Source organism: Spermophilus citellus, assembly GCF_964194105.1.
Source record: "Spermophilus citellus genome assembly, chromosome: 11".
NCBI classification, from domain to species: domain Eukaryota; kingdom Metazoa; phylum Chordata; class Mammalia; order Rodentia; family Sciuridae; genus Spermophilus; species Spermophilus citellus.
In genome coordinates this window covers 45,885,856-45,957,944 of record NC_138192.1, presented here as the reverse complement: position 1 = coordinate 45,957,944, position 72,089 = coordinate 45,885,856, and the positions used below count along the sequence as shown (strand labels likewise).

The following is a 72,089-nucleotide window of genomic DNA, read 5'->3' as shown; positions in this document are numbered from 1 at the left end:
GGTCTGCTATGTAGATCTTCAGAATTCTTGTGCCCTCCTTGACTTTTCTTAATTCTCCTATAGCTTAGAAGACATTGCTTAGATCTGAAATATTTGCTTCCAACTCTCAGACTTTATTTCAGTTCTGGGTGGCTGATGTCTTTTTTTTTTTTTTTTTTTTTTGCTTTTGTACAACAGTTGTCAGTGAGCCCACATGGATATATGTACTAAATATTTACAATTGTTATGTAACAAGTAAAAAAAATCTCAGGTCCTCTATGTCAGTGTAAACCATTGCATTAGGTAGTGTGTATTGCTTTGGCCTTAACACAGCATTAGCCTTTGCTTCAAGGTAAAGTCAAGTTTTGTGAGTACCTGTGGAAAGCAACAAATAGGATGGATATTTGTATTCAATCTTGACATGAAAATATGGTCTTTTAAAATATAAATTCAATGTTTGTGATTAGAAAACTTCTCACATTGGAAGGCAGTGTGCTCTGAATTTTCCCTTTTGTGATGACTCAGCCCCATGTTGGCCATTCTCCTCTTGGGGTGTCTTACTATCACTCAATGATGCTTTAGAATTTAGAAAGTTGAAACTGTTGATTGGTTTTGATGATTTACAGTTAGTTACTAATTGTGTTTTTTAAAATTTTTAAATAGATTTAGTTGCAAAGAGAGTACTAAGTATTTCCTTGTAAACTTCACCAAGACATCCAAAATTTTAACATCTTATGTAATCAGAGTCAATTATTGATACAATAATACTAAGTAAATTTCAGACTTTATTTAAATTCAATCAACTGTCTGGATAATTTCCTTGTTTTCTGGGCCATATTCTTGTCCAAAAACATATAGTTGCTATATCATATTAATTTATCTTAATCTAAAACAATTCCTTCCAATAGAAGAAAGTTACTACTTATGCTTATATTTATCTTTGTTGGGCTTTCTCTTTTCCACATTTATTTCTTTCTTTGTTTGTTTGTTTAGACTGGTGGATGTTTGTCTTATTAGAGGTTTTAATCAATCACCTAATTACAGTATGGGTTAAAACATTCCTATGATCATCTATTTTATTATTTAAGTTGTCTTGGAATTAAGCATAAATAGCCTCCTCAAATAACCTTTATCTCCTTTGACATTGCCATCATTTTTGAGACTTCTTCACTTTCTTAGGCCACAAAGAATTCCATATTACTTTGATTTTTTTTTCACACTGCTCTTAAAACTTTTCTCCAAAGGAAGGACATTATTTCCTTTTTTTGTTTTGTTGTTTATTATTCCTCATTCTTTCAATCTCACTCTCACTATTGCTGATAACTAAACTGATTCCTTCCAGTTTGACTTTCCTATGGTATTGTATTTTTTGAAATTTTATTTTTCACAAAAGAGCAGGTCAACATACATTTTTTGCATCTGTTTGCTCTTACATGACAGAGAATATACTATAAGATTTTTTTGGTACTTTTCATTTTTTTCACTTAATGTTAAACCCTAAAAATTCCTCCAAATCAATTTATATGTCTTTCTTATTCAAATTACAACTGCTTTTACGTTGATTTTATTATTTATTCATCTACTATCCAATGTATGGATATTTAGATATTTTCAAGATTTCAAAATTAGAATTTTCAATAAAAACTTGTTCATATATGCTTTTTTATTGCTAGAGGAATATCTTCAAAATTTTCCATTTTCAGTGTGTAATGTCCCAGCTTCTCCGTATATTCCTAGAATATGTGCTTTCTCTTTGAAAGTTGTGGCATGTTTTCAGACTTGACATCAGTTGATTGTTAGTGGTTTTCAAAAATAACATTCACCTAACATGAGTATTTTTTGTCACTCTCAGAGGCGGCCATAAGACTGTCCCCCTGAACTAAAACATAATCTCAATGTGAAATTCTCAATTGTTTTGGTCAATGAGAGTAAAAATAAAATGTGTGTAGAATTTTTTCCAAGAAGCCTTTTATTTAGCAAGTACTAACTTTCTCATTTATACAGGTTTTAAGTAATTGTAACTGATTTTTTTGTGTGTGATATTTCAGTTGTTTTGGAAATGATTTTATAAATGTGATATCCCCCAACATTCACGAAGTGATGTTGTGTGATTTCATAGTGTAATATGATTCAGAAATGGAGGTAGGGTAAGAGATACACTGCTCATTTTTTTCATCTATCACTTTAGTTCACATACACACAAAAAATGACACAAAAGCATATGGGTCTCCTTTTATAATTCACTGACTAAATTTACAGTCCTGTCCATGTTTTGGCAGAGGGAGCCAGGTTGTCTCAGCTTTATTCTCAATTCATGTTCATTGAACAAAAGCAGAGCTCTACATCAAAATAGACTATAAACATGTTTCTTCAAATGTAAAACAGAAGTAATTATATTCTGCACAGTAAGGAGGAAAAGATTAATGAGCTGGTGCCCATAAAGTACTCATATAAAATGCTCTGGAAAAAAAAATAAAGGAAACTTAAATACACATTTTCATGATCCCCTAAAACAAAATCAGGGAGATTTCCAAGGAGGATTTTTTGTTGTTGTTGTTCTAATCATCTATATATTTGTGTTATGATGTGCTATTATCTTTCCATATTTTGTTTAGTACCTTTCTTCCGACTCTTTTGTGTATCTTGTTTTATTTTATGATCTCTCCATGCTTCAACGAACAAGTCAAAATATTTTTCTATTGCCATTAGTAAACAATTTATTTACCTCTAATTTACATTTGATGTTTTATAGATCAAAAGACCTTGCTTTGTACTTTAAGCTTTGAAATGTTCCATCTCTGATTATAGTGTATAATAAATAGTAATAATTTTCAAGACACATGGACTTTTGACATCCATCTATTTAAAATTAACCAAGCAAATAACAGACTAAAAATATGCACATTTTTTGTAACTATTTCCTATTGGATATATGTAGTATACTTATCTTTCCTTAAAAAAATCTTTGACTGTGTCAGAAAGACAGTATTTTTGATATGATAACAAAAAATCATTCCCATAACATTGTGTCACAAAGCACATTTTTTTTAATTCTGGAAACATCCACTACATTCTGTGAATGATTCTTCAGAATATCTTAAAAACATATTCAAAAATACTTTTGAAAGTATTTTATAAGGAACACAAGTTAGTTGAGTGTCTATATGTGTGTGCTTTCAAATGCTGAACAATGACAATTTGTATGGTACTTTCAAAATCTTCTTTCTCTGCAGGTTATCAGTTCTAAGGAACTGAATTCTATTTTTGTTGCCAATTTATTAAAACAGCTATACCTGTTGCCTAGGGCACCATTATTCCTTCAGACAGCCACAGTAGGGGAAGAAATTTCTTTTCTTTTCTTACCTAATTAAAAGAAAACAAATGAGCTATAATAGAAATCAAAAAGTCACTGTAGGATATTTCCTTGGGCTATCAGCTTTCCCAGATGGTCATTAATACCAAGATTATAGCACATAGCAATTTTCATTACTCCTTGTTATGTACTACATCTTGAAAACACGCTTATTAAATATTTGGAAATGGACTAATATCATTGGAAAAAAGAATCATATTCAGTAATGACTTTTCACTGGTTTAAAGATTGATTAGTTAGAATTGAAGAATACCTGGGACAAAAAGCAAACAAACAAACAAAAAATGCAAGAAAAGAAGGATCATCATATAACAATAGCACAGGCAAAATTTTGAGGGTTTGGAGAGAAATATCAGTATGGTCATTGAGCTGAATATGAACTGATCACATTCAGTGAAACTTCAATTGCTTTGTGGTTTGGGGGATACAAGGGAAGGAGGATCACAGTCCTTGTCCTTAAAATCTGTGGACAGGTGGATAATTTGGACCTGTGTACAATCCAATTAAGTGAGGAGTTTAGGAGACAATTGTGTAGTTAGAGTTGTCTGCAGAAACTTTTATTTAGTCATCTCAATGCCAAATAAGTGAAATGCCAAATAATGTAAACATTTTATTAAAAATGTAATAGTTTTGCAAAATCACTCTCATGGATAGTACTATTGATGATTAAGAAACTGATCATTATAATGTTTTGAAAATACTACTTCCTTTAAAAGTTAATAAAATTGTACATGCAGAGATTGGTAAAATAAAAAAAATAGAGAAGGAAAATATTTTTCAAACCTATGATTATTTATTTTTATTTATGTAGTGGTATATGTGTCTGTCAGAAAAATTTTGTGGCATTCATCAGACCCAAATTGCTCAGCCATTACCTATTAGCACTTGGACACCATTCTCCACTATTGTGATTCTTAAATGCCCTCAATATTTCACAGGCTGAATTCAGAAATGCAATTAGCAAGCTGAATAGCATATCAACATTTGATAATTGCACGTAAAATATACAGCAGATTATGCAGTGCTATTTCTTTATTCACTGCCCCACCCCCCTGAATTTCCATTCTTTTTGGCATGTTTTCTTTTCTTTCTTTATGCAAAAGTGATGGTGCTGAATGCTAATGAAGTGATGCTTGGTCAAATCCCAAGCAGTTATTTTCAAGCAATTAGTTCAGGCTTTTGTGTTTCTGACATTCTGCAAACATTTTGTTTGGATTCCTGATTTATCTTTCCTTAATAAATAAACTACTGACCTTTAATAGGTACTTGTTCTAGGGAATACAGGGAACAGAACAGATTTGTTTTCTCTGAATGGGTGAGTAGCAAGTTCTGGCAGTATTTTAGGCTTGAACATTTGCTGTGGGTAGCCTTGAAAATTAGCCATTTGGCCAGAGAACATGAATGCTGGCTCTGGTAGGCATGATTCACATCTCCCCTTTTACCCAACCAACACTAATATTTCTGGTGGGTACAGTAGATGGGAAATTTACCAGCAATCCAGGTGTCTTGGACCATGGAACTCTTTGTTTCTCTCTTGTATGTTCTAATTGTGGCCCAGAGCTGTGGCTGCTTCACTATTTCAGGTCTCACCAGCTGCTTCTTGTAGAAGTCTTTCCACATCTATTGCTTTAAAAAAGACATATTGGAATCCTTACAGTAAGCTATAGTAGTCTTTCCCCTGTTGGGATTCTAAAGATAAACCCCAAAATTGCACAAATAACCCTGCAAGCAGCAGTTGATGTTCCTTTATTGGTCTTTCAGTGCATTCACCATCCATGAATGACTTGATATCTTTGGGGAAATATACCAAAACATTTTTGATGTTTATTTAAAGCAGAGTGAAGAAGATATATAATATAAGGTTATGAGATTTATTAGCCTTAGGAGAACTGGTCTTTTAACCTAAGTATCTCAGATACTTAAAAAACCTAGATTTTCAGTTATTATTAAAAAGGCACATTATATCCCTGTTATGTTCCTGATTTTTACAGTTTTTATCATTTCTAGATCAGTGTTCTTCAGCCTTCAACCTTTCTATTCATAATAAATTCATTCAATGCATTGTTTCAAACACTTCAAATACTTCTTACATGCCAGGCACTAGACTAGGCTTTGGAATACAGATATGAAGAACACATGGTTCTTGCTTTCAATAAGTTCTGTAAAATGAGAGTCTAGTGTGCTCACGAGTAGTTAAAGCACCTAGAGTGGTACATTCATACTTTAAATATCAGAGGAAATCAGCGGCCTGGGAAGATCAGTTGAAAGGAGCATATACAATCAGACTGGAACGGAGAAGGAGATAGGAGATAAAGAGGAAAACTTCTTTTCAGAGAAGGTAATGTGGTGAGCTGAAATTTTATGGTAAGAAGAAGAAGAAACATAAAGAATATTCCATTTGGAGGTTGGACTTTGTCATCCCAATATGGAGATGATGTAAAACCTGGAGATGATTTGCAACATACCAAAATAAACAACAGCAAGGGTATCATATGAAGAATCTCTCTGGGAAGCAATTTGAAAATGGTTAAAGGAGCTGAGTAGACACTTATTTAAGAAGACATAAAATAGTGAAGACATATATGAAAAACATTGCTAATATTGCTAATCATCAGGGAAATGAAAATTTAAAATCCTGTTCACCTCATAGATGGTGGTAATAGAAAAGATAGGAGATAAATATTGGTAAAAATGTAGAGCAAAAGGAACCCTAGTACACTGTTGATGGAAAAACAGATGAATACAGATAATACAAAAAACAATATAGAGGTTCTGAAGATAGTAAAAATTGAAGTACTATATGATTCAGCAATCCCACTCCTAGAAATATACCTCATGTATTCTGATGTGTGTTCCACCCCATAATGATGTCTCTACCAACATGTTTATTGTAAAACTATTCAAAATCATCAAGATATTGGAAGCAGCCTAAGTGTCCACTTATGAACAAATGGATACTATGTATATGGTGAAATTTTATTAAGCCTTAAGACAGGAGGAGATCTTGTCATTTGCCCCATCAATGATGTATCTGAAGGACATTATGATCAATGATGTAGACAGACACAGAAAGAAAAATACTGAAATAATGAAATACTCACTCATTTGTAGAACCTAAAAAGGAAAAGGAGGGCTGGGGATGTGGCTCAAGTGGTAGCATGCTCGCCTGGCATGCGTGCGGCCCAAGTTCGATCCTCAGCACCACATACAAACAAAGATGTTGTGTCTTCTGAAAAAAAAATTAAAAAATAAAAAATAAATATTAAAATTTTCTCTCTCTCTCTCTCTCTCTCTCTCTATCTATCTCTTTAAAAAATAAAATAAAAAGGAAAAGGAAAAAAGAAAGAGATGAAGGCAGGAAGGGAGGGGAATTAAAATTTAAAGAGATAAGAATAAAACAGTGATTGCCAAGAGCAGGAGTAGGGGAAGTAGAAAATGGAGCGATGTCGATAAAAGGATATGAAATAGCAGATAAGTAGGTGAACAAGAATGTACTTCTATACACAATATAAAGATGGTAATTAATAAATTTCTAATTAGTAAAATTTTATCATGGATTTTTGTTAAACAAGTAGATTCTATCCGCTCTTGTCACAAAAATAAGGTATGTGAGATAATATATGTTTTAATAGGTTGCACTATAGTGACCACTTTTACTACCTATATGTATCCCATGATATCATATTGTAAACTTCAAACATAGTTTACTAAAAAGGAGAAAAGAACACAGAAAAACAACAAAAACAAAAAACCTATCTGAATTAAAAAAAAAAAAAGCAAAAGATGTCCCTCAGTTGCAATTTTTTCCTTATCAAATGCTATCGAACCTTACACAGATTACATCTTTTTCACACTTTTGTTTTCCTCATCAGTAAAATAAAGTAATTTTGCCATCCTCAAATGTTTTTTGAGAGGGCTGGGGATGTGGCTCAAGCAGTAGCATGCTCGCCTGGCATACGTTCGGCCCAGGTTCAATCCTCAGCCCCACATAGAAACAAAGATGTTGTGTCTGCTGAAAACTAAAAAATAAATATTAAAAAAAAATTCTCTCTCTCTCTCTCTCTCTCTCTCTCTAAAAAAAAAGTTTTTTTGAGAATGAAATGAAATGATAAAGTTCTTAGAATAGTGCCTGATAAAATAAATTCTACCACCCATTTTCTTACAAAGGTCTTTGGATTACCATTAATCCCAGAAGGAAGCTTTTAAATTGGAGGAATAAAATAAACAGAGATAAATCTGTGGTTTATAAATCCCCAAGTCACCATCCAAAGTTGGAATGAAGGATATAAGTGAGCACTTCTCAAATTTTCCTTCCACTCAAGACATTAAAATGGCTATAAGCTTTGAAGTTAAATCATAATCTAAAGTGTTTAAACATGTGCAGAGAAATACAGGGAACACTTACAGAATAGTTTCCCTTCTTTGAGGTCTTAAATTTAGGAAGTTTTAAAAGTTAAAGCAGCATGTCATCAAAACTGTGCATGGTTCTGACAGTCAAATGCCCCATGAAAGTTTTAGGAACAGGGTGAGCATTCCTTAGTAAGTCCTGTCTCCTGAAAGTCTGGGCATATAGCCATTCCCAGAAAGAGGCATCACATTTAAGGGAATACATAGAGACAGAGAGTAGAGGGAAGGAATGGGGGAAAGGGAAGGAAGGGGGAGAGGGAAAGAAAGGGAATAGAAGGATGCAGAGTAAAAATACCAGAAGATTGGCTTGTAATATTAGTTGGTGACTCAGGTGTCATTCATCAGAAGGCTATGAAGTAGACAATTGCCTGCAAATAGCCAGAAGAATGTATAACTCCTCTCCATGGACCATCATCAATGAAAAGTTAAAAACATCTATAGACTGTTCAAGTCACCTTTTATGGGTTTGTTTACCTCTAGCTGAGAATCTGAGGTCATATCCATGTGACCAATGTGGATCTAAAGTAGGTGAACAACAAGAAATAGAAGCACCTGCTCCCTTCCCACCAAAGCAAGGTGGTAGAAATTTTGCAAGTCATCCCTCTCATCCTCACATAATCTCACACATATTAGACAAAACTTCTAGAAGAAATATATATATATATATATATATATATATATATATATATGTTTTTTTTATATTTATAACATGAGTTTTGTTTATATATACACACACACACACACACACACACACAATGTAAGGGTTAAAATACTTTTTTGTGACTGGAATGTAAATCTGAATTGACTGAGCCATCAGTGGGTTGGACTGAGTTTATATTATAAAGTGAGCAACTGATTTTGATTCAGAAAAGTGTAGTTAGGAATCCAAAAAATTAAATTGAGTTAAATGAAAATAAAGTTAACATTTGGCATGATGGCATTTATGACTGTGAATGTCTGTACCCCCTATATAATAAGGGGTTTGAACTTCTTCCTGAGGACAATTAGATGTTGTTGAAAGATACTAAGCTGAAAGGTGGCATGATCAGATTTTTATTTTAGTAAAAAAAAAATCACTTAGGGAGAAAACTAATTGGATTGGAGTGGGAGGAAAAGCAGCAGGGCGTAGATAAGGAGACCAGCTAGGAGAATATTGTTGAAATTCAGGCAAGAATTAAGTTCCCTAAATGATGCAGTCAAGTAGGTGAACCTGAGAGGTATTAAGTAGGCAGAATTTATTGAACCTAAAACTAGGTATACATGAGGTGATGCTAGAGAAAATGGAAGAAATTTTTTTCTTTCTTTCTTCCTTTCTTTCTTTATACCCTATCTATTGTGTGTCAGGAAACATGTTAGGTTCAGTGAATACAGAAATGAGCAAACAGGACTGGTCCAGGCTATCAGTGAATGTACAGTCTAAAACGTAAACTACTTGTCTAACAATCACATGAGCATATATGCAATTATAGTTCTCTTAGGTAGACTTTAAGGATTCATTATGTGATAAAAGTTTGAACCCACACGGAAAGTTGAATGAAGGTTGCCTGAAAGAGAGAGACACTGAGCTTAAAGTTGAAGGCGGGAGAAGGTTTAATTTACTTATTCGGAAGGAAACATCTGCCTGACATTTCAAATATTTTTGATCATGTTCATACGAAAGACATTCATTTTACCTAATGAGTTGGTACCCATACCATGTGCATGCAACACAAACACACACACACACACACACACACACACACACAGACTCCCACACTTATATAAGGAAAGAGAGAGAGAAAGAGAGCAAAAGCTTGGAATAACAAATTTACTTACGTGTACCTGTCATGCTACCTTTGTCTATTTTATTATTTTAATGTTGCAGATAGAACATTAAATTGATTTCAGGATCCACTTAGGAATTTTGATCTACAGTTTGCAGAAAATTGGCTTCCTTGCTGACAATATTTGTTAAATGCATAACATACTAACTATAGTATGTTTATAACTGTCACAACCACTCATCAGGCATAAACATTAGTCCCCTTTTCAAAATGAGTCAACTAAGGTCACTGGGCTAATGCTACACAGTAAAGAAATGGCAGGATTTGTTTCATGAATAAACAAGAGCCTACATGTTTAATTGTTTTGCTGCTTTCCTGACTGTCCAGATGTACCAAAATGCATGTTAATAAAGACAATAAACCTGGAAATAAATAGAAAAATGTGGTTCCTTTCATATGTGCATCATCTTTCCATATGTCTATAAGCAGACCACACACAGCATAGCAAATAAGACCAATATGAAATTCCACTGACTATATCAATACTAGGGAAACATTTTCAAATTTAAAAAAAGAAGAAACTAAAGTAATTTGCTTTGCAAAAGTTGCTGTACAAATTCTTAGCTTCTAATATGCTATAATTATATAAAATGGTGAGAAAAATGGCTTCCTGTTCATTGAGAATTGCAACATCATATTTATCACAACTCAATATAAAACACATGCACACACACACACACAAGATCATAAAATGATGTGTATTCTCATTTTTTTGATGAATAAGGATATTTTCCATCATTTTCTAATTTTTCAAAATGCTGGCCAGAACCCATTAAGTTGATACTAACCTGCTTACATTTGTCTTCTAAAGCAAGAATCTGCCACCTTTTCTGTCATGTCCTTGGGACTTGGCTATGTCTTCAGAAATTCTCTATTAAAAATTCAATTATCTTCTGTGAGTAGTGACACTTTAATCCATTATCAGTTTTTGACAACTTAATGGAAACTAGATTATCAGATTCTACTCAATGAAACAAACATTTATTTAAAATCAGTTCTAAGATTCTGTGCAAGTTTCAAATAACTAATTATCTAAGGAAGCTGATTGTAAGAGCAGGGGAGGAATAGTACCCAGCTAGATAACTTGATAGAGAGAAATAAAGAAAGATGGTTCTGCCCAGCTCTCTTAAGACTAGCTGGTGGAGCATCTCACTAGGATGAGATCCTGGGTATTCTGAGGACTGTGGGATCCTAGAGAATTTAAAGGAAGGACAATGGTTAATAAATAGAAAAACTCAGTATCAGAAGCAATAGCACTCCAGAAGCAGTTAGCCCACACAACTGCTGAACTGGTTTCTAAAACCATTTTCTTTTTTTTTTTTATTTTTTTTTATTGATTATTTATCGCATTACATAGTTCATGATATATCATCTTTCATACATTAGACTCAAATTGTGCTTTGAACTCCCATTTTCACCCCAAATACAGATTGCAGAATCACATCTGTTACATATTCACATTTTTACATAATGCCATATTAGTGACTGTTGTATTCTGCTACCTTTCCTATCCCCTACTATCCCCCCTCCCCTCCCCTCCCCTCCCATCTTCCCTCTCTACCTCCCCTGCTGTTGTTCAATTCTCTCCCTTTTTTTTTTCCCTCCCCCTTGCCCCTCATAACCTCTTATAATTTTATGTATCCTTGAAGGTCTCCTACCATTTCCATATGCTTTCCCTTCTCTCTCCGTTTCTCTCCCCCCATTCGTCTTTGTTTACTGTAGTCTTTTCCTCATGCTCTTTCTTCCTGTTCTGTTCTTAGTTGCTCTCTTTATATCAAAGCAGACATTTGGCATTTGTTTTTTAGGGCTTGGCTAGCTTCGCTTAGCATAATCTGCTCTAATGCCATCCATTTCCCTGCAAATTCTATGATTTTGTCATTTCTTAGTGCTGCATAATACTCCATTGTGTATAGATGCCACATTTTTTTATCCATTCATCAATTGAAGGGCATCTAGGTTGGTTCCACAGTCTAGCTATTGTGAATTGTGCCGCTATAATCATTTTAGAGTAAGATACCATCTCACTCTAAAACCATTTTCAATAAAGGAATCAGTTCTTCTTGGGGAAATGAATGGTTCTGCAGCTGAGAAAGATGGATCCAGAATACTTTGTGGTTTTAGACAGTAAAGATGTACCAAAAAAAAAAAAAAAAAAAAAAAGCAACAGCAACAAAAACTAACCAAACAGAAAACTCATACAAAATCATCCACAATGCTAGCAGTATGTAAAAGGCAAACAAGAGTCAAAAATAAATAAATAAATAAAAGTTCCAATGGTCAAACAATTCAAGTAACGAAATAAACAATATACATTAGAGTATAACCCAATGTATAAAATAAATACCACTAAATCTACATGGATGTAAATACTCAAATAAATAAATGTATGGTGGTAAGGAGAGAGTAGACAAAATCTAAGTGGAGAAGAATTCTAAATAATGTACATATATACTATGCGCTGAACGCCATGGAACATATATCCCCACCCTTTAAATAACTTCCTTCCAAGAAGCACGGTTTGGAAAAGGGAGAGAAAAGAGTAACTTTACAATAGAGAAATTTGAAAAACAGCATTTCAGTCAGGGGAAAGTAAGCCTTAATCATGGCATGAGCCCTTGATAGGATGTGATAGTGAGAACAGAGCTTTACATCTATGGTCTTCCTCCCCCAAACCCGTAATCTCAGTCTAATTAAGAGAAAAAATATTTTAAAGATTAATAATATTCTACAAAATATCTAGCCTGTACTCTTATAAACTGCCAAGGTTATTAAAAACAAGACAGAGGAGTTGTCACAACCAAGAGGAAATGAAGGAAACACAATGACTAAATGTAATATATTCCCTAGATGATGGCCTGGAACAGAAAAAGGACATCAGGTAAGAACTAAGGAAATAACAATGAAGACTTCAGTTCACAATAAAACATTAATATCTGTTCATAAGTTGCAGCAAGTAAATGATACATAAGATGTCAAAATCAGAAAAACAGTGTTAGATACAAGGAAACTTTCGGAACTATCTGCACGATTTTTTTCTGTAAATCTAAAACTACCTTAAAATTTAAAAATATACTTTTTAAAAACCTGGTTTCACAAATGGTAAAAATCTGGTATTACAACCTCTAACAAAGCAAGTTCTCTTACCTTATATTTTGGCTTCCAGCTGGCTTGATCTATGTTCAAAAGTAGATTTCCTCCTACTTCTACTTGAGAGCTAAGTTGCCAAATTAATTCAAGTTTAAAGAGCTGGCAGCAAAACCATTAGCAGTGGAGGTGAGTGACTGAAATGGTGCATTTTCAACATCATCAAAGCCCTCTGGCACACAGCTCCTTATATAAAACAAATAAAGTGTTATGAGACAGTAAATTGAATATGATGTAATGCCAAATGATCAATTCAGTGTGCCTTGTCAACAGAAAAATAGCAACTCCCTGCAGAAAATCATCCAAGTAATTGCTATGTAAGACACAGACACTGTTCTCCTCGGAGCAGCTGCTGATAGCTCAGGAGAAGGGGTGAGGGCAGGTGGTGAGAATGTCACTGCCTCTTTTTAACCACTGTTTCTTGCTCCCTGTAGTCCCCCCTGTTTGGTTATTGTCACTAGTTGGTCTCTGTGGAGAATGTTAAACAGATTTGTGAGGCTACTCAGCCCAGCCAAAGTTGAATAACTTCCAGATTGTTAATATTCCACACCAACATTCCTACTGTGATAGATACGCTTCTTTCATTCAGTCCTTCTGCCCAACTTATTTTTACCCCTTTTAAGAAAACACAACAAAACACTAAAAGCTAAGAGTTTTCCATTATGTCCATTAATATGTGAAGGCTTTATGTACATTAATTAAAGCCCTCCAAGTAGATCTATGACTTGGCTACTTGGTTACCAGTAAGAACATTGAGGTTTAGAAAGTCTAAAAAAAAAACTTGCTGAAGATAAGAGATTAGCAAATAGCTGAGCTAAGATTTGAATCCAGGAAATCTGACTATAGAGTTTGTGCATTTTCCAATGTGCCACCTAGCCTGCCCTGTATATCCTGCACATGGAAGATGGTCATTGCTTCCCCCTCTAAACTGAAAGTTGTTTAAGGAAATGCATTACATTGTTTTTGGCTTTGTCTCTTCTACAGTCCCTAGAAACAACAAACACACTTCAGAATTGTTTGTTAAATAAAACACACATACATTGTGTGTGTGTGTGTGTGTGTGTGTGTGTGTGTGAGAGAGAGAGAGAGAGAGAGAGAGAGAGAGAGAGAGAGAGAGACTGATTTTTAAAGATTATACATTTAAAACTTAAAACTGTATGGGCTTTAAAAAGAGAATGGAGTCTCTTTAATGTTTCCATGCCTTTTCCTTGTTCTTTATTTTTCTTGACATAAAAGGACAAAGTTACCAAGACAACTTTGCTACTTGAGTTGTTTATAGAAGGAAATAGTCAAGGACAGGTACTCCTTTTAGTTGCAAAAAAAATCAGGTCTTGAAAAAAACATGTCCTGGAGAAAAGGTTTTCAGGAAGAATGTTCTATACTGTATAATTTGCATAGCCAGCAGGGTAGTGTGATTATCTGGAGTAGAAAATCCTTTCTTAAAGTGGCCCAGTACTTCTATGAGAGGCAAAACTTGATTAGTTGTGACACTGAGCACTGAGGAAAAATGCCCTGTCTACCTGGGACTGGTAAACATCCACATGTTCACATGTTCTCGGACTTGCTAATCGTTTGCAGTGTGCTTTAATAACTCTCTTAAGGAGGGAGATTACATGTCTTCGGAGACGTAAAGATGCCAAAGGACCAATGAAGCAGATGCTTCAGCATCTCCAAATAGGAGCAGAAACCTTGCTCCAAGACATTTCTGTCGGTTGATGCATTTTGTAAGATCATGAACTGAGAGAAGCATTTCTGCAACTTTCAGGTGTTCTTTAGCATTATGAAGAGGGATCTTTATTAAATGACTCAGGCAGTAGTTTCTGTGAGATAATAACTAAGAAGAAGTCAGACCTGGGGAATCAAACAAGTAGGAAAGAGGAAGAAGGAGAGAAGGAGAAAGAAGAAAGAGTATCCGTGAAAAGACACAAAAGAATGTAGTTCTGAGATCTATGTAGCAAGTTACTAAAAACTGGAGGTTTTAAAACAAAATACATGTGTTAGTTCACAATTTTGGAAGCGGAAGTCTGAAGTCAACATACCAGCAGAAGAAGAGTCAACCTCCCTCTGAAATCTTTAAAATAAAATCCCTTCTGCTCATTGGTATAGTGCTTGGTATAGTTTCTGGTGTTTAAAATACTTCGAATTCCTTGAGTTGTATTTCTCCCGTCTCTGCCTCCATTGTCACAGGGTGTCCTCTCTTTCTCCTCAAAAGTATTTCCCTCGGCATGAATTTGGGTCCACATTTTCCTCTTCCAATAAGGACACATATATTGGTACAGTGTCCTATTCTGCTATAGTATAAGCTCATCCAAATGAAGCCAGAATTAGACAGGCAGTCAGTTTAGATAAGTAAATCGAGTCAGGTTGGATCAAAGAGGCCAATTTGATTCCAGGAGTTGGAGACTGCCCCCTGAAGGACTGAAATGCCTTCAGAGTCTTTCCTCCACCCCTTATCAAGTTAACTTGCTCCTGTTTCAGACTGTTGCTAAGGTAACCTGTCCCAGGAATTGTCCCTCCCTACAGGGAGTTATAAAAGTCCTTAATTAATGTGTCCTAGGCTGCTCCATTTGGCTCTTCCCCCATCCATCTGCTTTTCAGATTTTGGCCATCTCCTGGGCCTAGTCAGGAAGGAAAGAGAAGAGGGGGAAGAGAGCAGGGGAACAAAGAAAATCTAGGATGAACAAGATGACCCTGGCTGGTATCCTGGTATCCCTAGAAGTGATACCAAGATACCAACTAGGGTCCCCTTCTCCCTCCCTGGAAAAGTCTATGCTAACCCCTTTTAAATAAATCCTGCTTGCCACAGTGTGCTTCTCTAATATTATACTTCAACATGTGAAGAAACAGGACTCTTCACTGATAAACAGTGGTATCACTAACTACTAACTGCCAGAATATGACAAGAATAATATGCCATATTATTTCCAAATAAGATTACATTTTGAGTCACAGGGGTAAGAATTTCAATACAGCAGTTTGAGAGACATAACTCAACCCATGACAGAAGGTTTGCCAATTAAAATCAATTTTAAATGTGGTCTGGAAAGATAAAATTTCTCATTGAAAACCATAAAATCTTCTGAATTATTTTTTTAGTATATCTGAAACTTTTGGATATAATATGAACCTTCACTGACTTCAAGGAGAAAGCCAATCATCAACCCTGGAAAGTTCTATGGTTGGGGACAGTGTGGGTAACTTGCAGCTGTACGAAGAAAGCTGGTAGGACTTGATATTTAATTTTGTTCATGCAAAATGCTAACCTTGCAATCTGAACTTCATAAATGCAAGATTAGGGTGAAGAAATGAATGGAGATCAGTGATATATGGAAGGTCTATGAGATATAAAGTCTGAGAACTCAGTAGATGCTACATAATGGCAGGGAGTCTTGTCTTTTGTTGTTCAACATTTTACCCCCAGTTCCCAGAAAAGAACCTGGCACAAAGTCACTTCTTAATTTCTGTTCAATGAATGAATGGATGAATTGATAAGAGCCGTGGCTAGGAGTCAAAGTATCAGTGGCTACTAAACTAGAGATGCTGGTTTCAAATTCTGTTTCCACCCCATAAAACTCATGATGTCAGTCATATGTTGTTATTGTGAGACCTTCTGCTCTCATGTATAATAACATAATTAGTAAGATTTTTTATGAATATTTAATATTGTGAGTTCTGAGCAGCTTACAGTCTAGGCACTGTAGGGGAATACACAGGGAAAATGATACAAAATCATGACTTCAAAAATTTTTCATATTTAATAGTCTAGATTACCAAAATAGAGCATCTTAAATGATTAAAATAAAGATTACAACTCATAGCACTGATCATAAAAAATTTTCCCTAGATTTCAAAGAAATACAACATATATAGAAAAACATGGCTGCTCATTTCCCCATCCCAGATACATTCATTTCTTTTATAATATTGTAAACATCAAAATACTCTCCATTTTAATTCCTTGATATAGCTAAAAGTCATTCTTTTAGTATTGTTTTAAACTATTATTCCCAATAATTTCCCCTCCAACACTTGAGCCTTAACTTTTTATTGGCTGCTAGTATCAGTACTATGTGATACCATTTATTGAAGTCTCTTGGTAGCAAAAAGACAAATAATATTCAAGAAACTCCAAATATTGAGATTGGCAAGATATACACATTCAAGGAGCCAGAATATGACAAGAAGCAGCTTCAGAAAGAGCACAAGGCAAGGGGCTGCAGTGGGGCCTGTTTTTCCAAAGAATCAGAATCATCAGAAATCTGTCCCTGAAGAGTCTCCCTGGGAGGATATTCAAAATCAAAGACTGTCAGGGGCCTCAGAAGCAACAGGCCTCTCATCTGTTAGTGTTCTGTTTAATTGACTTTACTGCAAATACATTTACCCAATTTCTTTTCCCTTTGTCTTTTTTGTTTCCTCATGATATTTAACTATCACGGGCCTTGTTTACTCCCTAATCAGTGATCTTTTCTTCTTTTTTGTATATTTTATTCTGAATATTATCATTTCTGCTTACTCTTGACTATAGGCTGTGATAGCTCCTCAGCTTTCTAACAGAACTGATCGCTGTATTTTTTTTATATTTCTAGCCTAAGTTCCTAAGAAGATTTTCCAGAAGAGTCTGAGGCCATCACAAGCAATGTGAGTGGCTTTTCTAGTGAGGCCCAATGACACCTACAGAGGCAACTTTGTGGTCTGCAGCACCACGCTGTGGAACGCACGGGGAGCCTCAGGGAAAGGCCTTTGGAGAGGACAAGAGTCAGATATGAGTGTAATTCAAGATCTTCTGCCACACCTATGATCAAGTCACTGAACTTCCTTAGGCCATTCTTTCCTTCTCTACAAAATGAGGGGAAAACCCACATATAATCCATGAAAAGAGGTAATGTAGGTGAAAATTATTAAAAAGTTTATTAAACTCCTGCATATTTATAAACTAATTCTACTATTATTCTTGCCCTTTTTAGGAGTCAAAATCATTGAAATAAAGTGCTTTTTGAAAAAGTGAAATCAAGGTTTTTTGTTGTAAAAAACTTTTACCTCCTTGGTTAGATTATCACTATATGTATGTATATATATATGTGTGTGTGTGTGTGTGTGTGTGTGTGTGTGTGTGTATGCTATTGTGAGTCAGGTTGTTTTCATGATTTCTTTTTTAGCAGATTCATTACTAGAGTATAGAAAAGCTATTGTTTTCTGTCTATTAATCTTGTATTCTGGTATTTCATTGAATTTGTTTATCAGCTCTAGAAGTCTCTGGTTGAAGATTTTTGGGTCTTCTATGTATAGGATCATGTCATCAACAAATTGACACCTAAAATTCTTTTCCTATTTGTAGGACTTTGATGATTGTTCTGGCTAGAGTTTCAAGTACTATTTTGAATAGAAGTGGTGAGAGTAGACATCCTGTTTTATTCCTGATTGCAGAGGAAATACTTCCAATTTTCCACATTCAGTATGATGTTGGCTTTGGGTTTGTTGTATATAGCTTTTCTGATGTTGAGGTGAGTTTCTTCTTCCCATAGTTTCTTCAATGTGTTTAACATGAGTGGAAGCTAGATTTTGTCAGTCTTTTTCTGCACCTATTGAGATGATGATACTTGACCTTCATTCTATTTTTGTGCATTAATTTGAGTTTGTTGTACCAACCTTGCATCTCTAGGCTGAAACTAACTTGATCATGGTTTATTATCTACTTCATGTGTTTTGAGTGTGGTTTTCCAATACCTTATTAAAGATTTTTGCTTGTATCTGGATATAAAGTGTTCTTTCCTTGGGGCTGGGGATGTGGCTCAAGTGGTAGCGCGCTCGCCTGGCATGCGTGTGGCCCGGGTTCGATCCTCAGCACCACATACCAACAAAGATGTTGTGTCAGCCGAGAACTGAAAAATAAATATTAAAATTCTCTCTCTCTCTCTCTCTCTCTCTCTCTCTCTCTCTCTCTCTCTCTCACTCTCTCTTTAAAAAAAAAAGTGTTCTTTCCTTGATATGTCTTCATCTGGTTTTGCTGTCAGGGTGACATGGGCTTCATGGAATGATTTTTTTGCAGTGTTCCCTAGCTTTCTATTTTATGGAATAATGTGAAGAGGGTTGGAGTTTTAAAGGTTATTCTTTAAAGGACTGGTAGAATTTGAATGAGAATCTCTCTGGCTTGAAATTTTCTTTGTTGGAAGCCGTTTTATTACTGCTTAAATCTGTTTATTATTGATCTGTTTACGTTTTCTATATCTTTGTGGATCAATTTGAGTAGATCATATGTGACTACAAATTTGTTGATATCTTCTATATTTTCTAATTTTAATGGAAAATACTTTTTCAAAATACTTCTTAATGACCCACTGGATTTCAGAAATGGCTGTGGTGCTACCTCATTTTTCATCACTAATTTTGTTGTTTGAGTCATCTCTCTTCCTTTTGGTTAGTTTGACTAGGGGTTTATCAACCTTGTTTATCTTTTTAAGAAACCAACTCTATATTACATTAATTATTTTAATTTTTATTTCTTTTTTAATTTATTTTAAAAATGTTCTATTTTATTAATTTTGGCATTAATCTTAATTATTTCCTGTCTTCCATTGGTTTTGCTGGGATTGTGGCTCAGCGGTAGAGTGCTCGCCTAGCACAGGCGGGACCGCGGTTCGATCCCAGCACCACATAAAAATAAAGGCATTGTGTTAAAAAAATAGATTGTTCCTGCTTTTATATAGCTTTTATATATAACATTAGACTGCTTACTTGGGATATCTATATCTTTTTTTTTTAAAGGTAGGCACTTAATGCTATATGCTCCCCTACCTTCATAGTGTCCCATTAATTTTGTTATGTTATCACTATTTTCATCTGAAATTAGATTTTTGAAATTTCTTCTTCTTTTCTTCTAAGATCCATTTCTTATTAAATAAGAGCAATAGTAGAGGCATTGCACTGATACCTGATCTCAGATGAAACCACAGAGCTATAGTAATGAAAATAACATAGTATTGACATAAACAAAGATATGAAGATTGGTGCAATAGAATAGAAGACAGAGAGACAAATCCACATAGATAACAGGCATCTGATTCTTGACAAAGGTGCCAAACTATATGTTATAGAGAAGATAGACTATTTAATAAATGGCATGGGAAAAACTGGATAATCATTTGTAGAACAATGAAAGTAGATCCCTATCACCCATTCTGCACAAAAATCAACTCAAAATGAATCACATGCCCAGGAATTAGACCAGAAAGACTGCAACTTGTAGAATAAAACATAAGATCAACACTCCAACCTAGCACAAGAAGAAAACATCCTTAATAAGACTCATTGAGCTCAAGAAATAAAACCAGGAATCAATAAGTGGAATGGCATCAAAGAAAAAAAAAAAAAAACTTCTGAACAGCAAAGAAAACAAAAGCATGAAGAAACAGCCTACATAAAGAAGAAAATCTTTGCCAGCTACTCTTCTGATAAGAGATTCATATCCAGGATATATAAAGAATTCACATTGAACCTGGAAGAAGAAAATAATTCAACCAACAAATTGTCAAATGATCTAAATAGATATTTATTTCCTTATTTATTTATTTATTCATTGGTATTGGGGATTGAACTCAGGGGCACTCAACCACTGAGCAACATCTACAGCCCCATTTTGTATTTTATTTAGAGACAGGGTCTCACTGAATTGCTTAGTGCCTCATGTTTTCTGAGGCTGACTTTGAACTCTGGATTTTCCTGCCTCAGCTTCCCGTGATGCTGGTATTACAGGCATGAGCAACCATGCCCAGCTTAGATAGACATTTCTGGAAAGAAGAAATACAAATGGCCAACAAATATATGAAATAATGTTTATCATCCTTAACAATCATGGAAGTGCAAGTCAAAAACTACACTCAAAATTTATCTCACTCACTTCAGTTAGAATGGCAATTGTCAAAAATATTAATTTTAGCAAGGATTTGGAGATAAATGTACACGTATAATAGTTGTTGCACTGAAAATTAGTACAACCACTTTGGGAAGCACTATGGAGATTCCTCAAAGACTAGGAACAGGACCACTATATGATCCAAGTTTTCCAATCTTTGGTATTTGCCCAAAAGAACAAAAATCAACATACTACAGGGAAACATGCATACAAATGTATATAGCAGCACAATTCACAATAACCAGCTTATGGAACAAGCTTAGGTGTCTATCAACAGATGAAGAGAATATGATATGTGCAAATATTGGAGTTTTATTCAGCCACAAACAAGATTTAAATCTGGCCATTTGCTGATAAATGGATGAAGAATATCACGTTAAGTAAAAATAAGCCAGTCTAAAACAGTATCAAATGTTTTTAATCATTTGTGAAAGCTAGAAAGAAAAAAAAAACAATTGAAAATGAAAGTTCTCACAAAAATAGAAAGGAGACCAGTAGAGAGAAGGGGGGAATTTAGGAGGGAAGTGGTAAGGGCATGGGGAAGTATTGGGGAATGATACCTACCAAATTATGTTATGTCTGTATACAAATATACAAATTCTTCCTATATATAAATATAATGCACTAATTAAAATAATAATAATGGAAAGGAGATCAGTAGAGTAGAACAAGAGGATTCAGGAGGAGGTGAGGGAAAGGGAAGATACTGGAGAATTGTATTGATCAAATTATGTTATGAATGTTTGAATTATATTCAAATATAGTATAATGAATCCCACTATTATGTATAATTTTAATGCACAAATAAAAACACCAAATGAGGGACAAAGGGAGAAATTTATGTTTCTTGGAATATCATTCTAAATTTTGTAATATCTATAAAATTTTCTCAGTATACTTCATGCAAAAATTCTGTTGTATGTTAAGTTGAACACAGTGACCTGAAAGTTTAATATTAACGGGTCTGCATTCCAAATGGTGTTGGAGAAACCATAAATCAAGAGTGAAATCAGTATTCCTTGATACTCTCCTGCAATCAGTTGTCACTTTCCTCGGGTAAGTAGGCAAAGGGCCATTTGTAGAACTGCCAAACCCAAGTCCCCCATGCTGCAATTTGAGCCCATTTCCTATTATTTTATCCACTATGGAAAACAACAACAGCTGGACACATCAATTTGCATAATAACCTCTCTTGCTCAGAGATTGTTGGAAGGTCAGGTCTGTATTCTTGCTAACCCATCTCTGCAGAAACTCTCTCAAATTTCTTTTGCTCCTTTCTGAGCAATAAAGCTGTTTTGTTATTGTTGTTGTTGTTTTTTAGAAAGCTGTACTGCCTGTAAAATTTTTGAGTGCTTGACTACATAAGACTCCTTTTCCAAATCTTTCACATTTTCTTAGTTAGAGAAGATGTTTTAAAAAGAAACAAAAACGACAACAAAATACCCTTCTTTTATGAATAAATCATCTGGCTAGTATTCTGGAGTGATTTAGCTTTTTCTTTTTCTTTTCTTTTCTTTCTTTTTTTTTTTTTTCTCATGCACTGCTGAGACTTTTGTAGCATATCAAATTCAACTGCGATTAAATCCTTGGCTGGAAGGTAAATTTGGGGATTAATTTAGTCCTGATTATACTGTAAGAAATTTCATAATATCAGTGACAAATAATGTACATAAACTTTCAGATTTTTACAATGTTTTCTTATATGGATAAGCTTACGGGAACCAGTGAAGGAATTTTATTTTAATGTAATACAAATGAGATTCAACTCAGGGTAGAATCCTTTCTCACTTCTTATGGTTCCTTAAGATTCTCAATTTGAGGATTACGTATAGAGAGCTACACTAGACAAATGCACAGATTTTACTTTCCATAACTTTATTATAGTGATAAACTTAAAATTCATGAAAAAAGCTTATGATTTATTTCAAGTTATAAAAATATATACATTTTTAATTTTGAAATATTTCTATACAAGTATTATTTAAGGAGATGAGACCACATAGAAATAACATTTATTTTTACAGATTTTGAAGATAATCAGATCTGATGAAGGGTGGTGATCCCATAATTTAAAACAAACAAATCCAATGGAAAAGACTTCACTGCTGGTTTTTATGAAGTATTAAAGTAATTGGCCCTGGACTACCCTTCTTTAAAAAAAAAAAGTCTGCTAACATTGGGGAAACATACAAAATAGCAGATTTTATGCAATAGGCAGAGCAAGACTGCGATCAAATTAGAAAAGAGAAATTCATTTTGGGCCTGTCTCTGTGCATGGAGATAATTGGGTCACTATAAGACATAGCTAGAGTAGAAGAGGAGCATGGTGGAGAACCATTAAGCTGATATGTCAGAGTTTAGATTGCAAAGTGGCTGGCATCTAATGAGTAGGGCACACAACAGTAAACTGCATTGGGAAGTGTATGTAGAACTTTAGAAGAAGGACTTCCACGGATCCTTCCTCAAGGCTATATCTACAGATGCAAAGGGTGAGATTAGGTACTGTTTACAAGAAATCAGCTGCTACAGAACCAAAAGCGAAATAGACCAGAATTTGGGCTATGCTGGAAGATCATGGAATTCTGGATTTGTCTGTGTAAAGAGACAGTTCTAACACTCTGGACATGCAACAAAGACAACCACAGCAATAAACCTACCTTAGGGACTAAGATCATGACCTAAAAGGTTTTTTAATACCCACCCTAAGAAAATATAAAACAAGATCTCAACACCTTCACACATAAAACAGAGGTTAGTATTGAAGTCTTCCAAAGTAGACAGCCTTGGGAAATAACTCTAGCTTTTTGTAGATCTTGAAGAAAACCAAGTTGGAAATCATGCATGAGATGGGTGCAGTTATGCCCAGAGAAGCGAGTATCCATATTCAATAATCCTTCAATTCCATTCACCATATTAACAGAAGAAAGGAGAGAAATAATTCTATTGACTCAGTAAAAGCAGGGAAAGATTTAACAAAACTTCAAACTCATCCAAGATAAAAACTCAGCAACCTGATAAAGGACATATATGAAAATCCTCTGCTGACACTGCAGTGCATGGTTCATATTGAATGGTTTTTCTCCAAAATGTACAACTCAAGGGTGTCCACTCTCCATGTCTTCTATTCAAAGTTGTGTTTTTGGTATTAAATAATACAATAAAGTAATAATAGGAAATAAGAGACATAAAAACTAGGGGAGAAGAAATAAATCCATTGTTATTTAATGATGGAATGGTCATTTACATAAGGAAATCTAAGCAATCCATAAAGAAGTTGCAAGAACTATCAGAAATTTAGCAGTTTTCATTTAAAAGAGCATATAAATATTTAGGAATAAAGGTAAATAAAATTCACCATGACCTTCATGTGGAAAACTATACAACACTGCTGGGAAAAATTAAAGTAGGTTATAATAAATGGTGAAATATACCATGTCCTTGACTTGTAATGTTGTTGAGATGTCCTAGGGTTGATCTGTAAATTCAATGCAAAATCCACAAAATTATTTTTTATCAAAATGGGAGTTGCTTTTAAAGTTTATCTGAAAATGCAAACCAAGGGAGAATAGCAAAATTAATTTTGGGGAAACACACACACACAAACTTACACACACACACACACACACACACACACACACACATATAGGATAGGGCTTACATAAATCCTAAAGTTTGATTTCAAGTGTTTTGGGAAGATTCACTGATTAAGACCATACGGTTTTTGTGTAAGGATAAATGCATGGATGGAATACAATACAGTGCACGAAGATCCCCCCCACGCACATGTTCATTGTTTTCTAAATATACAACAAAGTAATCTAATGATTATAGTTATTTATTTCTATTAATGCTGTAGAAACAGAAGGATTTCCAAAAGAAAAAAATAACAAATATGGACCTGTCAATCATACTTTTTAGAAAATAATTCATAAAGAAAAACAAATCTAAGGTAAAAGCAAAATTTATAACTTTTAGGAAAAAAAATAGAACTAAAACTTTATGACCTTGCAATTAAAAACTGCATTCCTCCCTCCCATCTTTTCTTCTTTCTTTCTTTCATATGCTCATCAATGAGAAAATAAGGGTTTATTTTTGTTTTTGTTTGGGTACTGGGAGTTGAAATCAGGGGCATTTGACCACTGATTCACATCCCCAGCCATCTTTTGTATTTTATTTTGAGACAGGATATCACTGAATGGCTTAGTGCCTTGCTTTTTCTAAGGAGGGCTTTGAACTTGTGATCTTCCTGCCTCAGCCTCCTGAGCTTCTAGGATTACAGGCATGTGCCACTGCACCCAGCTAAAACATAAGACTTTAATTCCTGATTGAAAATTGCCTTACCTGTAGCCAGGCAACACAGTCTCAGCCATAACTCAGACAGTATGGTCACTAAAGACTGATTAATAGGGTTGGTTGGATATGCTGAAATAATTTGGTTTGAGCCAAACAAGCCCCAAAAGCCCTACACTGGACAGAAGTCCAGCTAGATAATTTTTCTGGCCTTTTCCAGTTTCTTTGAGTCATTCAATTTCAGTATGCTTATTTAGTTTTCTTGACACAATTGGCTGGTCATGGAAAGGCACTTTGGAAAACAGTTATACAGGCAATTCTTTCCCTCATCAAGTTCATTTATTGATGCTTTAATGCCCTCCATTGATGTATAAGCTCTGTTTATTGTACCACCTCTGACAGAAACTTTCAGGTGGTGTTTTTTTTTTTTTCAGAATTGGCTACATTTTTAAAAATAATTGACATAGCTGAATTTGCACAGGAGATATTTCTTTTTTCCATCTAAAAAGACTTTCCCATCATAAATTATTTGTTGGTCAGGGGTCCATGTTGTATTTGACATCTGCAAACATTCATTAACATAAAATGACAAATACTCAGGTGGCAAAAAATTTATGCAACTTGGAACAGGAAAACAGACTAAGGCAGAGAACAGGGTGAATCATTCATCTTTCTTAAACTTTACTGTAGCTGCTCAAATTTTACTTGCTTCTATCTCTTTAAGTGGATATTGTGAGAAATATTGAGCTATCTGTATAAGTCACTCAACAATGAATTCAGCAAGGAGAAGGGAATCACATTTAAAACATGAACATATAAATTTTAAAAAAAAAACTTTTCAGTTTAAGAAAGTCCCATTTGTTGATTCTTGTTATTAACTCTTGTGCTATGGGTGTCCTGTTAAGGAATTTTGAGCCCGTCCCCACAATCTGTAGATCGGAGCCAACTTTTTCTTCTATCAGACGGAGAGTCTCTGATTTGATATCTAGCTCCTTTATCCACTTTGAGTTGACTTTTGTGCATGGCGAGAGGAGGGGATTCAGTTTCATTTTGTTGCATATGGATTTCCAATTTTCCCAGCACCATTTGTTGAAGATGCTATCCTTTCTCCATTGCATGTTTTTAGCTCCTTTATCAAATATAAGATAGTTGTAGCTTTGTGGATTAGTCTCTGTGTCCTCTATTCTGTACCATTGGTCCACCCGCCTGTTCTGGTACCAGTACCATGCTGTTTTTATTACTATTGCTCTGTAATATAGTTTGAAATCTGGTATCGCTATACCACCTGATTCACACTTCCTGCTTAGAATTGTTTTTGCTATTCTGGGTCTTTTATTTTTCCATATGAATTTCATGATTGCTTTATCTATTTCTACAAGAAATACCATTGGGATTTTGATTGGCATTGCATTGAATCTATAGAGAACTTTTGGTAATATCACCATTTTGATGATGTTAGTGCTGCCTATCCATGAACAAGGTATATTTTTCCATCTTCTAAGATCCTCTTCTATTTCTTTCTTTAGGGGTCTGTAGTTTTCATTGTATAGGTCTTTCACCTCTTTCAAGAATCAACAAATGGGACTTTCTTAAACTGAAAAGTTTTTTCTCAGCAAGAGAAACAATAAGAGAGGTAAATAGGGAGCCCACATCATGGGAACAAATTTTTACTCCTCACACTTCAGATAGAGCCCTAATATCCAGAGTATACAAAGAACTCAAAAAATTAGGCAATAAGAAAACAAACAACCCAATCAACAAATGGGCCAAGGACATGAACAAACACTTCACAGAGGAGGATATACAATCAATCAACAAGTACATGAAAAAATGCTCACCATCTCTAGCAGTCAAGGAAATGCAAATCAAAACCACCCTAAGATACCACCTCACCCCAGTAAGATTGGCAGCCATGACGAAGTCAAACAACAACGAGTGCTGGCGAGGATGTGGGGAAAAGGGTACTCTTGTACACTGCTGGTGGGACTGCAAACGGGTGTGGCCAATTTGGAAAGCAGTATGGAGATTCCTGGGAAAGCTGGGAATGGAACCACCATTTGACCCAGCTATTGCCCTTCTCGGACTATTTCCTGAAAACCTTAAAAGAGCACACTACAGGGATACTGCCACATCGATGTTCATAGCAGCACAATTCACAATTGCTAGACTATGGAATCAACCCAGATGCCCTTCAATAGATGAATGGATAAAAAAATGTGGCATTTATACACCATGGAGTATTACACAGCACTAAAAAATGACAAAATTATGGAATTTGCAGGGAAATAGATGGCACTAGAGCAGATTATGCTTAGTGAAGCTAGCCAATCCCTAAAAAACAAATACCAAATGTCTTCTTTGATATAATGAGAGCAACTAAGAACAGAACAGGGAGGAAGAGCAGGAAGAAAAGATTAACATGAAACAGAGACATGAGGCGGGAGGGAAAGGGAGAAAAAAAGGGAAATCACATGGAAATGGAGGGAGACCCTCATTGTTATACAAAATTATATATAAGAGGTTATGAGGGGAATGGGATAACAAACATGGAGGGAAATGAATTACAGTAGATGGGGTAGAGAGAGAAGATGGGAGGGGAGGGGAGGGGGGATAGTAGAGGATAGGAAAGGTAGCAGAATACAACAGTCACTAATATGGCAGTATGTAAAAATGTGATGTGTAACCGATGTGATTCTGCAATCTGTATTTGGGGTAAAAATGGGAGTTCATAACCCACTTGATTCTAATGTATGAAATATGATTTGTCAAGAGCTTTGTAATGTTGTGAACAACCAATAAAAAAAATAAAAAAAATAAATTTTTAAAAAAAAGAACTGAACTGAATGTTTCAGGTTTAACCTTGGAGAAGTTTGTACTGCCTAGTGTTCAATTAAAGAGATTCTGAAACCTTTGGGATGGTGAACATTTACTATAGGTTATTTGTAAAAACAAAATGTGTATGTAATATAATTGCAATAATGTATTTGTTAAAATTTATAATTTTAAGTATTTGTATTTTTAGGTCTTAAGACAAACTATGTATTTCTTCTGTTTTCTGGGGGTACCAGGGATTGAACTGAGGGGCACTTGACCATTGAGCCACATCCCCAGCCCTATTTTGTATTTTAATTAGATACGTGGTATCACTGAATAGCTTAGTGCCTCGCTTTTTCTGATGTTGGCTGTAAAGCTTGAGATACTCCTACCTCAGCCTCCCCGGCCACAGGGATTATAAGCATGTGCCACTGTGCCCAGCTAAACTTATGTGTTTCTAATAATGTATTCATTTGTTATTTCAGGCAGCACTCATTAAGAACTTGTGAAGTGGATATTGTGTTAAATACTTTATACATGACTAAAGGGAAAGAGTAACCCATAATGTCAATAGGGAGTTCCTAGAGAGAGGTTAGAAAAATACAAGTTAAAAAGACAATTGCTTACTGTAGTCTTTTCCACATGCTCTTCCTTCCTGTTCTGTTCTTAGTTGTTCTCTTTATATCAAAGCAGACATTTGGCATTTGTTTTTTATATAAGAGGCTATGAGGGGCAAGGGGGAGGGAAAAAAAAGGGAGAGAATTGAACAACAGCAGGGGAGGTAGAGAGGGAAGATGGGAGGGGAGAGGAGGGGAGGGGGGATAGTAGGGGATAGGAAAGGTAGCAGAATACAACAGTCACTAATATGGCATTATGTAAAAATGTGAATATGTAACAGATGTGATTCTGCAATCTGTATTTGGGGTGAAAATGGGAGTTCAAAACACAATTTGAGTCAAATGTATGAAAGATGATATATCATGAGCTATGTAATGCTTTAAATAATCAATAAAAAATTAAAAAAAAAATAAAATAAAAAATAAATAAATAAATAAAACATTTGACTAGTAAAAAAAAAAAAAAAGACAATTGCATCAGGCAGAGAAAACCTTGATGAATGCAATAAACACTTACATTATGGAAGCCTTTAGGAGGGATGTTAACACACTGAAAGTCAAGTCAAAAGGCAAACATGAATTGGAATTTGAAAGAGCATACTTTATTAGAGTGGAGGGGGAATATCAGGCAAAGATGACCAAATACATTGAGAAAAGAAAGCAGAAAAAAAAGAAAGAAGAAAACAAAGTAGAATGTGAGGGAAGCAATCTTTGAAAACAATAGTGGGTGTTGGATGCAGGTAGCATTTCTGAGGATAAATGCCTCAAAAATGGTGTGGGATTGTATCCTAAGGGAAGTAGGGAGCCAAAGAAGGACTTAACTAGAAATTTCATCAAATTTACATCTTAGAACACTCACTTTCTGAGTCAATGTGATAATGGATTAGATGGAAATCCTCCTTTCTTTAATTTGTTGCCTCAGGTTCCCAGTTTTTTGTGAGATGCACTTCTGCTACTAGGTGGATGGTAAAATTTCACTACTAATTGCTGGCATCCAAATAAATGTCCTGCAATCATTACAAATGCTGCTTAAGGCCACACCCAAATGTACAACCTTCTGGAGACTTTATCAAAGTAAATTTATGTGTAAACCTAATAGTGTGAATGAAACCATAGGCAGTTTGAAAAATATAAATATTCAAATTCAGGTATTTATTTTTAGGCAGTACTAATTTTTTAACATATAATAGTCTATTTACTCTTATCTTAAACCAATGAGTGTTTTACAATTTAGGAATTCATTTTAAATGATGAAGTGCCTCAGTCCTTCTATTAACTTACTTTTGAGTGGGGCACACTCTTAAGTTTGGGTCTAAGTTTTTCATATTTTGTTAGTTATTTATATAAACATTATATCTTATCTGTCACATCTAAAGCATCTGAAATATGTAAGCTTGAAACTTGCATTTATGTATTTACTCTTTTAAATCTCTTTAGTGATATTTGTGAATAATCGTAATTGATTGATATATTTTGCTTACATTTATGAGGAATATACTTTAAGGCACAGAGTTCATAAAACAAAACTAGGCAATTCTGTATTTATTTAATTACTTTTCAAAACTTGGGATTGAATTTAGGGGTGCTCTACTAGTGAGCTATATCCTCAGTACTTTTTATTTTTTATTTTGAGGCAGGGACACCTTAAGTTGCCCAGGCTAGCCTCAAATTTTATGATCTTCCTGCCTCAGCTTCCTGAGTCACTGAGATTGCAGGTGTTCATCAAGCAAGGTTAATACCAAAGATCTGTATCAACTTTTATAGTGGAAGTAAATTGTCAGTAAATTGTAAGTATAGTTCCAAAACAAAGTATCAGCTAAACTATGACTATCCTACTATAAAACTATTTGCCCGAGGGATTTTCCCTTTTTAAAAAAAATATTTGATATTGACATTTTAAAAGAGAAGAGTTTATTGGGTGTTTGCTTTGTGAGAAAAATGAAATCTGAATAGATATTAATTTTAAAAATTCGTTTACACAAAATAAGTTAAATTTTCCAAATAATCTTAATAAAATTAAATACTGCATAAATTTGAATGTATTTTCATAGCTTGAAACTAGCTAATCATATTTTTAAATAAAATATGCTCCTGTTAACCTGGAGGGAAAGGGCCCATGCTTGTGATGAAACAAAGTGTTTGTATGGGATTTAGGTGGGGCTTGCAGACCAGAGATAAACATGCTTATTTTGCTTAAGGATGTGATTTGGATTTCTGCTCCTAAGACAAAGAATGTAGAGCCAGAATAAAGGAACACCAGATGTTACCTTTTTTGTAATTAAAGAGCATAAACCAAAATTTCCTAATTTGGAATAAGAGCCTTATTATACCTCATTACTACAATGTAAACGCCCCTATTATGTGACCTTCCAAGTTCAATCATTATTTTCAGTGCAAATATTTTTTGAGTTCCTACTATATTTGCATATTGGTCAAAGCACTTGAGATGTATCAGTGAACAGTGTACTCAAATGTATTGACAGTTCTGGATGTCGTTTCATGGTGGTATTAGATCCCAGACATATCTACAGATGAGAAGGAGGTTTTTGTTTATTGGTTTTATTTTTATTTTTTATTGAATTTTTAAATTTGTAACTTACTATGGAAATTTTCAAATTTATAAAGAAGAAGGAAGAATAGAATAAACTCTTTTGTACCCATTACATCTTATAAATTTATACCCAATATCCTTTGCCCTTAACTCTTTTTTTTGCTAAATATTTTTTAGTTGTACATGGACAACTAAAAAATATTTAGTTGTATTAAATATTTTAAATACAACTAAAAATAAAATAAAAATAAGTAACATAAAGGTATTGGACACAATACCTTTATGTTACTTATTTTTATGTGGTGCTGAGGATTGAACCCTGTGCCTCACATGTCTTAGGCAAGCACTTTACCACTGAGCTATAATCCCAGCCCCTTTGCCCTTTACTCTTTTGTCACATCTGCACTTTAAAAAATTTTAATAAATATTATATTAAAAATTATACTTTTATATGCACAAATGCATACAAAAATATAACATAATATTAATAAACTTTTACAAATTGAACATATTTGTGGATCCCAGAGCAATATACACTATAGTACTAATCCTCAGAAGAGTTCTCATTTATTAATTTTGCCTATTACTATATATTTTTTAGTTTATGTAGACTATAGTGTCATAGGATAACCTAGAATATAGTTATTTGTGTCTGGTTTCTTCTTCTTCTTCTTCTTCCTCTTCTTTTTTTCAATGTTATGCTTGTGAGTTTCACCCATATTTCTGCATGTAGTTTTAGGTTGCTCATTCTCATTTCTGTATAATAATGTATCATATGAATATGCCATACTTTCTTTTTAATACATTGTACACATGAGTATTTGCAGTCTCAGCTTGGGGCTAACAATAGTGCTTGTATAAACATTCACATTTGTTCCATTTAATGAAAAATATTATGTCGGGGATATGCATATTTAGCTTTGATAGATAATGCTAAATCTTTTCCAAACTGGGGATAACTTATTCTCCCAATAGCAAATTATGCATTTCCTTTTGCTCCATATTATTGTCTAGACTTATTTCTTTGTTTCACTGATGCTTTCTTTTTTTTCTTTTTTTTATTGATTGTTCAAAACGTTACAGAGCTCATGATATATCATCTTTCATACATTAGACTCAATTGGGTTTTGAACTCCCATTTTTACCCCAAATACAGATTGCAGAATCACAACTGTTACATACTCACATTATTACATAATGGCATATTAGTGACTGTTGTATTCTGCTACCTTTCCTATCCCCTACTATCCCCCCTCCCCTTCCCTCTCCTCCCATCTTCCCTCTCTACCTCCCCTGCTGTTGTTCAATTCTCTCCCCTTTTCCCCCCCTCCCCCTTGCCCCTCATAACCTCTTATAATTTTGTGTATCACTGAAGGTCTCCTACCATTTCCATATGCTTTCCCTTCTCTCTCCCTTTCTCTCCCCCCATTCGTCTTTGTTTACTATTAGTCTTTTCCTCATGCTCTTCCTTCCTGTTCTGTTCTTAGTTGCTCTCTTTATATCAAAGAAGACATTTGGCATTTGTTTTTTAGGGCTTGGCTAGCTTCACTTAGCATAATCTGCTCTAATGCCATCCATTTCCCTGAAAATTCTATGATTTTGTCATTTCTTAGTGCTGCATAATACTCCATTGTGTATAGATGCCACATTTTTTTTATCCATTCATCTATTGAAGGGCATCTAGGTTGGTTCCACAGTCTAGCTATTGTAAATTGTGCCGCTATAATCATTGATGTGGCCATATCCCTATAGTGCGCTCTTTTAAGGTCCTCAGGGAATAGTCCGAGAAGGGCGATAGCTGGGTAGAATGGTGGATCCATTCCCAGCTTTCCCAGGAATCTCCATACTGCTTTCCAAATTGGCCTCACCATTTTGCAGTCCCACCAGCAGTGTACAAGTGCACCCTTTTCTCCACATCCCCGCCAACACTTATTGTTGTTTGACTTCATAATGGCTGCCAATCTTACTGGAGTGAGATGGTATCTTAGGATGGTTTTGATTTGCATTTCTCTGATTGCTAGAGATGGTGAGCATTTTTCTCAGAGGAGGACATACAATCAAACACTGATGCTTTCTAAGGTTTGAACACTATATCCCATTATGATTTTAATTTGCATTCCATAGAGATTCATGAAGTTAATCACTTTCTTCCTCTTTCTCTTCTGCCTTCTGTATTTCTCGTTCTTGTTCAACTATTGGTGTATCTTCTTGTATAAAGAGTTTCTTTATTCTGACTGGAGTGAGATGAAATCTTAGAGTAGTTTTGATTTGCATTTCTCTAATTTCTAACAATGATGAACTTTTTATTCATATATTTGTTGATTGATTATCATTTTCTGAGAAGTGTCTGTTCAGGTCCTTTGCCCATTTATTGATTGGGTTATTTGGTTATTTATTATTATTATTATTATTATTATTATTATTATTATTATTATTATTATTTGGTGTTTAGCTTGTTTAGTTCCTTATATACCCTAGAAATTAGTGCTTTATCTCATGTGCGAAGGAATGTGATGGACATAATTATCCAAAGTACATTTATGAAGACAAAAATTGGTGTGAATATACTTTGTATACAACACGAGATATGAAAAATCTGTGCTCTATATGTGAATATGAAATGTAATTCATTTCTCTGTCATATATAAATTTAAAAATTAATTTTAAAAAAGAATACTTAAAAAAGAATTTCCCAAATCTTTTGATTATTTTCCCTTTTCTTAATTTTTTGAAGTTCCTTATTCTGTATGCACTCTGTTTCTTCCATGATTTATGTTACCTTTCAACTTTCTTAATAATGTCTTGATTAATAATATTTCTAGATTTAATATAGATTATCTTGTTCTTTTATGATTGGCACTTTTTAGTTTTAAATTTAAGAAATATTTAACTATTACTCATTCACAAGGATGTTTCCTTATACTTTTCCCCTTAAAAATGTCCTGTGTTGTCTCATAAATTTAGATTACAGTCCATCTTGGTCTGGAATCCACAGTACCTGGCACTTTTAGAAACCTGATAATGCTCATTTTTTTCAATGCAGCTGGACTTTTATAAGAAAAAATATACTCAAATTTTAGAAGTAAATTTCTGCCTAGTAAAATGCCATGCGTCATTCGGACTCGGCTATGGCTCTCAGCATAGTAACTTCAAAATATACTTGACTATTAGATATATCAGAAAAATAACAAATTCCTTTTTCACAATGGGTCTGGTGCCAGAACTGGCCTTGTGAAAACCTCCAAAAAATCAAAGCCCAAATGGGAAAGGAAAAGACTCACAAAAACATTGTTGTCATTGGGCACATAGATTCCGGCAAGTCTACCATTACTGGCCATCTGATCTACAAATATGTGGAATCGACAAAAGAACTATTGAAAAATTTGAGGAGAAAGCTGCTGAGATAGCAAAGGACTCCTTCAAGTAAGCCTGGGTCTTCGATAAACTGAAAGCTAAGCATGAGTGTGGTACCACCATTAACATCTCCCTGTGGAAATTTGAGACCAGCAAGTATTATGCGACTATCATTGATGTCTCAGGGCACAGAAACTCTATCAAAAAATATGATTACAGGCATGTCTCAGGCTGACTGTGATGTCCTGATTGTTGCTGCTGGTGAATTTGAAGCTGGTATCTCCAAGAATGGGCAGACCCGTGAGCCTGCCCTTCTGGCCTACACACTAGGTGTGAAACAACTAATTGTTGATATTAACAAAATGGATTCCACTGAGCCACCTCCTACACTCAGAAGAGATAGGAGGAAATCATTAAGGAAGTCAGCACCTATATTAAGAACATTGGCTACAACCCTGACACAGTAGCATTTGTGCCAATTTCTGGTTGGAGAGGTAACAACATGTTGGAGCCTAGTGCTAATATGCCTTGGTTCAAGGGATGGAAAGTCACCCATAAAGATGGCAGTGCCAGTGGAACCACACTGCTCGAAGCTTTAGACTGCATCCTGCCACCAACTCACCCAACTGACAAGCCTTTGCATCTGCCCTTCTTGGATGTCTACAGAATTGGTGGCATTGGTACTCTCCCTGTGGGCCAAGTGTAGAGTGATATTCTCAAGCCTAGTCTGGTGGTCGCCTTTGCTCCAGTCAATGTCACAACAGAAGTAAAGTCAATTGAAATGTACCATGAAGCTCTGAGTGAAGCTCTTTCCGGAAACAACGTGTGGGATTCAATGTCAAGAACATGTCTGTCAAAGATGTTCATTATGGCAATGTTGCTGGTGACAGCAAAAATGACCCATTAAGGGGCTGGGGATGTGGCTCAAGCGGTAGCACGCTCGCCTGTCATGCGTGCGGCCCGGGTTCGACCCTCAGCACCACATACAGACAAAGATGTTGTGTCCGCCGAGAACTAAAAAATAAATATTAAAAAAAAAATTTTCTCTCTCTTTCTCTCTCTCTCTCTCTCTCTTAAAAAAAAAAAAAAATGACCCATTAATGGAAGTAGCTGGTTTCACTGCGTAGGTGATTATCCTGAATCATCCAGGCCAAGTCAGTGTTGGCTATGACCCCGTACTGGATTGTCACACAGCTCACATTGCTTGCAAGTTTGCTGAAGTGAAAGAAAAAGTTAATGTCCATTCAGATAAAAAGCTGAAAAATGGTCCTAAATTCTTGATATGGTTCCAGGAAAGCCCATGTGTGTTGACAGCTTCTCTGACTATCCTCCTCTGGGTCATTTTGCTGTGTGATATGAGGTAGATGATTGCTGTGGGTGTCATCAAAGCAGTGGACAAGAAGGCTGCTGGAGCTGGCAAGGTCACCAAGTCTGCCCAGAAAGCTCAGAAGGCTAAATGAACATTACCCCTAATACCTGCCACTCAAGTCTTACCCCAGTGGAGAAACAATGGTCTCAGAAATATTTGTCTCAATTGGCCATTTACGTTTATTAATAAATAAATTAATGATAACAATGCATCGTAAAATCTTCAGAAGGAAAGGAAAACATTTTGTGGACCATTTGTGAGTGTCTGTGTCTATGCAGCAGTTTAAAATTATTAGTTTTTAAAATCAGTACTTTTTAATCGAAACAACTTGACCAAAAATCTGTCACAGAATTTTGAGACCCATTAAAAAAAAAAAAAAAAAAAAGCTTAATGAGAAACCTGTGTCTTCTTTTGGTCATCATGAACTTCTATACAAATGTTAGGCAAGAATTCCTCAACCTATTTCTGGGGTTGAGATTCTCTTAACTTCATAAGTATAATTAAGTTTTCTGGTTGGGAATTTAGTTTGGAAGGAAAACTAGGGGGGATCTTGTCTCAAGTACCTAGTGAGTATCTGGGAGGACTGTATTGATTACAACATCTGGTTAGGGTAAAAAATAACTTTGTGATTTACTTTAGAGTGCCACAACTGTAATATTAAAGGCTGTTACTTATAGGGGGAGAGACAGAAAGAAAGAAAAGAAATTAACAAATTTATGATGACAAATAGGAAACATACTTGTTTTCCTCTCTTCTTAGTGTCTCACTAATACAAATATTTAGAGGCAAAACATTATACTTTTATGGAACCAAATAAAAATTAATAAAATATTCAATACATTTCTGTAAATGGATACCATGCAGTCTTGAATGGCAAATAAGACAAACTGAAATATGGAGTAGGGTTAGTGAGGGTGGAGGGAAGGTGGACATTCTTTGCCATACCATGGAACACAAAACTCAGAGCCAGAAAGCATAGTGAGAGCTTATTCTAAAAAGGAAAAAAAAAATTGAGAAAGACAACTGCAATAGTGCACTCTTATAGCTCTGGTCTCCCCCTATTTACTAAGGTAATCCCCCCCTTTTTTCCCCTTTTCTCTTTTTTAGTAAAGAGAGAATGTACTTGGGAGGTTAAAATAAAAATGCACTGGCCTGTTTCAAGAACTTCATAGGTACTGAAGTGTTTACCAGATATCTAAAGTATTAAGGATTCTCTGAATTGCAGCAAAGCATGTGTTTGAGAGCCATTTCATAGAAGTAATCGTTTAGATCTGCACAACAATGTTTAGCTTTCTTTGTGTCAAAATCCTTACAAATAAATTGTTCAGTCTTAAAATAAGTAAAAAAAAATCCCTTTGTGCAATTAGAGAAATTCTCAAATTTCCAAGTATGATGTGCCCCCAAATATACTTCTCATCATCCTTTAACAAAACTCTTTTTTTCCCCCAATAAATGCATAAGTTTACACATTCTCTTATGTAATTTGGGCCTTTTGGCAAATGACATACAACTTAAGTGTGATTATAATATAGCATATATACTAGTACCATTCTCTTATAAAGATTTACTTCTAGCACTTAACTTTTCTATAAGTACATAATAAACATTTAAACATTAAAATCATTTGTTCCATGCCAAATTAGCCTTTTTTAGGGGGAAGAGGGAATTTGACTTTGGAATCAAGCAGCATTCCATGGCACATATTCCCCTTATAACATTCTTGAAAATTCTAAGAAAATTAAAAAAAAACAGAAATATTGAAAATTACAGCAAAAAGAATTCCATTTCAGATATTTAGAGTTTTTTTTTTTTCAAAATATAATTCCCAGAGTGCTAAAATAGAAGTCATACTGAGCCGTGTTTTAGTCAGCTTTTTCGCTGCTGTGACTAAAGGACCTGAATGGAACAACTATAAAGGAGGAATTGTTTATTTAGAGGCTTACAGTTTCATGGGGCTTAGTCCTTAGAAGGCAGGCTCCATTGCTTGGGGCTCATGGTGAAGCAGAACATCATGGAGGAAGCAACTCACATGATGATCTGGAAGCAAAGAGAAAAGTCTCCATTTGCCAGATAGAAATACATACCCCAACGCTGTGCCCCAATTCCCACTTCCTCCAGTCACACCTTACCACTTCAGTTAACGCTCAGTTTATCCTTATCAGGGAATTAATTCACCGATCATGTTAAGACTGTCACAATCCAATCATTTCTCCTCTGAACCTTCTTGCATCTAAACCACAACAAGTTGTATACATATTCTACTGATGGTGGTCAGAAGGACAGAAGACCTTTATGGTTAAGAAAGTTTGGAGAACTGGGATACAATCTTGACTTTCTATTTATGACACCTTGCCCCTAAGAAAACCCAAATTAAACTCCATCATCCTCATTTCAGTTAACAACTCATTATCCACATTTATCCTGTAGCTATAATTTCTAAGCATGTAACTCATATGTAAAATAAAGCTCACCGAATCTATTACTGGGAGAAATAGTTAATGTGACAAAGAAAATTTCAAATTGTTATTATAAATGTTCCCACAAAGAAAGCCCTAGGACAAATGTTTTGCACGTAAAATTCCATAAATCTGTTAAGGAAGGAGTAACATCCATCTTATACAAGTCTTTCCAAGAATAGAAAGGAAATGTATTATACTTTGTGTTATTCATCTATGGCTATATAACACAGCCCAGAGCTTAAGGGCTTAGAACAACACACATTAATCATCTCACAGTTCACATAGTTCAGAAATCTAGGCAAGGCTTCACTGAGACCTCTGGCTCAAGGTCTCTCCCAAGACTGCAATCAAGGAGGAGTTGCTGTTAACCAAGGGAGAAGGCTACAAGAAGACTAATTAGGTAGGTGAAACCAGGGCAGGAGTTTGGACATTTTAGCTTTGAGATGCTGAAGATGACAAGCAGTCAGGTGGATATATGGGTAGGCGAAGAAGTTTCAAAGGGAGATATAAAGCAGGAGGCCAGAAGAAACCACCTATTAATAAGTACAGATTGAAAAGACACAAGATGGATTACTGGGACTGATTCCTGGATGAAGAGGACTAGAATGAAGGTGGTAAAGAGATAGGAGGGACAAGAGGCAGTGGGTTCAGGAATCTGGTGAAGGGACTGATCAACTGTACCAAATGATCTTGAAAAATCAAGAATGATGAGGGCATTATATAACTGATGTCTACATATCCAAATGAAGTTTGTATCAATTCAAAATTTAATAGGCACAGTATTTATCATTTTACCTTTAATTAACATAAACTAATAGTGCATATTTATGAGGTAGCATATGATGTTTCGATCTAGATACATTATAGAAAAATTCAATCAAGACTCAATCTCATCACCATATCTATCACCTTTTAAAAGGTGACTAGAAGAGTCTAAAATTGTCAAAAGGTTGAGTAAGTGGGGGCCTGGTAGCATACACCTTAATCCCAGTGATTCAAGAGAGTGAGGATGGAAAGTTTGAGGCCAGCCTCAGCAACTTAAGAAAACCCTGAATCAAAATTTTTAAAAATTGAAAGAACTGGGGATGTAGTTCAGTGGTAAGACACCCTTCAGTTTAATCCCCAGTCCTCCAGTCCCCCCAAAAAATGTTAAGTAGTAGTTCACAAATTCCCTACTGCTCTACCCTCAAACACTCACCTGTGGATGGCAAATTAGGAAAATCCCTAAGAACTCAGCAGAGAAGACAGTCATGGAACTACCATATGACCCAGCTGTACCACGCCTCAATGTTTGCCCTAAAGAAATAGAGTCATCTAACACAGTGATCATGCATACCAATGTTTATAGCAGCACCATTCATAGTAGCCATACTATGGAAACAGACTAGTGTACATCAACAGATGAATGGATAAAGAAATATGTAATATACATGCACAATGGGGTTTTATTCAGACATAAAGAAAAAAATGAAATTATGACATTTGCAGGAAAATGTATGAAATTAGAAACCATCCTCTTAAGTAAAACATGTCAACCTCAGAAGGGTCCCGTGTTTTCTCTCCTATGTAGAAGCTAGAAAGGAAAAATGGAAAACAAAGGTGAGATATATATCTCCTCAAAATGAATGGTAGCTCAGTAGAGGAAAGGGACCAAGGAAAGTAAGGTTGGGATGGAGGAGAAAAAGAGCTAGGGAGTGTTATTGATCAAATTACATTGTTATCTTTTGTGCATGTATGAATATGTAATAACAAATCTCATTGATCTGTACAATTAGAATGCACCAATTAAAAATGTGGAAAAGAATTTGAGAAAAAAAACATTCACCAGGCTCCAATAACAGCTGCTCTATATAACTTCCAGATCATGTGATAATGCCAATATACTTCCAATTTCAAAAACAGACAAAAAGTCCAAGCAAAATTATGTGCCAACTTCACATATAAGCCTAGATGCAATACTAATAAAATAATAGAAAATTCAATTTAGGAATGTATTAAATCCAAGAAGTATTGAAAATCTATTAAAGCAATTTATCATGTTATCAAATTAAAGGAGAAAAACAAACACACGAGAGAAAAAAAAACTTTGGATAGAATTCAACACCCATTTATGACATAAACTATTAAATAAATAGAATATCCTTGAATATATAACAGATATCTAATCAGACTGGCAAAAGACATTGCACTTGATGGAATATTTGCTGGATTCCTTTAATATCAGAGACAACAAACACATCTCCATTTCTTCATTCCTAACTTGCATTTTATTGGAATGTTGAAAAAAAGAAAAGAATAAAGAAAGAAAACGTATGTGGATTAAGGAGGAAGAGACAAAATTGTCATTATTCACAAGTAATCAGATTGCATACAAAAATGGAAGAGATTCTGGAAACTGCTGTAATCAGTTGAAGATTAAAGAATTGTAAGTGGATATTAATGTTCATAGATGATCAAAGGATAAGAATATTAAAGGAAATGAAAAAAAAATATGAGCAAGGAATTTTCTTACAGGATATCAAGATTTAATTAAAGTGAAAGTAAAGGAGCTAGATAAACAGACCAAAGGATCACAACAGAAAATTGAGATACTAGCTTACATTTTTTTTGGACCCAGGTTATACAGAAGAAGGTATATCACGTTAAGAACAATGTAGGCCCCTTACAAATGCTGCTGTACTGATCTCAGGGAGAGAATAGATCTCTATCTTACTCTACACACAATAATTAAAATTTTACACTCCTAAGCAAATGTTGCAAAATATCAATATGACTGGACTAGAGAAATTTTTTTACATATTAAAACTAACTAGACATAAATTCTAAATGTACACATACTACCAAACTTTAAAACTACAGAAAAAAAAAATAGAGAGAGTAGAAATAGAAAGCAAAACTTGCAAAGATATTAACACACATGAGTGACAAAAGATACATGCAAAGAACTCTAAACCTTGCTTAGTAAGGGCATATCAACACATTGGAAAATGGGAGGAAGATTTGAATGACCAAATTAGATAACAAGTAATGTGCCAAATATGTATATAAAAATATAATAAACTTCAACATTTACTTGTAAAATGTAAATTAAAACAATAATATAAATCATTTCTCATGTTTCTAATTGGAAAAAAGTTTGTTTTACAGTTAATAATGTGTGTTACTTGAAAGAATGCATGAAAATAAATTTATTTATGTGTGGCTCATGAGATAGTACCTTGTAACTACTACAAAACACAATTTGACAAAATAGCAACATTGAAGATACTTGTTTCTCGTATGTCTATTACTTTTGCTTCTACTTATAACATCCTAAACAAACTTTTCCAAAAGTGCTCCTAAGAACACCATTAGAGAAAAAAAAAAATAGTGAATTTCCCATCATGTGGGTATAGATAAATCAAGCGAATTACTGCTATAAAAGTCTCCATGGTATCTAAAATTAATGAGGCATCTCAACCTGGAATAAACATCAAAAACTTAAGTTATACTTTGAAAAACAAATTGCAAATATATATTTAATATTATATAGATTCTGTAGATTAGCAAAGCAACAAAATATTTTCTTTTCTAGTAAAATTACAAAAGTCAAAATATAGCAGAATAATTCTGTTACACTAATGGCTGAGGTGACATCTCATTGTGGTTTTGATTTATATCTTTTGTAATATTCATGGTATTGAGTGTCTTTTCATCTGCTTTTACTAAGAAAAACTGGAAATGGAGAAGTGGAGGAAGATAGTTAAGTCCCTGTTCCTAGTCTGATACCATTGATTATGTAAAGCGTCCCATGAAGGAGGGTTCATTCTTTTTCATTTCTGTAGATACAGTTCATTAATTTCATGAGAAAAAGCAGGATATTGGTCAGGATTTGGAAGACAGCTGGCAAGGAAGAATTAGCTGTGTATGTATCTGAGCTGATGTCATACTCAGTGGGCCTGGAGCTACACAAGACATGCTGGCAGAAGAGCCTGTGGTGGACAAATACTGGCTTGTTTGTGAAAATCTGGGGAACAACCAGAAGTAATAGTAAAGATGTAAATGAGCAAGTGCAGGAGGAGGCTCAGAGAACACTCTAAATCTTCCATTTAATTCATGCTTTATTCCATAGGGATGATTTTGCATGTATGCATAATCAGTAATACATTAAACAATATTTAAAGTATAGGACTGATGGAGGAGACATACAGGTTGATTCCTAACATACATTTGCCTCATTGTTTGTCATGCAAATCATTTTATCATTTTGTGTCTTTAATCCTTTTCACATAACATTTGGGGAATATGATATGTGATTTATTTTTATTTTTTTACAAGACCATTATACAACTACATTGTTATGGTTCGGATGTGAGGAGTCCCCCAAAATTTCACCTGTGAGATAATGCAAGACAATTTGGAGGAGAAATGATTGGGTTACAGCCTTAGCCTAATCAGTGAGTTAATTCCTGAAACGATTAACTGAAGTGGTAAGGTGTGGCTGGACAGGGTGGGAACTGGGGCATGACTTTGGGTATATATTTGTATCTGGAGAGTGGAGCCTCTCTCTCTCTCTCTCTTGCCTCCTGGTCACCATGATGGGAACTGCTTTCTTCCACCACCCTGTCCCACCATGTTGTTCAGCTTCACCTCAAGCCCTGAAGAATGCAGCTGGCCTTCTATGGGCTAAGATCTCTGAAACTGTGATCCCTCAAATAAACCTTTCTTGCTCTATAATTGTTCTGGTCAGATCCTTCAGTTACAACAGCTAAAATGGTGACTAAATCATGTATAAAAATAAAAAGTGGAAAACCCCTTGGAACAACAGAGAACATGGAAGGTATGATATGCCTAACTTGGTAACTAAAAGGGGACATAACAAACTCTAGTTCATACTCCATAATGCCTTATTATTTCCTCAAGAAGTTTTTTTTTTCTTTTTTTTTTTTTAAAGATAGAGTGAGAGGGGAGAGAGAGAGAGAGAGAGAGAGAGAGAGAGAGAGAGAGAGAATTTTTAATATTTATTTTTTAGTTCTCGGCGGACACAACATCTTTGTTGGTATGTGGTGCTGAGGATCGAACCCATGCCAGGCGAGCGCGCCACCACTTGAGCCACATCCCCAGCCCCCTCAAGAAGTTTTGAAGAGTGAAATGTCATGCAAAACTCTAGTGCCAAAGTAGACAAAGAATGTCTTCCTGCTTTGTAAAGAGTATGAATAGCAGTTTTGTTTTTGTTTTTGTTTTTTTGGTCAGGGAGCCAAATCTAGAACTTATATATTTTAGAGAAACTAAGATTTATATTTGTTAATGTGAAATACTCTCTCAACCATATGTAACAAGGACCGTGGATTGATCAAATTACACCTTATCTGGATATTTAAAAATGATTTTAGGAAATCAAACTATTATTTATTTCAATGTTTTTAGGTCCCCAAATAAAGTAACAATTATATTTTTATATTCTGCACATCACATCAATTGCACATCTTACACACACACACACACACACACACACACACACACATAGAAATAAGCAATCAGCAATACATGGACATAAATCTGACATATGCAGAGGAAGCAAAAGAACACAGTCCTCCAGTGTTCCAAAACTGACAGGTCTCTGACAATTGATGACAGTGAAGACATCCTGTTGCCTCCTTCAGAACAAGATGTCTCAATGATACAATTTCTTCAGAATCAAAGAAATGTCAGATGTTATTAACATTAACAGAAATCTTAAATATATGGCATGGCAAATTGTGCTAATATCATTCTATTTGATTCATGCTTTTCAAAGACCTAGTTTCTTGGCCTCAATTGATGCTAAAATCTACTATTTAAAAGGATTGTTGGTCTCTGGGTCGTGTCAGAATAAATGAAGTAAGTGGAAATATAAATGTTGATTATTTCACATTGATTTATTATTCTGCTGCTCATTTGGAAAAAATACATTGCTTGCATCATCTGTTATTACAGCCATCAACCTAAATGTTACAATTTCCTAGAAATACAGTATGCAATAAGAATGAAAAGAAGTGTTTTCATCACATGTGAGACTGAGTATGTGGCAAAAGATTTCACATAAAGGAGGAGGGTGCTGTGGAGTACATTACTGGGGTTTTTTAGTCAGCTTTTTTATTGCTATGACTAAAAGACCTGACAACAATGATTTTAGTAAGGAAAAGTTTATTTGAAGGTGTATAGTTTCAGAGATCTCAGTCCATAGACAGCCAACTCCATTCCTTGCAGCTCAAAGAAAGAAAGAACATAATGGCAAAAATTGTGGCAGAAGGAAGCAACGAACATGATGATCAGAGAGCAGACAGACACTCCACTCACTAGATTCAAAAATATATACCCTCAAGGCATGCCTGCAATGTCCCACCTTCTCCAGCCACACCCTATCAGCCATGTGCTGTCAGGGGTAACTGAAAGTTAATTTAATTTAAAGTTAATTCCACAGGGAATCAACTCACTGATTGGGTTAATGCTCTCATAACCTGACAATTTCTCCTCTAAACCTCTTTGCATTGTCTCACACATGAGCTTTTGAGGGATACCTAACATCCAAACCAAGGTGTTAAGGAATTCTGCAATTAGATTCAACAAATACTTTGTGTTCCTATTGTGTTCCAGGTATTATTCTAGTTACTGAGGATGTCAGCTAATAAAGTTCAGTTTCCTGTCCTAGCAAGTCTTACAATGTATCTGGGAAGACAGAGAATAGATATTGAATAAATTAAAGAAATAAGTAAAAATTAGAACAATGTATAGGATCAAAAGTGCAAGTGGGGATTGAATAGTTACTTGGAATCAAGCACTCAAGATAGGCATTCAGTGAGGGTGACATTTGCGCCAGTATCTAATGGTAGTAAAGAAATTAGCAACATGGGGTGAGTGGGTACAGAGCTGCCCTGGCTGAAGAAATGAGCAGTGAAAAGTCCCTGAGACAATTGCATGGTCAGCGTGTTTAACAGAAGCAGCAATTCAATTGCTCAAGTGGTAGGAGCAGCGTGAAAAGCAACATGAGCTGAGGGAGAGGAATGTGTGAGGAAGAACCTTGTAGAAGGTGGAGGCCCCTGGCCTCTGAAAGATCTTAGGAGGTTTGCGAAGGATTGAGGAGCTTGTTGAAAAGTTGGGGATCTGGGAAAGACTCTCAACAAGGGCCTCATGAGCCGACTTAAACATCAGTAAGAAATATTCTGCATTAGGCACAGATTATGGGACAGGAAGAGGCACAGAGACCAGGGAGGAAGTCCTTGCAGAAGAAGTAATACTTTACACCAGAGGTGCAAAAGATAGGTAATCATGCACTTCATGGGGTTCATGGGGTGGGCCAGGACAAGTGATATTTGGACTCTGATTGAAATAAAATCTCAAATACAAGGTAAAATTAATGATGATATCAGTTGGAACAGAAGACCTGGAAAAACATTTTTATATTATTCCCTCTTGCACAATATTTACTCTTTTTACATTAGGATAATTTTTATTTTTCTTCTCAGTTTGAAAAATCATGACTAATTGGGAGGAAAGATGAGGATTCTCCATAATCCATAAACTTTCAATGATGCCCTTGCATTTGTGGAGCATTGCCTCATTCCCCTGAAGCTAGCAGTGGGGTGCAAAATGCATTGAAGCACACTGCATGTCTTCCATAAATGCACATAAAACTTCAGCAGTCAAGAGGATGGAGCTATTAAAGAAAACAATGTGGGTATAAAACGGTTTTGCAGAGATTAAATTTTTTTTAAGCCAGGAGCTTTTTTCTAAAAGGACAGCTTGGATTTCTGATTAGAGATTAGAAGAAATGATGATTGAAATACTCATTTCAATACCAATAACCTAAGGTGTGAATTAGTCTAATTCATATTTGGTTTGGCGAGGAAAGAAACAAATCATGATCACACATTTTCTTCAAGTATATAACCGTGTTATAGCCACATTGTTCTGAAATTGGTGGATTTGGCGTGGTTATTTTAACCAATTTGCAATTTCAATTTTGCATTTTAGTTTTTAATAATTTGCTTGGAAGCTCGTGGAGATAGGAATGAAAGGATGAAAGAATAACCATAAAAAGGGCCAGGAATCATTTTGTGTTAAGAATATATTGATTTCCTCATCTGCCCAACTACTCATTCCTTTAAACTCACTGTTTATCTGGAAGTTATTGAAAATGGCAGGCAGGCATAGACTTTTGATGAATCAATATCCTTCCTTTGAGATCAGCAACTGCTAAGCTGCATTTTCATATATTGCAGGAGAATGTTTTTAGTAGAAGACTTTTGAATGCTCTTTTGACAAATGAATCCAAACATCTTATTCTATCAAGCATGCACTTTTATATCCCGGGAGTATTTCACTCTTATTAAGCAGAAGTAAAGAGCATATTATATCTTCAATTTTTCAGAATTCAGGTTTCTTTCTATTCTTTTGAAGTTATTGAAAATTATAGTATATTTCTTTCCTACCAATAAGCCATAACGAAACCTGTGAGATCTCAGCATAGGCGCAGAAAAGTGAGCTGGACAAAGTTAGTGGAGGAAGGAGGAGGAAGATTGTCTCACACACCTGTGACTTTTAATTTTCTCAGTGGTTGCCTAGAGTTTCAATGTGTTTACAACAAATCTATGGATGCTACTATATCAGATAACACTACACTGCTCTCCTGGCAGTGCAAGTAGCTGGTGATGGAGTATTCTCAGTTCCTCTTTTCTGTCCCTTATTATATTGCTGTGGTTATGTCACATGTCCATAAAACATAATCAACTAATATATTGTTGCTATTAATATATAAAACAAACTGTCTTCAAGTATAGTAATCTATAAATCTAACATTTTATTGAAAAAAACAAAAGATTTTATTTTATCTTCATTTATTCCTTTTCTAATGCTCTCATTTTACATAGAGTTTAGTGCATGACCTCTAAAATTGTCCTTCTCTATGAATAGCTCCTTTTAATAATTTTTGTAAGGCAGCTCTATGGTAGTGATGGATTTTGTCAATTTTCATTTGTATGACAAATATTTCTTGTTAATTTTGAAGGACAATTTCTCTGGATACAGAATTATATGTTGGTATCTTTTTTTTTCCTTCTGCAGTTTAATTTTTCATTCTATACTCTTCTTACTTAAGGAAAATTGTGATGTAACTCCTACCCTTGCCCTCTAATAGGTAAGGACTCCTCACTCTTACTTCTCAGCCTAACTTATTTCCAAGATTTTTCTCTTTGTCTTTGATCTTCTTCAGTTTTAATACAATATACCAAAGTATAAATTTTCTTTTTCCTTTTTCCCCTTTTGTCTCCTTCTGGTCTATACATTGCAGATAGGTTACATTTTTTGTAATGGCCTAACATTTCTTGCATATTCTGTTCCACTATTTGTAAGAAAAACAAAAACAAAAAAAAAACCTCTTTGCACTTGGGAGAAATTTCTATTAGGCTTTCTTGAAAATTAGTGATTTCTTTAATTTTGTTAAATTCAATAAACCCATTAATGCATTCTTTATTTCTATTAGATTATTTCTGTTTGTGGGATTTCCTTTTAATTCTTCTTGAAGCTTCTGTCTCTCTGGTGACATTTCCATCTGCTGTTGCATATTGTTCATTTTTTTCCATTCAAGTTCTCAGCATTTGATTAGAAATTTCTTAAAAATTCCCAGTTTGATAATTTCAAATTCTCTGCCACATAAGATGCATTCATTGTCTCATTGGATTGTGGTTTTCCTCTTAGCATGCCTTGAGATTTTTTCCTTTAAAGCCATTCATGATGTACTGGGTAAAAGAAACTGAAGAAAAATAGGCCTTTCCTGTGAGGTTTTAATTTATGTGCCTAAAAGTCACCTGAGTCTTACCATTTGCTATTGTTTTGGTGTCATAGTCTAAACTTATTTTGTCTTCCTTTGTCTTGTTTGTGTGTGTATGTTGGGGGGGTCTCACTTATTGTTTTTGCATTTCTGTAGTGTCTGAGGATTGCCATAATTTCACCTGTCATCTGTTATGATCTCGGAGTTCTACGGAGGTGGTAATAATCACTATGGAGTAAGTATTTTTAATGAATCCTATGATTGGATCTGTCTTTTAGCAAGTGGTATTCCTAGGTTGACCTTCACAAATGCTTTTAAGTTCTGGTCTCTCCCCAGGTGAGGCAGGAAGGCTTAAGGGATCTAGAGAAGAGTACTTTGTTCTCCAGGTCTGTTGGCTTTTGATAAACCATGAAGATATTTTGCTAAGTGAAATAAGCCACACACAGGAGACCAACGTCTATGTGATCTAAAAGAGTCAGACTATGGAAGAAAGTAGAATGATGTCTAACATGACAGGCCAAAGGAATGTAGCTCATGATTGAAAGGAACACAGCTTCAACTACACAAGCTGCAAGTCTCTGCAATACTCTATTGTATGCTTAAAAACGTAGGTTGCTAGAGCACAGGTTAAATTGTCTTGCTTTTTTCTTTCACAGTGTTGAAGATCTAACCCAGGGTCTCATGCCTGCTAGGCAAGGGCCCTGCAACTGACCTATATTCTCAGCCCTTTGCATAATGTTTATACCATAAAAAGAGAGATAGTGAACTTTTAAAGGTGATGGTGATTTTAAGACATTGTATATGGTGACAGGTTCATAGGTGTACATACTTTAAGTCCATCAAAAATTACACATTAAATATTGTTTGCATGACCTTCACTCATATCTTAACAAAAATTAAAATAAAATAAAGGAGTGGGAGAAAAATCAAACATGAAAAATGTAAGCATATGTTACTTAGAATTCAGAAGGTGTTACAACAAATGTAAGCTTCTTGCCTTCCTTGTGATTTCTCATGAAGTGAATTAGAGGCTGTCTGCAGTAGGAAGGAAGATACATGAAGAAATGCTGGATCCTGAGCTTTACTCAGGTTCTCAGTTGCTTTTCTTCTCAGAAATAACACCTGGAATTCCACAGCTTGTCATTGTGCAGGAATCCTTTAAATATTATTTTTCCTGGGGAAGGATGTGTGTGTGTGTGTGTGTGTGTGTGTGTGTGTGTGTGTGTGTGTGTATTTCCTGGAGTACAATACATACATACATATTTTTTTCCCCAGTTTATATCTTGAGTTCACTATGTAAGAGTGGAAGTCCATATGTCCCAAAACTTTGCTTCCCACCCACCCTCAATCTTGTTGGGGGCCTTTCCTTAATTACTTAATAAATAAGTGAACTCTCTAACACCAAAAGAAATTGTTAGATTGGGGTTGTCCTGGGGAATATTTGCCAAAAAAAAAAAAAATCCTGAGGTGCTAATGACTGTGCTATGACAAACTTCAGTTATTGTTAGAAGAAAATAAAATTTCAAAATGAGAATAACTGGAGAATCCCATATCAGTAGGTGTTGAGTAACAATTACAATCATTATCACAACATGGGATTGTTTTTAGGTGATGCAAAAATTGTCTCTGAAAGCAACAAGCTTTGTGAATCTCAGTATACATTCAAGTACAGCATGGACATATGTGGTTGAAATAATCTATTAGATGAAGAATTTTAAGCCTTAAAGTAAGAAATGAAAGCAATCTAAAATTAAAGCAGATACAAAACAGCTCTGTAAAAATGAGGACAGTTTTATCTAGAATCATCTCTAGTACAAAGGCATGATAAAAAACTTAATAAAAAAATAGAAACACTTCCGGTGGTCCTTTAGCTTTTCTCAAATATGACATTGCAATTGCCGTGGATTCTGGGGTAGTCCTGCAAACATGATTGTGAGTGAAGCCAAATATTCTGCAGAACCATGGGATAAAGTGATTCCTTTTCAACATGCTCCTTTTCCTAACCTCACTGCCATGGGTTTTTCTTTTATCATCATGGTTTTATTTTGTTCCTTCTTTTTCAATTTCATTTCTTAACAGTATTTTTCAAAGTAACAGAAAACCTTAACACTCTTTCACTGACTCTTTAACTTCAGGAGCTGTGGGGTTTAGCTTTGGTTTTACTTTTTGATAAAATCAAATGGGGCAACACTCCAGGATGGAGCTCCCACAAGCTGATCCACGTGAAGAAGATACAGTCTTTTATTTATTTTATTTATTTATTTATTTATTTTTTAAAGAGAGAGAGAGAGAGAGAATTGTTTTAATATTTATTTTTCAGTTTTCCGTGGACACAACATCTTTATTTTATTTTTATGTGGTGCTGAGGATCGAACCCAGCGTCCTGCGCATGCCAGGCAAGCGTGTTACCATTTGAGCCACATCCCCAGCCCCAGATACAGTCTTTTAGACGTGTGCTGTCCCTGGGGATGGTGTTAAGTGGATTTCAAAATTAGTTCTTTATTAACAAACTATGTTAGAACTTGGGTTTTATCTTCCCAGTGTCTTAAAATTTTGTTTTGTTTGGTTTATTTCATTTTTTTGGCCGGAGCAATATAATTATCTCCAATAGGCAACTCACAGAAGAGGCTACTATCTTGAATAAATATTCATAAGATTGTTTTCTTATATAACATTAGAATATTTTAAAATCTTTTTAGGATATAAGCAAGTTAGAAATCTTCAATTGAAAAAATAACAATAGCATGAGTTTCTAATAGAGAAAAAAATAAATAGTTCTTTTCATTTAGTTTATACCCAAAGACTGTTATGTCTGTCTCAACCACTATTTAAATACGTAAATTAAGTATATCAGAAATTCTGCCAATCTCTCTATTTATATATTATCTATTTCCTAAAATAATTTTATTTCATTATAAGGTGATCATATAGAGAACATATAAATAAAATGAAATATTCATTATAAATGCCAATCAAGAAAGAAGTAGTATTAAACATCTCAAAAGCTAAGGAATAAAAATGTTACTTTTATTTGATGCTGAAAAAAAATTTTTTTTTGAATTTTTACTTGATATGTGTGTGGGTGACTAGAATCCTGGCTAGTCACTTTAAATTAAACCATGTGATGAATAGGCAGGGATAACTAGGTCAGGTTTCATCTTTCCTAATTTCCATTAAGAATATAGGCATACTTACAATTCCAAAAAAAAAAAAAAAAAGGAAGAAAGAAAGAAAGGTGAAACAAAACAAAAATAACCTAAGCTAAAAAGTGAAAGAAAGGGAGAGATGGAAATACAGAAGGAAGAAGAAGGGAAGGAAGAGAGAGAGGTTGAAAGGACATGAGGGAGAGGGAAGGATATCAAATGAAGCCCTGTCCCTAAAATTATAGCAATATTTTTATACATTTAATGAGCTAGACAGAAGGAGAGATACTTATTAAGTATTTGGGATTGTAAGATCCACTTCAAGTCAGAAAGCTTGAAATAGGGGGAAATACCAATCTAAATAAGAATCAGAGGAATCAAAGGACAACACAATGAAACAAAACTTATATGAAAATTATATTCATTCTGTATTACCAAGGATTGATTTTGCATTTGTATTTTTAAAAGAAAAACATTTGCAGATTGAATATGCTGTGTAAAAGCACCAAGCCAGGTGTTAAGCATAATTTTATGTCTTTCCTATTTCTTTCAATAGTTTTCACAAGTAGGAGGCAAAACATAGCAGAGTGAACTTGAAAAGACTTCCTGTGTCCTTTTGTGCTATTAAAATAAATTACATTTGCAACTGTCAAACCAGTTTCCATCCTCCTGGTGAAGAGATAACCACCCTCTTGCATGTTATCCTTAGAGCAGTCATGCTCCACCTCCCTCTCACCTTAAAACAAAAGAGAAGAGAAATAGTTAGAAACAAAGGTTTCCATCTACTTTTTCTTTAAGTATAAAAGCAATGAAAATCTACTCAACAGAGGAGGAAAACAGCAGGCTACCAGACATCCCTTAATATGCTTCTATAATTTTTCTCTCCTATTTTTCATTTCGTTCAGGAAAAAAAAATATTTTTGATAAAGCCTGTTTTTAAGAAAGTTGAAACAATGATCATCACCAATTTCATTGGTATTCTGTATAAATTGTGAACATAGTTTATATACAGAGTTATGAAAAATTGTGCTGTGAATGGATAATTATGATTGTAATGTATTCCACTATTGTCATGTATGTAAGAAATAAAAATAAACTAATTAATTAAAAAAAGAATATGGAGTATATCCATTGAATGATATGTAATGTAAATTCAAAGGTGAAAACTACACGCTAGGCTAACGAAGTCTCTAGAATAGTGACAAATGAACTGCATGTATACCTATGTTCTTTATAGAATTCATAACCATATTCACATGATTAATAAGTGCAAAAATTTTACATTTGCTGAATGAAAATGAGATAATAATATTTTGTTAGTAATTTAGGTATTATGACAAAAAACATTAAAACGTTTTGTAATTTGAAGTCCTGTTTAGGAACATAAACTTATTTTTTAGAAGTTTATGTAATTTTTATTGTTCTGAAGACAAGTATTCTTCTTCTTTTTTTTTTTAATAAAAAGTCCTCTAAAACTAAAGTTTCATTGTACAACTGAGTTCTTAAAGGTCAAAGAGAGTTGGAACAAATTTTTACTCCTCACACTTCAGATAGAGCCCTAATATCCAGAGTATACAAAGAACTCAAAAAATTAGACAATAAGATAACAAATAACCCAATCAACAAATGGGCCAAGGACATGAACAAACACTTCACAGAGGAGGACATACAATCAATCAACAAGTACATGAAAAAATGCTCACCATCTCTAGCAGTCAAGGAAATGCAAATCAAAACCACCCTAAGATACCACCTCACCCCAGTAAGATTGGCAGCCATGATGAAGTCAAACAACAATGAGTGCTGGCGAGGATGTGGAGAAAAGGGTACTCTTGTACACTGCTGGTGGGACTGCAAACGGGTGCGGCCAATTTGGAAAGCAGTATGGAGATTCCTGGGAAAGCTGGGAATGGAACCACCATTTGACCCAGCTATTGCCCTTCTCGGACTATTTCCTGAAAACCTTAAAAGAGCACACTACAGGGATACTGCCACATCGATGTTCATAGCAGCACAATTCACAATTGCTAGACTGTGGAATCAACCCAGATGCCCTTCAATAGATGAATGGATAAAAAAATGTGGCATTTATACACCATGGAGTATTACGCAGCACTAAAAAATGACAAAATCACGGAATTTGCAGGGAAATGGATGGCACTAGAGCAGATTATGCTTAGTGAAGCTAGCCAATCCCTAAAAAACAAATACCAAATGTCTTCTTTGATATAATGAGAGCAACTAAGAACAGAACAGGGAGGAAGAGCAGGAAGAAAAGATTAACATTAAACAGAGACATGAGGTGGGAGGGAAAGGGAGAAAAAAAGGGAAATTACATGGAAATGGAGGGAGACCCTCATTGTTATACAAAATTACATATAAGAGGTTATGAGGGGAATGGGATAACAAACATGGAGGGAAATGAATTACAGTAGATGGGGTAGAGAGAGAAGATGGGAGGGGAGGGGAGGGGGGATAGTAGAGGATAGGAAAGGTAGCAGAATACAACAGTCACTAATATGGCAGTATGTAAAAATGTGATGTGTAACCGATGTGATTCTGCAATCTGTATTTGGGGTAAAAATGGGAGTTCATAACCCACTTGATTCTAATGTATGAAATATGATTTGTCAAGAGCTTTGTAATGTTGTGAACATCCAATAAAAAAAAATAATAAACTATAAAAAAAAATAAATGCAAATATCTTTAAAAGTCAAGGCACCCACAGAAATAATTTTAAAACTACTCTTGTATGAGGAAACTGCAAAACAAATCATGAAGTAACAAACCTGCTAATTGTAATTAACTAATTAATTATTTGGAATTAACTGATTACCTAATTGTAATTAACTAATTGTAATTAACTGATACTGTAAACCAACAGAAACAAGTCCTGGTTCAGTAATCAAGGGGCTTTGCATTTGGGGTCTTTTTGCCTAAGGGTAAAGGGACAAAGTTTCCTTACTGGTGTGTGTTGCTTACTCGGCCACTGCAACCTCAAGTTGGCCTTGGATCCTTTTTTATTCTGTCTCTGTGCTCCTTTCCCACTCTGTAGTCTTTTATTTCTAGTTTCCTGCACTTCTGTCTCTCTTCATAAGACAGGGAACACCTTGCAGGAAGTACAAGCAACCAAAATTACATTGGAATTTATGTGTCCTGGAGGGGACCCTCAGCCAAACATTACTCCAGGCAGAAATGCAAAGGTTCAGCCTACTTGTTTTCTCACTGAAATAGACCCAGGGGTTATTTACACCCCAGAACCTCATTTTCAAGTACTCATGTACTTTGCTGGATATCATTCTGTTTCTAGGTTTTTTCCCTATCCCATTCCCCTAAATTCTTACCAGCCCTCCCTGGGAGCACTTCTTTCATACAGTACTTGCTAAATGAAAATCTTCATCTAAGTTTCTTCTTCTGGGAAGCCCATTCTAAAGTACCCACAAGTAAGATGTGGACTGAGGTCCCTTTTCCCTCTACTATTCCTTGATTCAAGTTATGCACATCCACAATATGTGAGTACATATGTATTGTATACGTAAATAAATAGATAGATACTATATTTATCTATATATGCACATCAGACCATATTGGTATGCTTGACTCATTTCTAGTGAACAAAATGCAGAACAGTGACAGCAGCATTTTATAATCAATCTGATTTCTATGCCATAGAGATGAAACTACAATTGCACTTTTACCTACTATACTATTCATACAAATTAAAAGGGCATGCTATTTTGGTAGGGTTTCTATTGATATAAAACCCTTGTTTGGATTCTTTGAAATTAGAGGAGAGATAAAATTGAGTATGTAATTACCTGAGGTTGATACTAAATTATCTGAGGTTGAATGAAGGTAAAGAGATTATTTTTGCAGTTTTCACATGCTGGTTCTCAGGAAGAAATATAATAATGATGGTAAATATATATGGGTGGCCTTTTTTTGTGTTATGTTTTGATGTCTTTTTTTTTCTTTAAAGAAAAGAAACAATTGCAAAACATGTACTATTAAAAAAATTTTTCAACTGGAAAGCATGCAAAGACACATGCAGTCACCATCCAAGTCAAACATAGAAACACGAAGTTGGACCTTTAGTTGAACTGCAAACATAATGGCAAATTATGAGGGGGGAAAGGTAGTGATATTTGGCAATCTATGAAAATGCACTTATAATTCTATAGTCCTTATGCTGGAAAATATATCAATAAATTAGAGACCACAAATTTACATAGTGTAAGTCAGCTACAGAGTATTCTCAGAGTCTTTTTCGAAGAATCATTTTCTCAAATTTCTCTGATAATTCCAAATGCAGCAATAATTATGTTGAGCTGCTTAGTTATGATGCAGATAGTTTCTTTGTATTAATTAATTCTTTTTTATTGGTGCATAAAAGTTATATACAGAGTAATACTAGTAGTAGTGGCATATTCCTACATATACATAAAATGTTTTGATGGATTTCACCCACCAGCACCTCAACTTTACTTTCCCTCTTCCCTCTGATCTCTTTCCTCCTTGCTATTAACCTCCCCCTATTTTCATGAGATTCCTCTAGGTTCTACATATAAAAGAAAATCCATATTGCTTAACTTTTTGAGTGTGGCTTATTTTATTTAACATGATGATCTCCAGTTCCATCTCTTTTCTTGCAAATGATATATTTTCATTCTTCTTTGTGGTTAAATAAAACACCATTGTGTAAATATATCTATATTTTCTTTATGAATTAATCTGTTGACAGACTCCTAGGCTGGTTCCATAGCTTGGCAATTGTGAACTGTGCTGCTATAAACATGTGTGTGCATGTATGTATATAGTATGTCATCTTTATTTCTTTTTTTTTCTTTTTTTATTGATTATTTAAAGCATTACAAAGCTCATGATATATCATCTTTCATACATTTGACTCAAATTGTGTTTTGAACTCCCATTTTCACCCCAAATACAGATTGCAGAATCACATCTGTTACATATTCACATTTTTACATAATGCCATATTAGTGACTGTTGTATTCTGCTACCTTTCCTATCCCCTACTATCCCCCCTCCCCTCCCCTCCCCTCCCATCTTCCCTCTCTACCTCCCCTGCTGTTGTTCAATTCTCTCCCTCTTTTTCCCTCCCCCTTGCCCCTCCTGACCTCTTATAATTTTGTGTATCACTGAAGGTCTCCTACCATTTCCATGTGCTTTCCCTTCTCTCTCCGTTTCTCTCCCCCCATTCGTCTTTGTTTACTGTAGTCTTTTCCTCATGCTCTTCCTTCCTGTTCTGTTCTTAGTTGTTCTCTTTATATCAAAGCAGACATTTGGCATTTGTTTTTAGGGCTTGGCTAGCTTCGCTTAGCATAATCTGCTCTAATGCCATCCAATTGCAACAACAAAACAGGTGTGTGTCACTCAGTTCAGCCCCCATACATAGGGGGATTTCGCATAAAATCTCTCCTAGACTTTCAGGGGAAGGGAGTATCACAGTGAGCTTGCATAAAGACTAAAGGAGGGCTGGGGATGTGGCTCAAGCGGTAGTGCGCTCGCCTGGCATGCGTGCGGCCCGGGTTCGATCCTCAGCACCACATACAAACAAAGATGTTGTGTTCGCTGAAAACTAAAAAAAAAAAATAAATAACTATTAAAAATTCTCTCTCTCTCTCTCACTCTCTCACTCTCTCTTGAAAAAAAAAAAAAAGACTAAAGGAGAACTAGAGGCAACTGACCTTCAACCCCCCCTCCCATCAGCAGCCAAAACAAAACCTGTCTAATCATCTTTATTTCTTTGGGGTACATATTGATGAGTTCTATATCTGGGTCACATGGTGGTTTCATTCCCATTGTTTGGGGGTACCTCCACAATGACTTTTTCAGTGGCTGTACGAATTTTCATTTTCAATCAACAGTGTGTTAAGAGTTTTTTTCCCCTTACATCCTTGCTAGCATTTATTATTATTTGTATTCTTTTTTTTTAAAAAAGTTCTTTGTAAATGAACATGACAGTATATTTTGACATATAGATACATGGAACAAAACTAATTCTAATTAGGATCCCATTCTTGGGGTTGTACATGATGTGGAGTTTCAGTGGTGATGTATTCATATATGAACATAGCAAAGTTATGTCCAATTAATTCTGTCTTTCCTATTCCCATCTCCTCTCCCTGCCTTTCATTCCCCTTTGTCTAATCATCTGAACTTCTATTCTTTACTCCCTCCACCTTTATTGTGAGTTAGCTCCATATATCAGAAAGAACAGTCAACTTCTGTTTTGGGGGGGACCACTCTGGAAAGCAGTGGAAAAAACATGGAAAAACTTGGAATGGAAGCACCATTTTACCCAGTTATCCCACTCCTTAGTATATACTCAAAGGACTTAAAAATCAGCAAAATACAGTGATGTGCCACAGTCTCGGCTGGGCACAGAATCACGAGCCACCACACAGCTTTGTAGATTCAAACAGCAATTCTTTATTCCCGAACTCACACCGGCCTCCACACACGTTCTGGGGCAATTCCAGTTCTGCTGCCACCCAATTCACCTACTCCACGAGGCTTTTTTCCCAAAATGCTCTCTGAATCTCACGAGAGCTCAACAGGAGCTCAGGTAGCAGGAACGCCCTATTTCCAGCAGCAATAATCCTCAACATCGAACTTCCCTAAAACCCAAGGTCTTAAACTGGGAACACCCTAAACCCAAGGACCGGGATGCTATACTTCCTCAAACTGCAGGATACACCCTAATCCTGGATCCACCCTCGTCCTTGAGTAGTGTCATCTTTCTCAAACACACATGCAAGGTCAACAGCGAAATTAACATGGGGTATGCTGGCAAGGAAATTTCGATGCGTCATTCCTACTTGGTAATGGCCCTCAGCAGTGATGTAGCCACATCAATGTTTATAGCAGCTCAATTTATATTAGTTAAGCTATGGAATCAACCTAGATGACCTCCAACAGATGAATGGATAAAGAAAATGTGGTAAAAAGTTTAAAAGTAACTTTCTTAAATTTGGCTTTGAAGTTTTAGATATTTTAAAGACCCAACTGTACTGCCTATGACATATCCAATGAATAATACAAACTAATGTTCATTAATATTAAGCAAAATAATAAACTTTATTTTTGACATCATATTTTTCAAAAAATAAACCCATCCTTTAGCGTTAAAAAAAAGGAAATGTAGTATATAGACACAATGGAATATTATTCAGCCATGAAAAGAGTAGTTTTATGAATTTTGCTAATAAATGGATGAATCTGGAGACTATCATGTTATTTGTATTCTTGGTGATTGCCATTCTAACTGAAGTTAGATAAAATCTCAGTGAGTTTTGATTTGCATTTCCCTGATGGCTAGAGATAGTGAACATTTTTTCATATCTTTTATTACAAGAAGTGTCTGTTTAATTCACTTGTCTATTTACTAAATGGGTTATTTGGTTTTAGAAATTGGGTTTTTCTGAGTTCTTTATATATTCTTACTATTTGTCAGATACTTTATGAATCCTTTTACATGTATCATCTAATCCCATTGTTTCAACAATCATATAATGCAGGTATTATTGGTGCTATATTAGTTTAAAGAGTTAAATTCGTGCATTTGATATTTTTTCTTTTGTTGAGAACCAACTTATAAATATTATGTTCATCCCTGAAAATTTTGAAAAGAATACAGATGTGGTCTTTACTTTAATGTGGCTTTCTTACATTCCTTGCTGCTGACCTTTATGTATTTGTGTTATCAACCTTGAGGAACTCACTTAATGCCTCTAGAATTATCTTTCCACATTAAAAAAAATGAAGATAAATAATTTTATCTAGCAGTTACATGAAAAGTTGACATTAAGTAATATATGCAAAGTTTATAACTAAAGGAAGAATTTTAGTTAATTTCTCCAGTATCAGATTACTAGAACACAATTAACAATCATGAGAGAGAGTGATAATTTACAAATGAAATTGCGAAAAATAACCATCTGTGGTTTTCTGAGTCATTCCCCTTAGGTATAAGGAAAAACTACAGTCTGACCAGGAAAATGAGAAATTTCAGTGTTCGTTGTTTTCCTTAATGTAGACTCAAATAATACTGATAATAACTCACATATATTTTTAGTAGCTTAAGATTTTAACAAAAACTTAGTTGTACTCAACAACAGTCTCCAATCTTAACTTCCTCAAGTATTTTGTCTTTATTGGTAACTTGAGTGTTAAAGTAATAAAAAGAGCTTTTGACTATAACCACATTTAAAAAACTATTAAAAATTTGTAAATAGTAGTGACTATGGAAAAGAAACCAAAAACCTGGAAGTGTTTATTGAAGAGTGGGAACATAAATTCTAGGCTATACATAGTTTTTTTTATGGTACATATTTGTAACTGAAGTGGGGGGCTACATACCTTCTTTAGTAATTTATATTTGTTATTCAGCATATATTCTGAACATTCTTCCAAGTCATAGTTATGCACCTATATTGCTCTTCAGGCTTTTGTTATTCATTCTAAAGGTGTTCCAAAATTTACAGAAACCTGTTTTCAAACTGACCTCATCCAAAAGTTGACCGGTTACTCCCATGAAGAAATATTGGTATTAGCAATCTTTTGAATATTTGCCAATATAAATGATAGGAAACTCATATTCTTGGCAGTTCAATGGTGGAGAGATGATGACTTTCATGTTCATTGCTCGTTTTTAATTCTTATTTCTCAAATTACTTATTTGTGTTTTTACATTAATTTTCCTACATAGTTCATGATTTTCTTGCTTTATAAGACTATTCATATCATTTCAATATTGTTATTTTGCATAATTTGATTTTTTAATTGTGCTCTCTTTTACCACCTGTAGTTTTTCCTTTAATTAGATAATTTGTAATTTCTGCCATGGCACCCTTGCATTAAGCATGATAAACAATCACTTATGTTTCTTCCTAGCAATTATGAACTTTTTATTTCCTATGATAAAATCAGTGTAGCAGAGTACTGTGGTGCATGCCAATGGTCCCGTTGACTATGGAAGCTGGTAGGAAGATCACAAGTTCATGGTTGCCTTAAAAAATTATCAGGACCCTAAGCAACTTAGTGAGATCCTGTCTAAAAACGAAAAGATAAAAAAGGGCTGGGGATGTGACTTGGTAGTAAAGCTCCCTTGGATTCAATCCCCAGTACCCCCCACCAAATAAATTGGTATTATATCTGGAATTTATTTTGGTTGAATATTTGTTATTTTTTAAAATGGTGTTCTAATTATTAATAAATAATCAGTTGTTTCCCTAATTATAGAAAATATATGTATATATACTACATGGTGTTATATACTATTTGAGTATTATTCGAAGCTCTTTATTTTCATTTAAAGATAGTGTTATTCATTCTTTTACTTTTATAGCTTTATGACTATTTGTTATCAAAATATTCTATGTGTTTATAAATTTATTTGGAGGGGTTACTGTTAAAATAAATTAATTTGATTATTAATTAATGAATTAATTTATGGGAGAATGCATATTGTAACTTCATTTCTCTTATATATTTGCCAGTTTTTCATAGTAATCTGTATACAATAGAATGTGGATGGAATCATTGCTTATAACATAATCATTTTCAAATGTGGTAATTGCTGTGATTCAAATCATGTACCAAAGTTCCCTGAAGATTTCATGGAGGAGGTAATTTGGATAATGATACTGACCTAGAGAAGTCAAGGAATTAGAGAGAGAGAAAATTCATATGGACAGATCTTCAAACAGATCAGTTCTGTCTTTACCTCCCTGAATTATCTTTCTACAAAAACAAAAAACAAAAAAAAAACCTGTTTCTGTTTGTTTGTTTTTTGGTACTGAGGACTGAACCCAGCAGCACTTAACCACTGGGCCACATCTCCAGCCCTTTTTATATTTTACACTGAAACAGGACCTCCATAAGTTGTTTAGAGCCTTGATAAGATCCTGAAGCTCTTCTTGAACTTGTGACCCTCCTGCCTTAGCCCCCAAGCTTCTGGAAATACCAGGTGTGCACCTGATCTTCTACACCATTTTAGTTGAAGAAGGGTTCATAAGTTTGATGAATAGAATTGTAGACTCAAGAGAAGTTTCTAGGTATTTATTTTAGACTTTACACTTAACTGACCCTGCCCTGTTTTTCTTTTTATTCTTTTTTAGTCAGTGACTTAATAAATCAATAAATCCAATATATGTTGATGCTATAGTCTGATAAAGGAAATGGAAGGAATAATAAAAGTGTTGATGACCAAATCAAGATTTCTCCCACAAAATAATATGGCCAGCATAACTCTACTTATGAAAATAAAATTAAAGGTGAATTCAAAGATGTTTATTTGGTTTTGAAATTCTAATGGCAGTGATTCAGAATGGAGGAGTGTCAGCTTATCTAAAATGACATAAGAAATGTCAATTAGTAAGTTTCATATGAATCATTAGAAGGACATAGCTATCAAAATGTGACTTTAGCTTCTATAGAATACATATATCAAGTAGGATATTAGGCATTACTGATAAATCTGTAGGAGCATATTTCATTCTTTATTCAGTACTTGAAATGAGTTATGAGCAAATTGAGTTCGTTACCGAGAACAAAAATTAGGTAATCAAGAAAGTTAAGGTATACTCTAAACCTCATTATGTAAGTATAGTAGAGGAGAATAAAAACATTTTGCTTGGAGGAGAAATGATTCAGTGTGAATAAAAAAGCTGCTTATAAACATCTGAAGTGTTGTCATGTGGCTATATAGCCCCAAGGATGCAAACTAAGGACCAATATTTTGTTACTACAGGGAGAAAGATGTAGCATGAAATAAGGAAGAGATAAGAAGCAGAGCTATTTGAACATGAAGCAAGCTTTCTCAGGAGGTAATATGTAGCCTGTCACCAGAACTATTCAAATGTAGGCAGCCACTGCAAGGGAGAAATTGCAGGGGAGACTCCAGTGTAAGAGAGTTGAATGAGATTATAGTTAGCATTCTCATCCCAACTCAAAAGATTCTGTCTTTTTATTAACTAGGGGCTATATTTGACTGCAAAGTCAGTGTGAATTAAAATTGAATTTTTAAAAATGTAAACTAAAAACCCAATTGTAAGGGGGGAAAGAGAGAAAACAAGTAGCAATTTTACTGTGCTTTGTTTAAGTCAGATCATCCCAAGTAAAGGAATTTGAAATTTGTAGGATAGATTGGGGACAAAAGAGAAGGGGGGTTATTTAAAAAATAATGGGTAGATACAAAAGTGTCTTCATATATCTAAGATTTATTGTGTGAAGAAGTGTATTTAGGTTACTTTCATAGATAACTATGAATGGTTTGAGAAATAAGATTATACTCAACATAATCACCAAATGAACTTGATTTATTTTGTACTGGATTGCCTCACAAAGAAGCACATGCATTTTTATATAGTTATAGTAATTAAAATCAGAGTAGGGGACTAGCAATGTAATGGCAGAGTGTGTGTGCATAGTACGTAGAGGCCCTAAGTCTTGTCCCCAGCACCAAAAATAAAGGAGAGAGATAGAGATGGGGGGGAGGGGGAGAGAGAGAGAGAGAGAGAGAGAGAGAGAGAAAGAGAGAGAGAGAGAGAGAGAGAGAGATAGGAAAGGAGGAACAACAAAAAAATAAAGGTGGAGGGAAAGAAAAGATAAGAAAAATGGTGTTATACCATAAGAATAAGTAGATTTTAGTTCTTGCTTCCTTTCTCCCTAGCTGTATGTTGAGCAGTATGTCCCTTGCCCTCTCTTGGCCTCAATTTCTTCACATGTAGTGGGAAGTAATTTAAAGTAAGTGACAGCTAATTTTCCTTCCAGTTCGGAAATGCTAAAACTTCATGCACAGATGAAAGTCTGTTTTTGCTAAGTCCTTTCCCTAAGACTCTTCCATCTTTCCTTTATTATGTCCATCTCCAATGATGATTATCATCTTGTTTCAAATCCTTATTGCAACTGCCTGCTCAGAAGTCCACTGAATTTTGTATCATCTTGATTTGGGGACCTTTCAACCCCATTAGTCAGTCTAAGCAGAACTGTTTTGAAACTTGAAAGTGACTGTTGCTCATTTGTAGTGTCCTTGGGGAACCTATGTGAAAGACATTCAGGTAAGGTAAGATGCTTTAAAAGCATGACTCAATGCAATTAGTGAGTGTTGAAACACCCACACAAAGTCCTTTTAGAAACTGAAATAAAATTCATGGTTTTGACATAATATGACCTTTAAACATATTTTCTATATTATCTTTTATCACAGTTGGAGAGAGAGAATGAAGGGAAAGAAGCTGACTCTAAATATTACTGAGTTGAGATGATTACGACAAACAATCTATTCCACAAGACAGTTAGTTGGCAACTTCCTAATAAATATGACAGAGTTAGATACAGTCCATACTCAGCCAATGTTTGTAGATTGATTACCAATTGATTTTTTTTTCTGAATAACAGTTTTTATCCTCCCATTCCCAATCTCCATTCTTTAGCTAAATTTAGCATAAAGTGTGTCTTGATATCAGATGCAAGAGAAAGGATTAATGTGGGTTTTTTTTTTTTTTTGGTTATATATTGCATGGATTGTGACAAAGATTTAAGTAAATGATAGTATTTCTTTCTGTCATATGGGAAATGGAAAGCTGTGTTAAATTAGGCAAAAGATAATTTCTGTATCTGAACTTCCATTACATATTATTATATTTTGAGGCCCTATTCAGGAGGACATGTAGGCTGTTATCCATCACTGCTGTTTTCGGAAAATCAGTGCCACATAAGGTTTTGAAAGTTAGTAATATAATTATGGAGACAGAAACAGTACCTTGATAATTGCATATGTGTTTTCATTCATTTCAGAAACAAAGATACAAGGTTTTTCTTTCTTTCTTTTCTTTTCCTTCTTTCTTTCTTTTCTTTTCTTTTTTTTTTTTTTTTTGGTCAGAATGAAGGGATACAAAATTTTTAAATGGTCAGTTTATATTCCAAAACTTTACAGTTTTCCCAGAAAAGAAATAAATTATTTGGTTAAATAAATACTAGCAATTGTATCTTTCAATTCCCCGTGGAAAAAATATGAACTTGAAGAGATTTGTTTTTCATAACCTTTTAGAAGAAATAGCCATTTTGCACGAGGCAAAATTAGACAAAATGCAGTATCAATGAAATTCAGAAGCAATATGGTTTTACTCTAACCACTAAGTGTTAGCTCAGTTTCTGTGGAAACGTTAGTAGAGTCAAATAAATGTCCCTGGTTAGAATTTTTAAGACTCTCACATTGTTCCTTTGAAGACCACATAGACAATCAAAAGTATGTGGAGGGGAAAAAAATCCATGAGAGACTTAATTATGCAAAGAGAATGAATATTTTTGAAAAGTAACAGTACTTCATAGCATTATTAAACTGATTACCATTATGAAAATCATTAGATCTGTGACCACTCTGATCTTTGCATATTCTCATTTATGAAGATAAAACAGCCTGTATGTAGAAAATTTACTATAGCATTTAAAATAAATAATCATAAATTGTATATTATTTCCATACTCAAAAAGGCAAATGATTATTGAATGAAAAGAGTTCATTTATTGTACTGAGCATTGTGTGTGTAACATTAATGTATACAATCCTTAAATTTTATTGGCTTAGGGTAGGAGGTAGAATATCAATCTATGTTAAAATTTTTACATTCCTAAGCATGCAATCTCTGGAGGTGATGTGTAAAGTTGAAGTCCAATCAGTCTGATAGAGAAAGCAGCACAGAAAGTGGAAGAATCAAGGAAACAAGAGGAATGTTTTGCTAGAATGAAGGAGAAGTTAAGGTGTTTTTACCTCCAGTTGAGTATGAAAGTAGAAATTCATCAGAACCAGGGTGAGGCCAAGACTGATGCAATTATTACTTGTTAAATAAGCGTAAAAGAAGACAAAACTAATTGAAATTTAAAAAGAAGCTGGTATGCTTTTGTTTATAAATTTTAATCCTATTTCAACCTCTCTTAGATAAAATGGAAACATGGAGGTTTCCGGATTTTTTTCAAGTGGTAAAAATTTGTGAAATGATACTATTTGGAAAACTAAAATTACAAAACTTGTTAAAATTAACTTATAATGTTAAGAATAATCAAGATAATATTTGAGAGAGGATGAAAACATACCACTATCAACATACAGGAATAGAAATTAAGAAGCCTTCTTTTATAACCATTTCCAGAATTAACTCATCCTCTGTCCCTCTAATTTTTTTTGACAGAACATCATATATAGATTCTGAAGATTTAATTATTCCCCAATCCTAATCTTTGTGTATTTTGTATCTCTGTGGAAGACCCCTCTATTCAATGGGTTAATTAATTTAGTTCCTTGGGAATTATACTTGATTTTTCACTCTTCCTCACATCCAATAAAATGCCAAATATTTCAAATACTACCTCTGAAATAGTTTTTGTTTTTGATACCAGGGATTGAACCCAGGAGTGCTTAGGCACTCAGCCACATCTCCAGCCTCTTTTTATTTTGAGACAGGATCTCATTAATTTGCTTAGGGCCTTGCTAAGTTGCTAAGGCTGGCTTCGAACTTGTGATTCTCTTACCTCAGCCTCCTAAGCTGTTGAGATTATAGACATGCACCACCATGCCTAGCTCTGAAATATTTCTTAATGAATTCTTTCCATTATCCTACCAGCTACAGCTCTAACATAAGTCATAGTCATCATTCACCTTGATCATTATGACATTTTCTAAATAACTTGATGTCCTGTATGTCTCAAATTAATAAGCTACTATACAATCACATCAATCTTTCTAAATATGTGACCATTACCTCATTATTTGCACACTTGAAACTCTTAATTGTGTATAAAGCATCTTCAGAATAAAACAGACATTTCTTAATACAGACACTTAATACAGACACTCCTAGAGAACTAAGGTTCTCTGTGATCTTTCCTCTGCCTCCCAATATTCTCCACTTTGTGAACTGCTTTATATCACCACTGAATATCTTGTGATTTCTAGCATATGATACAGTTTAATAACTTTATTCATTCAGCACAGAATTTTAAAGACCAAAAATGATTTTTATTTTTTATTTTCAATAAGTGGATGAGGTTTTCAGATGGATTAATCAAGTGCTGTGTAAAATAATTAGACAAAGTATTTCTGATTCTGTTTTCTTTTCTTAGTTCACACAAATCTTGTTCCAAAGCAAGTGGATTTTGGCTTTATTTGGTAGTTCTCAGGTTCTGGTGAAGCAATAGATAAGAAAAAAGTCAGAGAATTTAAGCTTCTTTATTAGTAGTAAACTAAGAATTGCATTTCTAACACTCTGAAAGTCATATCAGACTGGTTGAAAAAAGAAGTAATTTTTAAAAGTAAAATAAAAAATTAAAAGTTATGGGATAGATATGTGGTATTGCATAACAAAGCATATGACCTATAAGAGCAGAAAGCCTTCAGTTCTATTTACTTTGCCATTTATTAATTTATTAGATGTTACCTGAGAAGATATTTAATTATGTTCCAGTTCCTTTAACGTAAAATATGGAAAGCAACAGTATCTACTTCATATAATTAGACTGAGCATTCAGTATCTATGTGTGGGGGAAAAGGAAAGAAATAGCATTTATGAATTTGTCTGACATATAGTAAACATGTATTAATTATCAATGTTACAGAAGAAAGTGGTAAAATAAAATATTTTGTTCATCTATGAATGTGACTGAGATGATGTATAAATTTAATCTTGACTATTTTGTAAAAGAAAAACTGAATTCTCAGTGTTCAGAACAATTGCCTCTTAATGTAACTAAGAGATAATTACTTTCTGCTTTCTGTATTTGGAACTTTTGTTTCCTTATATATCTACATTATGTTTAATTCTAAAAGGAATGGAAAGTTGTGTATCATTACATCATACTGTAGAAAATATTGAAATGAATTGTAAAAAAAATTCTCTTGCTTTAAAATAGATGCAAATTATGGTCTGCAATTGTCTGTGCACCTTCATATATTATTTAGCAGTAACACTGAAAATTCAAATATGCAGGTTGCCTAGGTACAAAATCAAAATATATTAATAGGAGTAGAAGAAAGGCATATGGCATGTTTTTCTCAGAATACATTTTGATCAGAATAAGAACACTGTAATGTGTGTGACTGTTTTTTTTTCTCTCCTTCCTTTTCTTTGAAGTGATCAGAAATTGGTACACATATATACTGTTTGACTCTTGTAAACCATGGCAGTGTGTTGCTGGCTCAAGTCAGCACAACACAGTCTGGTGCATTCTGATTAAGTACCTAAGAAGCACAGGCTAAAAGCCACAATAGCATCTATTGCACACAGTATTATCAGGGGCATCTCCCATATCCTGCATCTTTGGTAAAAAAAAAAAATTTTGTACATAAGAAACTATAGAACAGTGTGGCTAGATGATGGTGCTACATTTGGAGTCAGGATTTTGTGTTTTAGCCTTGGTAGTTTGTGTGAGCATTGCTGATGTTTTAAAAGAGTAAGAACCTGAATTATGAAAAGTGGAATCATCTGGAGATACTAATAACTGGCAGAACCATCCAAGCCCCAACCATTTTATCATCCATTCTTGCCAGAAGATGACACACCAGCCTCTCCCACAATGATTTCAGCCAATCACAACATCTAGACCACTGTATTACCTAATTATCTTTTGAATCTATCTATCCATCCATCCATCTATAAAATTTTTAATTTCTACAATGCTTTGAAGTATAACATACATATCATTAAATTTTCCCATTTTAACTTTACAATCCAATGATTTTTTAAGTGATTGCTAAGTTTTACAATGATTACCATTCCATTTTCTGATTTTAATGACTCCTATAGGATGCTTCATGTTCATTTACAATAAACCCATCCCCATACCTGCTTCTCGGAAAACCATCAATCTTTTTTCTTGTTTATTACATTTTTGCCTTTTCTGGATAACTTATATGAATTAAATTATATAATGTGTAGATTGTTTTACCTTGCTCCTTTTCACCTAGCAGATTTCACTCTTGTTCTCCTATCTCTAACTCTGCTGGCCTTTTAACTGCTAAACAAGTTAGAGTATCCTGTGCTGCAAGGGCCTACAAGCATATAGTTCCTTACATTTAGCACTCTGCAGAGTTGTTACCTCTATCCTCAAGTGACTAATTCATCATGTAGACTCAGATTTCTCGTGGAAATTATCTTTGACCATCCAGATTTTTTTTTTCTTGGATTCTGTCTCTACGCATAGTCAGCTTTCTAATTTCACTTCATTTCTTACTATGGACATTCATGAATTATGTGAGTGAATGTTGTTTGAATACGTCTTTTCCAGTAAACCACAAGGTCTGTGAAGCCAGAGATCATGTCTATCATGGTCATCACTACATATTCAGTTCTTACAGGGTGACAGACACATTGTAACTCTACTGAATAAATATGGTTTAAACAAGTGAGTAGACTCCAATAACAATTTATGATTGATTGGGTCATAACTGTCAAGATATTGTGGACTCAGACATTAAGAATGTTGGTGGCTAACAGGGTATTATTATTCACTGGAAAAAAATAAATGTTTTACTGCCTTTTGTAAAGAGCAAAGGAAAGGGTTCAGGAGATAGAAAAGTGTTATTATTTAATTGCATGAATGCCAAAGGGTCCTCTTTTTCTTCTCCTTTTGCTCTTTCTCACTTTTCAATTGAGAATAAATATAACTTCATGCTCTCTTGCCTCCCTGAATAAATTACTGTACTAAGAAATATGGTAGTATGTGGATTTAATGTGAAATTCTGAATTGCCCTATGCAAGAGTTAGGCACAGGAGTAAGTGAAAGCACATTATGGAATTTTCTATTTATTAGTACATAATGAGAATAAGAAATCCTGTTATGAGATAGAAAGAAAATCAGTATGGGACAGTGACTAGGATTCTTGAGAAAGCAATGACTAAATGCTATCCAGGGAATATCTAGTGTTTTCTGGGTATGCAACAGTCACTTAACAGTATGGGAAGGCAGCTTGCAAGAAACTTTAAAAAAAAAAAAAAACTTCTGAATGCTTTCAAAGTGAAGTAATTATAAACTTAAAATTTTGTATAAGTTCTCTCTTTGAAAACCATGTAATATCACGCCATTTATCTCAAAGTAAATTTCAAGGATGATTATGGCTTTAAAAATATCTTAACACTGAGCTAAAAGCCTTGCATTCTTGAAATTGAGTAGAAATTTCAATACTGACATGTCACTGGTTTAGAAGAGGGCTCTAATATGATGTAGGACTGGTGCAGTTTTTAACTATAATGAGCAGACAAAAGCAAATCAAGAGTGTGAAGAATGCAAGCAAGGTGTAGAGCGTCAAGTGTCACTTTAAATAAGAAATACACTCTCTGGAGCTAGCTTCGACAGTAGAAACTGAAATTATGGCAACACGTTGAGAAGGTAAGAGAAGGTCTGTGAGGCTGTGACAAGAAAGTGCTGATTTTAGAGAAAGAAGATGAAAAAAAAAATCTCCTAAGTATAAAGGCACTGAAAAAAAGATTATCCCATGAAGATAACTTCTCCAAGGACTTGGGCAGTAAAGCCCTGAGTATAGAAAGCCTTTGGAGTCCCAGATACAGGATGCGCTCCAAGGCCAAGCAAGACACCATGAGGGGAAAATTTGTCCTCTCTTATTCAACTGGAAACATTTGGTCCCTGAAACTAAAGGACTCACTGAATTAATGCTTGACTTCTGCTGCCATAGCACCTGATATTTACCTCTACCTTTGCTCCTATTATAATTCTACTGTCAATGTTATTTTTTTTTAGCCCCAAAAGAGCAAAAACTGTAGCTTTCATGTCTGACCCTCAGCTGCTAGTACAGTTGTCTACCTCAGAATAGACATTCAATGTGTCAGATGCATGAATGGATGGATAAGTAGATGCATAAATCTATTTCATTGACTGTTGCAGTTAACCAATTAGGATTGACCTTCCTTTACTAAGCATACAGGCTTATACCATGCATTGATAGGTAAAAAGTGAAAGTGAAAGCTGCATTCCACAATATTTTATTATCTAGTGCCACACTTTTAAAAATGATGCTCTAGCAGACTGCACTCGGTGAGGATTTAGGTAATTTTTAAATGATTTGTAGTGTTTACAATAGGCTAATTTTCAAATATTTGGGGTAGATATTTTCTTACATAAAAACCATTTGCTGGCAAATATATTTCTCAAACTAATGTGATGTTCTTGTCTAGTCTACTGTGCCTAATTTAAAAAGTGGAGGATGATGTGGAACTTTCTGGCAGGAAGTTGAGTTATAATGCACATTAATGAAGGCAAAGTGTATGACATATCAATTTAGGTCTTATTGGATCAACATGTCACTTCCATAAACATGCAGTGTCCTCATTCTTCTGTTTCTTGTCCTTATTTTCTCAGTACTGAAATGGGGCATTCTTTCTGTGCTAATGTAGGCAAATAATGTTCCCTGCTTTCAATATTCCATCTATTTAGAGGGATCAGAGATGACAATTCGCCATTTTTCCTTAAAGAGTCATAAAACTGCAAAGTGTCTCTGGATGTCTCTGCTTCAGACATCGATGCCATGAGAAAAGTCATTGCCTTCAACTCCTAAGAGGCCCTTTTCCTTTGAAAATATGGGAATCACCCATAATGAGAAAAGAAAAGAATAAAATAAAATTCAAAAGTATCTTGAAGTGTTTTAAGTCCTTTTTGGCAGATTAAGCACTCCCTTTGATTTTGTGGTGTGGATTAATAGCCATAGGAGCCATGTTAAAAAAAAAATTCACAGTACAGTTTTATTTGATGCTCAGATTAACATAATGCATTGATTTTTATCATTCTTTATTTCAATGAACAGCAGAACTTAAAGGATTTTTGTCTCTGTGTGTTACTTTGCTTCTACCAGCATCAGCCTGCAAGTACACACTATGGAGGCTGGCCTGTCAAGGAGTTGAAAGTACTACAGTGCAGGATATTGCCTCTGGCACAAAATGTACAGTACTAATAATACCTCATTCATCCTGCTATGGCCCATAGAAAACCTGTAAGTGCTAAGCATAATTCATTTTGTCTGCAATAGCTCACTAATCCTTTTGCATTAGTGCTTTCCAAGGCATTCCTTGTTGGCAATTCTCTTCTAGGCAGGAGGCCCTTGAAGTTCTAGGTGCCAAGGAGTTAGAGTGGTACGGAAGGATTCAATCATTCACTTTCCTATATGTAGAGATGCCTGGGTAAATAAATCCTTTTGTTTATGCAGATCGGGTCCATGGATATTCTTGGGAAGTCTGTCATCATTAAAGATGTAGAAGCAACTTTGCCAAGCATGTAATGCTTTGTTTGTCTTCTTGGCAAATTTAGTATCGTAGCTCGAGAAGTTTTAAGTTCATGAAAATTTATTAAAGTACAATAGAGACAAGCTAAGCAGATTAAAGTGGTATGGAAAGTTAGCCTATGCCACTTGCTAGTATAGATTTGGATGAGTAGTTTCGTGTTTTTTTTTTTTTACACTCGTAAGTCTTGGAAACATTTATTCAACTATAATATTTGGAAGAAATCCAATATATAAAGTGCACACAAGGGGATTTTCTCTGCTTGAAATTCATGTGAGCTGCCTGTAGCCCTGCCTAGTAGGACCTCCTTGTTTTTCATTTCCTGAATCTGCACACCAATATCACTCTCTGAGCACTCCAGAGGGTACAGTTTATAAAACACTGTCCTAAACCATTGCTATCTGAGGAAATTTTGAGTTGAAAAACAGTGTCAAAATCATCTTGCAATAGCCAAGCTAGCAAAAACAAATTAATTGCTGGGCATTGTGGTGCATGTCTGTAATCCCTGTGACTGCGGAGGCTGAGGCAGGAGGATTGTGAGTTGAAAGCCAGCCTCAGCAAGTTAGCAAAACCCTATCTCAAAATAAAATAAAATAAAATAAAGGACTGAGGATATGGCTCAGTAGTTAAGCGCCTCTGGGTTCAGTCCCTGTAACCAAAACAAAATCAATTTAGTTGTTCATTTATTTGGTTAATTTATAAATATTCATGTCTTTGTGTGAAATAAATAGAATTCCTCCTTTCAAGATGAATCAAACAACTGT

The 72,089-nt window shown here is 34.7% G+C and overlaps 1 pseudogene across 1 annotated transcript; it reads left to right on the top strand.

Moving 5' to 3' along the window:
- Positions 1 to 34,167: 34,167 nt before the first annotated feature.
- Positions 34,168 to 35,721, top strand: LOC308631220 (elongation factor 1-alpha 1-like; annotated as a pseudogene). The gene is made up of 2 exons: positions 34,168 to 35,180; positions 35,372 to 35,721. The product of its transcript is annotated as an elongation factor 1-alpha 1-like (transcript).
- The last annotated feature ends 36,368 nt before the right edge of the window (positions 35,722 to 72,089 follow it).